The sequence below is a fragment of the Phocoena sinus genome, chromosome 14 (assembly GCF_008692025.1).
Source record: "Phocoena sinus isolate mPhoSin1 chromosome 14, mPhoSin1.pri, whole genome shotgun sequence".
Lineage (NCBI taxonomy): Eukaryota > Metazoa > Chordata > Mammalia > Artiodactyla > Phocoenidae > Phocoena > Phocoena sinus.
The window spans coordinates 36,248,553-36,320,641 of record NC_045776.1 but is presented as its reverse complement, the minus strand read 5'-3'; the positions used below and the strand labels follow the sequence as shown (position 1 = coordinate 36,320,641).

General features: G+C 35.9%; 1 long non-coding RNA gene across 1 annotated transcript; it reads right to left on the bottom strand.

Annotated features, from left to right (window-relative positions):
* Positions 1 to 29,012: 29,012 nt before the first annotated feature.
* LOC116739107 lies at positions 29,013 to 68,308 on the bottom strand. Its single transcript, XR_004345462.1, has 4 exons — positions 68,175 to 68,308; positions 54,137 to 54,191; positions 53,396 to 53,466; positions 29,013 to 30,797 (listed from the first exon to the last, which is right to left on the bottom strand). It is a non-coding gene; the product is annotated as an uncharacterized LOC116739107 (long non-coding RNA).
* Between the last annotated feature and the right edge of the window lie 3,781 nt (positions 68,309 to 72,089).

Here is a 72,089-nt window from a genome sequence, read left to right as displayed (position 1 = left end):
AACAGCAATTGGGTGGGAGAGTGAAGGACAGGGAGATAATCAGAGTGGTGTTCTTGCATCTGCTGTTTTCTCAAAATTTTTCAGCTTCAATATGCCAGGAGCCATATTTTGAGGTAACATATCCTAAAACCCATCAGAAGAAACAGAGACTCAGAAAGTTTAATGGTCTATTTATTCATTCATTAGACAAACATTTATTGTATCCTTACTAAGTCCCAGGCACTGTTAAATGTGATGGGGATACACCAGTGGGGAAAAAAAAATAAAAAAAGAAAAATATTAAATTCTGTGTTGTAAGCAGCTTGCAATATCATGGAGAAAGCCTCCAATTACAGTCAGTGACAGAGATATGCTTTCAGCACAGTTCTGTACCCCATGTTTTCTCATTATATACAGTTACCAATCAGCGAGGTTAAGTCTGGAAGTTCATTTACTATAAAGGCTCAGGGTCTTTCTACAAAAATGGCCCAAAGGTCCATAACTCTAGTACTGCAAGATAAGGAGGAACTACATCCATCTGTTTTCTCTAGCTCTGTAGGTCTCTTTCCTTCAGTCTGGGTTTCCTCTGGAAGATGATAGTTCTAGATATTCAGGCTAACTTGTAACACCTTAAGTGCAGGGAGCTGCAAGGTCAAAAAGCATATGTTGATGGTCCAGGTCCTACAGTTTTTTGGGCTGATGTGAGGACTCTGCTTTGGAAGGGTCTGGTTTCCCCAACTCAAAGGATGTCCCAGCCTTGAACTTCATTATGTCTGATGTGTTGCAGAGACTGTATTTTCCTCTGCTTCTGATCAGCAGCACTGTATGTCCTCCTGCATGACTGTCATACCAGGGAAAGGGAAAACTGTGTCCTGCCCCTTTTTAAGGCTTTCTTGAGGACCTTCCAAAGCCCAGATTTTCTCTGAATTGAGGTGAAGCAGAATGGGTATTGCTAGTAAATCAGGGAGGGGTGGGAGCCTTGGAGCTGAATATCCATGAGACTGCTGGCAGGATTTACAGACACAGGTGTGCCCACACTCACTCACACCGACACACACACACACACACACACACACATACAGTCACACACACAACCCCAGGTGGAGCAGGGAATTAGTCAGCAGAGGCCTGACAAAGTACTTCCTACACATGCTGCTCTGTCAGGCGGTACAGTTTCTTGGGCTTCAGAGGTAATTACATGGATTTTCTGTCTTGTACTTGCAAAAACACAGCCCAGCACAGCGCTGCTGCTGCTGGCTCATCACTGACGAGGCCTTCGGCACTGGCAGGCAGCAGGCTGCAGGAGAATGTTTACATGCTCTCTTTTAAGAATTCAAACCCCAAGAAAATACAGGAGGTACCAGTGGAAGGAAGAGGGATGAGAGTCAACATGGGGGAGAAGGGTGTGAAGTTTCTCTTGGATAACCAAGCAAGACATTCCAGAGGAAGTGGGGGTACACAAAAGGGGAAATTGCTGCAGAGAAGGCTGCAATCATGCTTGTATTGATGAGTTTTACTTTCTTTCCCTTCATCCATCAGCATAATCAGTTGGCCAGTAATAATCATTTTGCTTTCAAAGGGTCCATCCATCAGTCAACACTTATTAGACCCTGAATACCCCAAATTCCAGGCCAGACACTCTGTGTTTCCCTGGGGTGGGTATGAGGCATAAATCACAGGCTCTGTGCACAAGGAGCTTACATGTGAGGTGGGAAGACAGTCACTCATTTCAGGAAAACTGAAGAGAAGGTGGTTAGTGAATTGTGAGCAATTGGGTTTGGAGTGCAGACCTGATATCAAGTCTCTACCCACCATTTGGGGATGTTTCCTTTTCTAGTCTTTATCTTAACATGGATTATAACCAATAAATGGAGTCCAGAAACAAGGATAAATAGAAGACAAATGTACTGGGGTATTTCACATTTTCATGAGTAAAAAGGAAGAAGGTGTAGACGACAGTAAGGAGAAAAACATCCTGGGGACCCATTGTGTGCCTGAGAGGTGGCCAGTGTAATGCCATGAAGAGTGTCGGAACCAGTGTGCAGTCTTCCACATGCACCTTCCATGTATATTGCATGGGGGGGGTGCTGATGCATAAGCTCTGTGAATGGAAAACTGCAGATCTGAAGCAGACCCATCTTCAGGCTGCAGAAATGACCCTGGCTGTTATATCAGGACAATGTCATAGCTACCCATGTTGACCGTGCATGGGTTTCTGAATTTCCTATTCCTATTGATTAAGTTTGAGGGCTTCTATGTATCTGCACTCATAGAATGCTGACCCAGACCCTGTGGGGACCTTGAAATCATTCATAGCATAAAGAATTAAAGACACAGACATAGAGAACAAATATATGGATACCAAGGGAGAAGGGGGGTGTGGGAGGAATTGGGAGATTGGGATTGACACATATATACTATTGATACTATGTGTAAAATAGACAACTAATGAGAACATACTGTAGAGCACAGGGAACTCTACTTAATGCACTGTGGTTACCTGAATGGGAAGGAAATCCAAAAGAGTGGGGATATATATATGTATAGCTGATTCATTTTGCTGTATAGTAGAAACTAACACACATTGTAAAACAACTATACTCCAGTAAAAGTTAATTAAAAAAAAAGAATTAGAAAGAGGTCTGGACTAAAGGATGGGTTTATGATTTTGCTAGTAATTGGCTCTGTGATCTTGAACATAGCTGAAGTTCTTTTATATCCTCAAATCATTTGCACATTCTTAGGTCCACTTCAGGTGTCCACCATGGTTGGTGGTTTCCTCCAGCATTAACAGCCAGTCAGTCTCCTGCATTTCCAAGTTCATGTTCCTCTCTGGATCTTCACTCAAAATATTCTCTGTCTCAAATGCTTCCTACTCCCTCTCAGTCTATCAAAACCCGGACATCTTTCTGGGCATGACTTAAGGCCACTCCCTAACTGCAGCCTCACCATCCCTTCAAGTCTGCACTTCCCTTCCTCCTCTGAAACCATAGAGCAATGCATTAGTCCAAGTAGTTAAGCCCTAGAGGCCACATGATGTTATTCTTTAATAGTTGTATTTGTGTTTTCCCTCCATGCTTCTAATAATACATGGTACATTAAGGCACTGGATAGATATTGACAAAATTGTTACTGGTATTTTTTATTACACTTCTCAGGGGGCTTAACATGATTAGGAAAAGCAACCAGATTCAGATTAGGTGATGTTTGTCCTGAACCATGAAAAAAAAAAAAAAAAAGAAACAAACAAAGACAAGAGTTAATAAGGATACTTGTTAAATGATTCATCTCCAACCAGGCCTAACAAGTTCAGACTTCCTTTCCATTCTGTTTCTCTGCTGATTATTTTTTCTTTCTCCTTAGGGATTTCTCAGCTTTATCAGTTACATAAATAAAAAAAAAAATTGAACCTCAAGGTTCATCAAAAGATAGATATATTTTCTACCTTTTGATAGATACCTTCTATCTATCTACCCTTGCAAACTGATTCCTAAGAAACAGACTACTATTTCAGTTTATCAAATGTTATGGCTCATGATTACTTCATGAGATAGATTCTATTTTACTCCCATTTTAAGGATTACAGAGCTGAAGCTCAGGGAGATTAGGTAATAGGTTCAAGGTCATATGGCTAGTAGGGTATGCTGAATTCAAATCTAGGTCTGTCTGATTTCAGATTCTTTTCATCACTCAAACTTCATACATTTAATAAATGTAACAAGCAGTGTTAATTCCTGAAATGTGCAAAAATATGAGCAAAGGAATTAGTGGTTCAGAGTTTAGAAAATGAATTGAAGTAGAAAGAATGATTTGGGTGATTGAAGAAGACTTTTGCAGAAGTTAGATGTAGGTTTCTATACGACCTAAACAATTCTATAAGCAGTGCATTTTTGTAATATAATGATGTTTACTATATTTAAGGTATAAAGGAAAAGTCCCTCAAGTTAAAAACAACAACAGAAAAGAAGCAGCAGAAAGTTTCAAGTGGACACAGTGAATGTAAAGTTTTACAAAGAGGAAAAGATTCCCTCTGGGTGCTGTGATCATTCTTCCTACTCACTAGAGTCCCATTTGTAGTACTGAAGTAACCTTAAATAGACGGCAATAGTAAATGACTCTGCTACAGAACAACAAGTTACAGATGTGTTCATTGCTTGCAATAATAGTGTTCTAAGCAATGGTCGTATTTCAGATTCTCTCTCTCCCTCTCCCTCTCCCTCTCCCTCTCTCTCTGTCTCTTTCTGTTTATAAGAATTTCTCTGTAAAGTTGGTAACTAAAACACAAACATTTATTTCTCCTCTTTGTTGAAACCCCATTAAAATGACAATTCAGGAATAAAGAATAAGCTCACAAAAACAAAGAAAATTAGATGGGAGAAAACATCAGACTAGAACTGTCAACAAAATTTTTGAATAAACAGATTGATGGATAATAGCTGATTTAATAGATTAGAGAATGAGTAAGCCTGATTGCTCGTATAGGAAAAAAAAACATAGAAAGAAGTTTGATTCACTCTGCAAAGCCAGTTAGAAATTGGGGGTACCAGATACTTTTGAGGTTGAGGGTTTCAGGCTGGATTTGAAAATCGAGTGGATCTTTTGGAATTTATAAAATGAATAGTTAGAAACCAAGGTTCCATTTCAAAATCCATGCTGTCAAGAAAATTCCCTTCCTCCATCCAGAAGAATAAATATGCACAACAATATCCTTGACCCAGAGATCACAAATCTGAAAGATATGATAGCAGTCTACCCTGAAAATGATTTTTTTTTTTAATCTCAGAAGTACTGTGGTATTTCCCACTTCTACAGCTCTCTTCCTTTAACAATCTTCCCAAATTGTCTAAGCCAGGCTTCTAGCCCATAGACAGAAAACTAGAATGTTATTCTTAAAAAAGAATGTTATCCTAAAGGAATATTATTATAAAGAGACTCTCCAGCCCAGGAGAAAACATTTACAGATACTGATAAAGACAAAGAGAATGAGACAACAAGCTCCCCATCATATCACACTGTGGGGATGTCCACTATGCAACAAGTCCTGCTCATGTCACAGATAGTTTTGGTCAGCTTATTTTGGCCTCACTCTTGAGTATAGATATCCAAGTTTCACCATTTGCTTGTTTTATTTTGTTTTTAAGTAAAATATCTTACATGAAATATGAGGACAAAAAGAGAAAACAAACTGTGACAAACTAAATGAGATAGAGACAAAGTAGGAATAAGCTGAAAACTTCAATAAAACTATGACTGAGTCTTCCAGGAAACATCATTTATTTATGCATTCAACAGATATTTATTAAGCAGAGCATAAAACATCTATGCTGGTCACTGTTCTAGGTACTTGGTATATGTGTAGAATAGCTCTTGCATTTTTGTACCTTATATTTGGTGGATGAGAGACAATAATTTACCCATGAAAACCTGAATAGAATATTATAAACAGAATTATTTAGAAAATGTTTAAACGTTTTAAAAAATGCATAGGTTATTATACAATAAAAATAAATAGAAGAGTTGAAATTTAAAATAATTTCTTAGACGCTTAAAATCATAAAGAGATAGAAAATATAGAAGAAAATATAAAATAATTAAGTACTTAAACCAGAAAGCCCAGTATTCGGTGGAAATACAGAAAGAGAGAAAAGAGTAAAGAAATAACAGGTGTGAAAGAGGAGTTATCAAAACGATAATAAATTAAAATGTCCCAGAGTGGAGGGACATGTTTCCAGATTGGAAGGAGTCATTAAATCCAAGCCAGGGCACATCTTAATGAATTTTCTGAATACTGGTGATTTGTCCCACACAAAGGATCAGGGATTAGAAGGTATGAGATTTTGCATTTGCAACATCAGAATTGGGAAGACAAGGAGATAAGCTTTCAAAAGTCTGAGGGAAAACTATGAATAATTGGAATTTACTCTTGGCCAAGCAATCCATCAAAACTGAGGATTGAATGAAGATTCAAATGTGAAGGACCTCAAGTAATTTATTTCCCATGTACCCTTTCCCAAGAGGCAACTGAGGTATGTGATCGTTCAAAATAAATAAATAAAAACGGAGGAAGATTTGAGGACTGTTAAAAATAGGCAATTAACAATCTAAAAATGTTTTTAAAAATTTAATTATAAAATAATGGAATACATTTATTCTATAAGACATGTCTCAGGTAAAACCATGGTTTTAATATTATAAATACTCTAAGGTTCTGTCAAACTAATCTTTCAAAGAAAATCCCCTACTCAAAATTCTTGCTGGTACACTGTTTGGGGATAAATCTAAACTCATCAACATGATTTAAAAAAGCAATTTATGATTATCAAAGTTCATGGGTCATCTCTCTCTTTCCATCTCATCAGCCAGTGACTACCTTTTGTATGGAATTCCTTGTGACTTCTGAAAATCACTATGATTTCTCTGTTTATTTCCTTGCACTTGCTCATCCTTCTTCCTGGAATGACTTCTCTCCTTCCTGAGTGGCATCTTTGTATCTGTCAGGTTCGATACAAACATCATCTCTCAAGGAAGCCCTTTCTCACCCTCAACCTCACTTAGCCCTGACACTAGCAGGTGTCCCTCCTCGGCTCTTATAACACGTGTTTCTTTTATCAAGGAATGCACTCACTTGATGTTAGTATATTTTTCTTCCTCTTCCCCAAAAATGTGATCTTCTGAAAGGTGAGAACTATGTTTTATTAATTGATGTATTCTCAGTTCTTAGTATAATACTTATGCTTCTAATAGTTTCTTATTTAATCTTCAAAACTATCTTGAGAAGGAAGGATTCTTTACTACACAAAGAGCCTGAAGCTCAGAGAAAATTAGTGACTTGCATGAGATCAAACCTTTAATAACTGATAAGATCATCTTCAAATCCAGGCCATTGGGACCCTATGGTTTTTCCTACACCATACTGGGGCACACTGGATGCTCAAGCAATGAGCCTTTACCAAAGAGGACTGGGGAGTAGGATACCTCAGGCCTAGTTTTAATCGGACAACAGCCAGCTATATCATTTTCAGCAGATCATTTTGTTTTTATTTTACAGGGATTCCCCCTGGTTCTGAGGGCCACTTTTCTCCATCACAGGCACCCATGTATTGTCAGTGGCATGCTACTTGATATAATGAGTATGAAAGTTCTGTGAAGTATCCAAAGCACATAAGATGATGTGGTGAGTTTTAATTGCAACCTGATCTATACTTAGATCTTTGAAAATGGATTTTCTTAAATATGGGCCTTCATGCTTACATTCTTCTAAACGAGTCATACTTTCTCTCTCTCGACATCTGCCTTCTAGCCTGCTACATACTTCAATTGCACAAAGATAATGTTATGTTCATATATTATTACTTCTTGACAGTTTGGATGAAAATAAAGGAAGACTACTATTAATATTATTAAAGCCATTTAAATTACATCTCCACCTTAAACACTGCACAGAGTTAGTAGAGATAATCAATATTAGAAAATGGCAAGAAACAAAATTAGTCAGGCAAGATGTTTTATTTGAAAACTTTTAGCAAAAGATCCTTAATAGGTGGGAACTGAAAAAGATTAAATCTTGTTTTGACAGTATCCATTTAATACAGAAAAATACGTTGGAGTATGTAAAAAAGTCATTTTTTAAAGACAGGAAATTTGATACAATATAGTTTTAAAAGATTTATTTTTGTTGAAAAATAGAATTCTCTCTATATTATAGCTCTACCTCCTATTACTTCCATTTGATACTGAAAAATAGAAAAAAGATAACTCATATCTAAAGAAATATTTATTCCAATGCATTTTCAATTCAAATTACCCATCTTCTCTTAACAGTGAAATTCATATAAAAAAGTGCATTTTAAAAAAATTCTCCTCCTTTTATTTATATATCCACAATCAGACATGTCATAACACTATCTAAACAACTGTATGCATTAATGAACAAACATAGATCAGTAGCTATAATTTGACATACATGCACCGTTCTCTATGAAAACATCAATAGTCTAAAAGCTGAGTGGGCATAGCTGGAAAAAATATGCTTCACAGACACAATGTTGGCAGAAGCTTAAATAACCAGATCTCAGGGAGGAAAAAATTCAATGAAACTAAACACATATTGTAAATGTACAGGTATTCTATAGAGCTAAACTGTTCAGGATTAATAATAAGAAAATTATCTTCCACTTGCAGTCATTCAATTACTATGTGTGCAAATATTTTGGATTGCATGTTTTCTATTCAAATATTTTATTATCTACCTAAAGAGCCCTGTTGGGAGTCAAGGCAGAACTAGAATATGAGTTGCACAATACAGTCCAATCTGAAAACAATATCTTAAGTTACTATAGAGCCTTTCATAAGAGAAACCACAGATGACTTGTGTCATTCAAATCTATAGCAGTGTGATAGAGCAATGAAAAGGGAATATATAACTTAGTAATGGGCTCAGGCAGCTGAGAGAAGCCAAGTTTATGAAGAGCATTTGATTGAAAATAGATGAAATTCAAGAGTATGTCAACTCAGCCAGCACCTACACAAACCAAAAAGCAAATAGGCCATTTGCCATTTTATTACAAGGCAATGTGGATGTGGATAGGGCAGTGCACCAGGGACAGGGGCCATATGACATTTTTATCATTTTCCAGTGTTATAATATGGAATAATTCATTGTAATTACATGCAATAAAAGGCAGTGTTATCTCCTACAATGAATATTTTTTAACGGTTGACTCTGGGCTTTCCAGCATGCTCAAATTGTCGAAAGTGACCACATCAAGAGGAAATACCTGTTTATCTTAGAAAACATTTAACTCACTTTTTAAAAATTGTGGTATTGTAAGTCTACAAGCATTGACTCACACACATCCATAGTTCTGTAGTTCCTGAAAATGCTTGAAAAGTGCAACCTCATTATTTTTATAAATTTCATGCATATAAGAAGGGAAGAGAATACATTAAACCAAGCTACTTGCTTATGTAAATGTTATATGTCACAGTCTGTTTAGAAAATAAGAGAATGAAGAGAGGAAATAGACTGTGCAATGAGGTTTTAATACTGGATGAAATTACATAGGTGGAAGACGACACAAATAGAGAGGTTATCTTACCAGGGAAAAACAACTGAGAGAAGAACAAACCCATCATTTAGAACAGAGATATCAAGATAGATATGAAGGCTTCTGTCACAGATTCAAGAGTGGAGATCAAGACAAAAAAAAAAAAAAAAAAAGGCCAAGGCCATTGGAATAGGCATGATGTAAAGGGCTATATAAAGACTAGTCTGCATTTTAAAAGTTACCCAAACATGTCTTATCATTTTGCTTAAATAATATCATTAGCAAAAGATTGATAGATATAGGTAGATAATTGATGATGATGATGATGAAGAAGAAGAAAGATAGATATAAAATTTTTTAACATAAATCAGTAAGAAAAGCATACCAATAAAATTCATTGACAAAGGACAGGTTAAGACATATCGCTAACCAATAACCATACATAACAATATTCAGTCTCACTAGTAAGGAAAGAAATCCTAAATAAACTAAGCTAACCTGTAATCCATAAAATTGGCTAATGTTCTATAAAGACACACCACCACAGCAAGACTGTGATGATATAGGCACTCTTTCTTTTAATACTATGCTGCTTCAGGATATTTTAGGAGAAAAAGCGTAAGAATTTTGCATTCCTATTAACTAGTTCAAGAAATTCATTCTATGTAAAAAATAGTGTGCTTATGCAAAGATTTAACTGTACACATTAATTTTAACATATATGCCTAAACATATCCTAACATATCAACCATTCACATATATTTAGCAGAGTCTTTCAGGGAAGCCTAAACTGAGATTTGTCTCTTTCCAGGGAATTGGTGAAGTGACATCTGCTTCTGGTCCTCTTCATCTTCTTTGCAGGTTTTAAAGTACGTGAATTGGTCTGTTCATATTTTCTATTTCTTCCTGATTCAGTCTTGGCAGGTTGTGCATTTCTAAGAATTTGTCCATTTCTTCCAGGTTGTCCATTTTATTGGCATAGAGTTGCTTGTAGTAATCTCTCATGATCTTTTGTGTTTCTGCAGTGTCAGTTGTTACTTCTTTTTCATTTCTAATTCTATTGATTTGAGTCTTCTCCCTTTTTTTTCTTGATGAGTCTGGCTTATTAATTTTGTTTATCTTCTCAAGAACCAGCTTTTAGTTTTATTGATCTTTGCTATCGTTTTCTTCATTTCTTTTTCATTTATTTCTAATCTGATTTTTATGATTCCTTTCCTTCTGCTAACTTTGGGAGTTTTTTGTTCTTCTTTCTGTAATTGCTTGAGGTGCAAGGTTAGGTTGTTTATTTGAGATGTTTCCCGTTTCTTAAGGTAGGATTGTATTGCTATAAACTTCCCTCTTAGAACTGCTTTTGCTGCATCCCATAGGCTTTAGGTCATCGTGTCTCCATTGTCACTTATTTCTAGGTATTTTTTTTTATGTCCTCTTTGATTTCTTCAGTGATCACTTCGTTATTAAGTAGTGTATTGTTTAGCCTCCATGTGTTTGTATTTTTTACGGATCTTTTCCTGTAATTGATACCTAGTCTCATAGTGTTGTGGTCGGAAAAGATACTTGATACAATTTCAATTTTCTTAAATTTACCAAGGCTTGATTTTTGACCCAAGATATGATCTATCCTGGAGAATGTTCCATGACCACTTGAGAAAAATGTATATTCTATTGTTTTTGGATGGAATGTCCTATAAATATCAATTAAGTCCATCTTGTTTAATGTATCATTTAAAGCTTCTGTTTCCTTATTTATTTTCATTTTGGATGATCTGTCCATTGGTGACAGTAGGGTGTTAAAGTCCCCTACTATGAATGTGTTACTGTTGATTTCCCCTTTTATGGCTGTTAGTATTTGCCTTACGTATTGAGGTGCCCCTATGTTGGGTGCATAAATATTTACAACTGTTATATCTTCTTCTTGGATCGATCCCTTGTAGTGTCCTTCTTTGTCTCTTCTAATATTCTTTAATTTAAAGTCTATTTTGTCTGATATGAGAATTGCTACTCCAGCTTCCTTTTGGTTTCCATTTGCATGGACTACTTTTTTGCATCCCCTTACTTTCAGTCTGTATGTGTCTCTAGGTCTGAAGTGGGTCTCTTGTAAACAGCATATATATGGGTCTTGTTTTTGTATCCATTCAGCCAATCTGTGTATTTTAGTGGGAGCATTTAGTCCATTTACATTTAAGGTAATTATCGATATATATGCTCCTATTCCCTTTCTCTTAATTGTTTTGGGTTCCTTATTGTAGGTCTTTTCTTTCTCTTGTGTTTCTTGCCTAGAGAAGTTTCTTTAGCATTTGTTGTAAAGCTGGTTTGGTGGTGCTGAGCTCTCTCAGTTTTTGCTTGTCTGTAAACGTTTTAATTTCTCCATCAAATCTGAATGATGTCCTTGCTGGGTAGAGTAATCTTGGTTACAGGTTTTTCTCCTTCATCACTTTAAATATGTCCTGCCAGTCCCTGCTGAGTTGCAGAGTTTCTGCAGAAAGATCAGCTGTTAACCTTATGGGGATTCCCTTGTGTGTTATTTGTTGTTTTTCCCTTGCTGCTTTCAATATGTTTTCTTTGTATTTAATTTTTGACAGTTTGATTAATATGTGCCGTGGCGTATTTCTCCTTGGATTTATCCTGTATGGAACTCTGTGCTTCTTGGACTTGATTAACTATTTCCTTTCCCATATTAGGGAAGTTTTCAACTATAATCTCTTCAACTATTTTCTCAGTCCCTTTCTTTTTCTCTTCTTCTTCTGGAACTCCTATAATTCGAATGTTGGTGTGTTTAATGCTGTCCCTGAAGTCTCTGAGACTGTCCTCAGTTCTTTTCATTCTTTTTTCTTTATTCTGCTCTGCAGTAGTTATTTCCACTATTTTATCTTCCAGGTCACTTATCCGTTCTTCTGCCTCAGTAAGGTTAGAGGTATGCCTCCACAGAACAGGTCTGAGTGCTTGAAGAAAGAAGGCTGTAAGGAAATGTCAAGACATTGATTTGAAGAAGGATTTTATGAGACCCTGACTACAAACTGCACTGTTTTAAGTCCCTAGAGACAGAGTTCAAAAAGCTTTGAGATCAGATGTGAGGATTGAATATAGCACAGTGATGCTTTTACACAGCTTGAGGCTTTAGAAATGTTGACAGAACTGGGAGAAAGGCAGCCCCCAGGAAATGGGAGCTATGTTGACAGGCAAAGGCTTGTAGCAGTGGCAGCAATAAGGCGTTACCTCCATGAGACCTTCACAAAATAGGCATCACCTGAGGCTGAAATGATGAAAGCATGGAAGAAGTTTCCGTGTGGACATGCATGACACAGCTGGGAATCTAGAGGCAATTGAGGACACTCTTGCAGGTAATAATGGTAAAAAACCACTGACCAAAAACACTGTCAAAATCAGCAAAGAAATTCCCTCACAGCAGCCCTAAATAAGGCGCACAGCTAAATGCCATGCAATTCCCAAGGTGAAGCCAAAAAGAAAAACAAAAAATAAAACTTTCTGTAATAGGGTAGAAGCAGTAACTTTGAGAATTCTCACGAATGTCCTTCAATGTGGAGCAAACTGACTATGTGCTATTTGTTTCCCTTTTTTAACTGATATGTTGTAGAAAACAGGGAATATGAATGACAAGTGTGTGTCTCTGATGAAAATGAATGCTCTGGATCCAAACATTCAGTGGGAGAAACAACTCAGTCTACAGAAAGTGTGAGTACCCACCAACTAGATGAAATGAACCTACCTATAGAACCTATAGCATCTCAAAAACAGAGGAGGAGATGAATGAGGGAATGCTGATAAACCCACTGGGCCCAGCAGACTGGAATGGGGCCAGGGCTAGAATAAAAAACCTACAGTTTTTTAGCTAGCTCACTCTTGCTGGTATTTGCAAATATTTTTTTCCCCACTTATAGGAATCAGAACCTGGTCTTTTAAAGAGTATACTAAACATCATTTTATCTGAACTCATGTCCATCCCAGGTATGTCCTCAAGGTATAAATATGATAGGTAAAATAAATACCCAAATCTCAAGTTATAGCTCAGATGAGAAAGCAACCACTTCAGATATTTTGGGAAGTGGTAATCTTTATCTCTCTCTCTCTCTGTCTCTGTCTCTGTCTCTGTCTCTGTCTCTCTCTCTCTCTCACACACACACACATACATACATATACTATATGAGAGAAAATAGAAAGTATTGACAAGCTGCCCAAGTAAGACGTTACAAAAGAACAGAGGGAAAAGAAAGGGGAGATTGTGGGATTAAGAAATAATATAAAAGCAGGAAGGAGATGAATACACATTTTAAAAATTCAGATTACAAACATGGAAAGAAAGCTTGAGAAATTCCTAGTGATGACAAGTTAGAAAAACAAAACACAGGATTAAAGCAGTTGGAGAGCAGGGCTATCTGACTTACAGGTAAGAGAGATGAGTATACTGGGTATCCTTGAAGTAGGTGCTTAACAAACAAAACAAAGGACACTCTAAAATCATATAAAATCATTTCCTTAACATAAGAAATAAATGAATCTGTAAATAAAAATATGCAGAGTTAGAAATAATTAAAACAGAATATTCAACAATGTGAAATACCTTGGATTGGTAATTCTTGAAATTCAAGGGTAAAGGTAAAAGTATTTTAACTCTCCAGAGAGGAGAAGCAAATTACAGGCAAAGAAGACAATACTGTACTGGCCTCACTCACCATGATAGTAAATATTTGCGATGAGAAACCCGTGAAAAAATGCTGCCAAATTTTGAAAGAAAAGAAGTAATATTATACACCACGATTTAGTTCAGGTAGGAAAGCAACAGGCAGTTTTTCAAACGTGAAGGAATTCAGAGAGTTTAATAGAAATAATCCCTTCCTGAAAACAAAAACAATGACAGCAACAAAAAGAAAATGTCCTAAATATTAATTCCAGCATGTTAAAAGATTAATCAAAGTAAAGATTTCAGTAATTAGAGAAAGCATAATTTTAAAAATATCATGGTTTCATTAAAGTTTTTATACTAGAAGCTTTTTTTAATTGAAAAAATCTAAAAAAGTTAGAAAGTAATTACTCTAAATCTCAGTAAATATAAAATAATCAAAATTAAAATATCACATTAATACATAGAAGCTGGAGAGGGGAAGTATGATAAGTTAGAATGTTACTGCCCTTTTTTTTCTTGATGTGGAGCAAATCAGTACTAACATAATTTGAAACATATACTTTAAAAATCACTGTTTTTCTTAACCTTAACAGCATTTTTTAGAAAATAAGTATCTCTTTCATCAAATATTTTTCTTACTTAGCCATGGTTGCAGTTTCAACTATATGTGTTTTCCTTCTGCTAAATTCATGTGAAAGGAGATTGAATACTTTTCATTTTTAAATTTTCATGTACTTAATGAAACCAGCACTCTCTCATCCATTCTCTCCATGTCTTTCCCCTTCTCTGTCTTTGTCTCTCTTGTCTCCTTCATTTCTTCCTCCCTCCACATATTTGGTGAGTATTTTTAGGACATTTACTGTTATTTAGTTCCACTTTTTTATTATTTTACTTTTGTAGTATGTATGTACATCTGTGTATATGTATGCATGATGTGTGTGTGTGTTTGTAATTATAATAATCAAACCTGGACTTATTAAGGAAAGACTTTATTGGAAAGGATTATGGGAGGAGGGCTGTTGTCATGGGGGATGGAGACTATTTCAATGGGGAGAGCTCTGACCATGAGATCTGAAAGTGTCCCAAGCGGTCACCCAAAAGAGAGTTTTTCTTTTTTAAATAAGTGTAAACAAGGCTAGAAAGAACTGGATGTAGGGAAGCAGAATAAATGGGTGAAGTGATTGGGCACTAACCCTGAGGCCAGTCCATTCTCTGGAGGGGTTGTATTTGCTGCTCACTTTGAGAGTGTGTTAAATTCAGGGACACAGGGAAGGAGAAAGTTTTAACCAGAGTTTGGTTAAGAAGCATGTGTTCAGATTGATTGGGGAACAAGCAGTTCAATCAATCTTTTATGAATCAAAGAATGGCAATTTGGATGGTCTCTACCTGGCCTTGTCATAGGTAAACAAGGGGGCATCCATTAGTCTTATCAGCTCACATAAGGAAGAGTTGTATGTTGCCATTTTTCTGCAACACAGAAGGATGGGGGTATTTCTTAATCTTCTCTGTTTTCCAGGATCACAGGGTTCAGATAAAAGGTAACATTGTCTATATGTGGTGAGTATGTGTGTGTGTGTGTGTGTGTGTGTGTGTGTATATATATAAACAATATGTCTTACTAGAAAAAAACAAAACTTACACAATAAAATCTACTTTAAAACAGTGTAAAAATAATTCAAATAAAGAGTCGCAGAGCCAATAAAACCAAAGAAGACCTCTTTTTCTGGGCACATTTTGAGCATTGAATACCCAATCATCAATCTCACAAGTGGAATTCAATTAAAAGTTGATATTGATGCTGTTCAAATTCTAATTTCTTTATGGAGATATAACTAAATGAGCTACAACATGAAGTTCTCAGTCAGTGTCCAGAAATATGGATGCTGGCCAGATTTGGGAGTATATCTCCCCTCCATGAAACCCATCTCAGGAGTTGACCACACATAGAAATTTATGGTACTGCCACAAGGTAAATAATAAAATACGTTCATTTCTTCATTCATTCTTCCACTCTTTGAAGATATATTTATAAAATATCCCTTTTCCCTTGTGTCTAGTAGAAAGTATAAAAATGAATATATGTGCTATTCCCTCTAGGAGTCTTTTACATCCTCTATGATTATAAGCTCCTGGCATGTTAATGACTTAATTAACAATACAAGAAAATAATATAAAAATTTCACAAGATAATGCAGGACAAACTAAGTGTATATAAACTGTTTACTATTAGGTTGAGGAAATAAAGAGAATAGTGCAATGTGAGAAAAGTCAGTACAGATTCTGTCTCCCTCTGCTATGGTGTTGCCTGGGTGGATTCAGGTGAGAAAAGAAATGCACATGTAACATCAGATAGGTGGGAGGTGGAATTTAAAAAAAGAGAGAGAGAGGAGCAGCAAATGTAATAGTTAAGGGGCTGTCTTCTATAAGAGAAGGGATCTTAGGGTGGAGTCAAGATAGCATACTAGGAGGATGTGGAATTCACATCTTATCACAACTAAGGCACCTACCAGGCACTGGTAGGGTACTATGGACACCCAGGGGGATGGGGGGAACCCCCAGCGACTGGTGATCTCTGCTTCTGGCTTATCCTCCAAATCCCCCATTTTTAAAATTTTTTCTGTTGTGGTTTTATTTTACCTTGTTACAGTTGTTTCAATTATAGTTTTATTTTTCCTAATATATATTTTATCTTTCTAATTTTATTTTGTTATTGGTTCTTTGATAATGCACTGCTCTTTTTTTCCCTTCTTCTTTTTTTTTTTTTTTTTTAACCATGCCATGAAGCTTGTGGGATTTACATTCCCAGGCTGGAGATTGGGCCCAAGCTCCTGTGATGGGAGATATGAATCCAAACCACTGGACAAACAAAGACCCTCAGACCACAAGGAATATCAATCAGAGTGAGGCCTCCCAGAGGCCCTCATCTCAGCACAAAAACCAAGCTCTATCCAACTGCCTGCAAACTCCAGGGCTGGACAATTCAGGCCAAATGATCATTAAGACAGGAATACAGCACAACTCATCAAAAAAAAAAAAAAAAAAAAGAAAGAAAGAAACAACAAAAAATATTTGTTACAGACAAAGGAGAAAAGTAAAAACCTACAACACCAAATAAATGAAGATGAAATAGGCAATCTACCTGAAAAAATTTTATAGTAATGATAGTAAAGATGATATAAAATCTTGGAAAGAGAATGGAGAATATACAAGAAACATTTAATAAGGATGTAGAGGAGCAAAAGAGCAAACAAACAGTGATGAACAACATACTGAAATTAAAAATACTCTAGAAGGAATCAATAACAAAATAACTGAGGCAGAAAAACTGATAAGTGAGCTGGAAAATAAAATGGTGGAAATAACTGCCAGGGAGCAAAATAAAGAAAAAAGAACGAAAGAAATTGAGGGCAGTCTCAGAGGCTTCTGGGACAACATTAAACACACCAACATTTGAATTATAGGGGTCCCAGAAGAAGAAGAGAAAAAGAAAGGGACTGAAAATATTTGAAGAGATTATAGTCGAAAACTTCCCTAACATGGGAAAGGAAATAGTCAATCAAGTCCAGGAAACACAGAGAGTACCATACAGGATAAACCAAAGAGAAACAGGCTGAGACACATATTAACTATCAAAAATTAAATACAGAGAAAAAATATTAAAATAAGCAAGGGAAAAGCAACAAATAAAATATCAGGGAATCCCCATAAGATTAACAACTGATCTTTCAGCAGAAACTCTGCAAGCCAGAAGGGAGTGGCAGGACATATTTAAACTGATGAAAGGGAAAAACCTACAACCTAGATTACTCTACCCAGCAAGGATCTCATTCAGATACTACAGAGAAATTAAAACCTTTACAGATAAGCAAAAAATAAGAAAATTCAGTTCCACTAAACCAGCTTTACAAAAAATTACAAGTCCTAAAGGAAATGTTATAGTCAGGAAACACAAGAGAATGAAAAGACCTACAATAACAAACCCAAAACATTTAAGAAAATGGTAAAAGGAACATACATATTGATAACTACCTTAAATGTAAATGGCTTAAATGCTCCAACCAAAAGACATAGACTGGCTGAAGAGATATAAAATAATACCCATGCATATGCTGTCTAAAAGAGACCCACTACCGACTGAAAGTGAGGGGATGGAAAAAGATATTCCATGCAAATAGAAATCAAAAGAAACCTGGAGTAACAATTCTCATCAGACAAAATAGACTTTAAAATAAGGACTATAACAAGAGACAAAGAAGGACACTACATAATGATCAAGGGATCAATCCAAGAAGAAGATATAACAATTGTAAATATTTATGCACCCAACATAAGAGCACCTCAATACATAAGGCAAATGCTAACAGACATAAAATGGGAAATAGACAGTAACACAATCATAGTAGGTGACTTTAACACCCCACTTTCACCAAAGGACAGAACAACCAACATGAAAATAAATAAGGAAACACAAGCTTTAAATGATACATTAAAGAGGATGGACTGAATTGATATTTATAGGACATTCCATCCAAAAACAACAGAATACACTTTCTTCTCAAGTGCTTATGGATCATTCTCCAGGATAGACCATTTTGGGTCACAAATAAAACCTTGGTAAATTTAAGAAAATTGAAATTGTATCAAGTATCTTTGCTATGAGACTAGAAATGCTATGAAAGAGACTAGAAAATAATTACAGGAAAAAATATCTGTATAAATTAAAAACACATGGAGGCTAAACAATACACTACTAAATAACCAAGAGATCACTGAAGAAATCAAAGAGGAAATCAAAAAATACCAAGAAACAAATGACAATGAAAACATGATGATCCAAAACCTATGGGATGCAGCAAAAGCAGTTCTAATAGGGATGTTTATAGCAATACAATCTTACCTCAAAAAACATGAAAAATCTCATATAAACAACCTAAATTTACACCTAAAGCAATTAGGGAAAGAAGAACAAAAAAACACAAAGTTAGCAAAGGAAAGAAATCATAAAGATAAGGTCAGAAATAAATGAAAAAATAATGAAAGAAACAACAGCAAAGATCAATAACATTAAAAGCTGGTTCTTTGAGAAGATAAACAAAATTGATAAACCATTAGCCAAACTAATCAAGAAAAAACGGGAAAAGACTCAAATCAACAGAATTAGAAATGAAAAAGGATAAGCTACAACTGACACTGCAGAAATACAAAGGATCAAGAGAGATTACTACAAGCAACCATATGCCAATAAAATGGGCAACCTGAAGAAATGGACAAATTCTTAGAAAATCACAACCTTCCGAGACTGAACCATGAAAAAATAGAAAATATAAACAGACAAACCACGAACACTAAAATTGAAACTGTGATTAAAAATCTCCTAAATAACAAAAGCCCATGACCAGATGGGTTCATAGGAGAATTCTATCAAACATTTAGAGAAGAGTTAACATCTACTCTCTCGAACTCTTCCAAAATATAGCAGAGGGAGAAACCCTGCCAAACTCATTCTACAAGGCCACCTTCACCCTGATACCAAAACCAGACAAAGATTTCACAAAGAAAGAAAACTACAGGCCAATATCTCTGATGAAGATAGATGCAAAAATCCTCAAGAAAATACTAGCAAACAGAACTCAACATCACATTAAAAGGTTCATACATCATGATCAAGTGGGGATTATGCCAGGCATGCAAGGATTCTTCAATATATGCAAATCAGTCAATGTGATACCCCATATTAACAAACTGAAGGATAAAAACCATATGATAATCTCAATACGTGCAGAAAAAGTTTTTGACAAAATTCCACACTCATTTATGATAAAAACTCTCCAGAAAGTAGGCATAGAGGGAACCTACCTCAACATAATAAAGGCCATATATGACAAACCCACAGCCTACACCATTCTCAATGGTGAAAAACTGAAAGCATTTCCTCTAAGATCAGGAACAAGACAAGGTTACCCTTTCTCGCCTCTATTATTCAACATGGTGTTGGAAGTTTTAGCCACAGCAATCAGAGAAGAAAAAAGAAATAAAAGGAATCCAAATTGGAGAAGAAGAAGTAAAACTGTCACTATTTGCAGGTGACATGATACTATACATAGAGAATCCTACAGATGCTACCAGAAAACTACTGGAGCTAATCAATGAATTTGGTAGAGTAGCAGGATACAAAATTAATGCACAGAAATCTCTTGCATTTCTATATACTACTGATGAAAAATCTGAAAGAGAAATTAAGGAAACACTCCATTTACCATCTCAATAAAAGAATAAAACACCTAGGAATAAACCTACCTAAGGAGACAAAAGTACTGTGTGCAGAGAGCAATAAGACACTGATGAAAGAAATTAAGGATGATATGGACAGATGGAGAGATATACTATGTCCTTGGATTGGAAGAGTCAACACTGTGAAAATGGCTATACTTTCCAAAGCAATGTACAGATTCAATGCAATCCCTATCAAACTACCAATGGCATTTTTCACAGAACTAGAACAAAACATTTCATGACTTATATGGAAACACAAAAGACCCCAAATAGCCGAAACAATCTTGAGAAAAAAAAAAATACAGAGCAGGAGGAATCAGGATCCTGGACCTCATACTATACTACAAAGCTACAGTAATCAAGACAGCATGGTACTGGCAGAAAAACAGACATATAGATCAATGGAACAGGATAGAAAGCCCAGAGCTAAACCCATGCACATATGGTCACCTTATATTTGATAAAAGAGGCAGGAGTATACAATGGAGAAAAGACTGCCTCTTAAATTAATGATGCTGGGAAAACTGGACAGCTACATATAAAAGAATGAAATTAGAACACCTCCTAACACCATACACAAAAATAAACTCAAAGTGGGTTAAAGACCTAAATGTAAGGCCAGACATCATAAAACTCTTAAAGGAAAGCATAGGCAGAACACTGTATGACATAAATCACAGCAAGATCCTTTTTGACCCACCTCCTAGAGAAATGGAAATAAAAACAAAAATAAACAAATGGGACCTCATGAAACTTAAAAGTTTTTGTACAACAAAAAAACCCAAAAACAAGATGAAAAGACAATCCTCAGAATGTGAGAATATATTTGCAAATGAAGCAACTGACAAAGGATTAATATCCAAAATGTACAAGTAGCTCATGTAGCTCAATATCAGAAAAACAAACAACCCAATCCAAAAATGGGCAGAAGACCTAAACAGACACTTCTCCAAAGAAGGTATACAGATTGCCAACAAACATATGAAAAGATGCTTAACATCAGTAATCATTACAGTAATGCAAATCAAAACTAAAATGAAGTATCACCTCACACTGGTCAGAATGGCCCTCATCAAAATATCTACATTAAATGCTTGAGACGGTGTGGAGAAAAGGGAACCCTCTTGAACTGTTGGTTGGAATGTAAATCAGTATAGCCACTATGGAGTTCCCTTAAAAAACTAAAAATAATACTACCATATGACCCAGCAATCCCACTACTAGGCATATACCCTGAGAAAATCATAACTCAAAAAGAGTCATGCACCATGATGTTCATTGCAGCACTATTTACAATAGCCCAGACATGGAAGCAACCTAAATGTCCATCAACAGATGAATGGATAAAGAAGATATGGCCCATATATACAATAGAATATTACTCAGCCATAAAAAAGAAACAAAATTGAGTTATTTGTTGTGAGGTGGATGGACCTAGAGTAAAGTAAGTCAGAAAGAGAAAAACAAATACTATATGCTAACACAGACGTATGGAATCTAAAAATAAAAATGGTTCTGATGAACCTAGGGGCAGGACAAGAATAAAGACATGGACGTAGAGAATGGACTTGAGGGCACAGGGAGGAGGAAGTGTAAGCTGAGTAGCATTGACATATATACACTACCAAATGTAAAATAGATAGCTGGTGGGCAGCAGCTGCATGGCACAGGGAGATCAGCTCGGTTTTTTATAACCACCTAGAGATGTGGGATAAGGAGGGTGGGAGGCAGATGCAAGAAGGAGGTGATATGTGGTTATACATATGCATATAGCTGATTCACTTTGTTATACAGCAGAAACTAACACACCATTGGAAAGCAATTATACTCCAATAAAGACATTAAAAAAAAAAAAGAAAAAGAAAAGGGATCTCAGATTATGGCCCACCTTGGTTCATACCTTTCCTGACCCCAGTGTGTCATTTCCTTTGTGTGATTCATACATGCAGCCATGACTGACATTGGCTGGAGGCAACTGCATGCCCACTAATCACAGCCAGCACCTTTATTTCTTCTCTCGCATAAGACCCAAGATAGACTCATTATCTAGAGGTATCCACAGACATTTTACCACAGTGTGGCTCTGCCAACTGCTGCCTGGCTCCAGGATAAAATAGCCATCATATTCATTGTGTAACTATCTCTATTACAATTAAAGTTGAAACTGTTATTCTTTGTTATTTTGCTGAGCCTTCATGCCTTTTACCTTGGCTTTCCACCTAATCCATTCTTCACCTTCTTGGTAAGACCTCTTGTATTTACTGGCACAACTATATGTATGTTCACAAGGCAAATTGGAGTCAACTGCAAATAAAAATACACAGCTTCTATAAGATCAGATAAAGGCTCTATAACAATCAGTATCTAACTAAACATATCTTCTTATACTAGTTACTCATTTACATTGAATTTTATGTCAAGCAAACTGCTTATAATCATATTTTTCCTTTTTCCAGCATATTCTCATGGGTAATAAACCCAAAGCACAGAGAGGTTTGGTGACTGAGCTTACATCACACAGCAAAGTATCTATGTCATCCATCCATCTCTCCAACAAAACTTCCTTTACATTTTTACATTTTTACTACTCCTGTCTTTACTCCACAATGTCTCTTCCCTGACACACTACAAACATATTTTTCCTCAATTCTAAAGCATCATTGATGTTTAAATGTTCAATCAATTTAAATGTAGTTTTTTAAGGCTAATGGGAGTTAGAAATACATTTACTAAGTTAAATGTACACTTTCAATAGTCATGCACATGTGGATTCAGATGAAGTTAAATGTCAAAATCCAGTAATTTGTATGTTACAATTAAAAAACTGTACATCCTGATCCTCATAACTACCAATCTTTCAAGGCCAAGTTCAAATGTCTGCATATCCAGAAGAATTTCCTCTTGGCCTCACCTGGAAATGACTTCTCTGTCCTTAAAAATGCAATCACATTTGCTTATTTATTCCTTACCTGACATTTAATTGCACTGCTTATCTAGCCAGGTTATGCTCCTTTCATAGGAACGTTAGCATAGAAGATAGAATGGCTTACATCCCTAAGCAGTCTTACATGAATGCAATAGGCACTCAATAAATATCTCTTGCCTGTCTATGTAGAAACAAAATGTTAGATTAATTTCTGCTAGTTAAGTAAACAAATATTTTGCTTACACAATGTCATAGGTCTTTTCTACTGATGTGACTCTTTGGGTACCGTAAAGATTTGGTCATGCCAAAGCCTTTTTTATTGGTTACTGTTCCTTATGTTCTCATAATACATTTGGATTCTCACAGGTAAGCAGGAATTGTAAACTTAGAGTTAGTTCTAATCAGATTCCTTTTCATCAGAAGGTAAGACATGTCTTCCTTTTCCATCAGAAGGTAAGACATGTCTTCCTTTCAGAGGGCTTCCCTTTAATCCCAAGAGGGTAGTGAGCAGAGGGAAAGCTTTGATCCTGTACTGCAGCCTCAGAAGGAAAGTGGAAAAGAGAAGTGAAGGCTCAGTCCTGGTTCATAGAACTTTATCCAAATGGGGGAAAACATTGCCTGTCACATCCTTAAGGTGACTCATCTCCTTTTAGCCCCACAAATGGACTAGACCACTTGACTTTCCAAGTTTTCAAATCTGGCTTTACCAGTATGTTGTCTTTTATCTTTCAGTATTTCTACTAGTAACCACTTCTTGAAGTTGTTATTGTAACTTGCTCTAGCATCATCATTCACTTGGACAGTTTGGGTAGAAACAAGATAGTTGAGCTTTTTTAGTGCATAAAAAAGAGTAAATGAGAATTCTAAGACTTGAAGTGAAGATACATGGACCTCTCCCTGGGTTTAGTTGAGTGCATTTTAGTTCATGAATTTTGTATCATGTGGTGTTCACTTTCCTCTTTCTTTTTGATACTGCTTGTTCCATATCAACCCAATCCTGACTGCCCCCAGTGCTCCTGCTATAACTAATATTCTCAGCACCTTTGGTGAACTTGTTGTTTAGTAGTTAAATGGGCATCTGTCAGTAAGTATCTCAGAGGTGGAAAATATTCTCCCTTTTTTACTCTTCATCATGTCCCTCCCCTGCATCCCGGCTCACCTACCTCCCTTGGCTAGCTAATGTAATAAACGTAGTCTTGTAAATGATTCTGATTACTACTGCAATGATGCTTGCAATGCATTGTAGGAGTCTCCAGTGTATTCACATAAAGGTGAACTTCAGGGAGAATCATTTTGGATAAGGAGCTAATTCTCTTTGTCCTCAGGTCCCACTTCATCCAGCAGTCCATGGATCTGTCCTGTTATGGATGGAATAGAAGGGAAACTACAGCTCAGACCTAGTCTAAGTCAGACAGCAGAGAAGTTACATTCTCAAGCAATGGCATGTCCTCAATATTTATATGTACAAAGGGAAATACATTTATTGTTTTTCTGCAAGTTGTTAAAGAAGATATTTATAAAGTTATAAAAATTTTTTTGCCATGTCAATTAGTCATTGCCCTGCCCCTAAGTACTGCAGCTGTCCACTCTGCATTCCTTAGTGAAAACTGCTACTAATACATTCCTAATTTACTATTTTTTGAAACAAATCACAATTTATAATTGTTGTCCTTTTAGTATTTCATGTGTCTAACTTCTACTCGCATTCATTGACTCATGAAATTTTAAGGCTGGTAGGAACCTATAGATCATTTAGTTCAACTTCTTCCTTTCATAAACTAAAATAGCAGACATATTAAGTGGTCTGTTAATCACCTGCTAGCCAAATAAATAAATCAGGATGCAAACTAGTGAATAGAGTGCTGGGTCCAGTACAATTACTCAATATCATTTTCTTTTTAAGCATGTTTTCTTTAAGAAGTTGCCTTTAATGATTCCATATATAATCTTACTTCAAATATTTGAATAACTTTCTGCTTCCTATCCTTCTAAAATTTACAGGTTATTGCAAATATTAATGGAAAAGAATTCCAAACTTGGATACCAACTTGTTTGAAGATAAAACAATCTACATATTCATGCTGGCTTTGATAGCCTGGCATGTCTCCAGCACACAGTAAACAGACGGATACAGAAGACCTTTATTACAGATGCTGCATTTAGCAGGGTGGTATCTAATACATTAGAGATGTCTTCCCAAGTTTCTCCCTGTTAAAATAATTCATAATGATATCAAGGTCAGTGCAAGCTGAGGCTATTTGTTCTGAAGATACCAGACATGCAAGGTAAACCTCCTAGGAGACTATTACAAGCCATCAACAAAACACCCGCTAGGGGTGTAAATTTTCATTCTCTCTGTAAATCTTCAGCTTACATCTCTCATGGCAACCTCTGCCCATTCATACCCAACACTTTCTGACTCAGTCCTTGCATGGACTTCAGGACAGAGCATTTACCATATAATTTATAAAGCTGTTTAGGACTCAAATCCACTTAAGAATTTCTGCAAAGCTAAAAAATAAATATTTCTTCCATTATCCAAATATGAGAGGCCAGACTCAAGACATCAGACCTTTTCACTCAGAAGAGTCAAAGAAAAGGATATGAAATAATTGGAGTAGGCGTACTAAAACCTGTTTTCCAATCTCCTTGAGGAAATTAATTTTTATATCCTTATAAGTTGGAGAAAATTAAATCCATTTGATAAACATAATGGGATATATCCTTGTTCCAGGTTTGGATCCTCCAGGGCTGTATTTATTTTAAAACTTTAAAAATCAACTGTAACCATAGGTATTTAATAAGCATCTGATATTGCATGTGGGAATATATTTCCTATGGGAATGAAAATATATGCACATCTTCTAAAAATATTGATATGTATAGTTTATATATGTGTGTTATGCATATGTGTTGGAGTTGACTATTCAATTATCTCTGTAGATAAGATAATACACATGGCACTAAATCATCCGTGAGACTCTGAGAGGAGGGTCAGGAAGGTGTGAACAGTGGTGAGGGTAGCTTGGTACCCATTCTATGACCAACCTTATGTAGAGAACAAGCCAGCTATAATTAACTGTAAGTAATGGGCAGAAAAATTGTTTTCATGATGTGCCTTGTAAGACCAGGGAGACTCCAGGTGACAAAGTTTAGCATAGAGCTGGGGTTCTAGAAAGCTATGCTGCCCCCCACACCCATCCCATTCTGTGGTGTGATGCCTGAAGGATGAGTAATGGGTGAATTGTAGCAGTGTTGGCATAGTTTAAGCACTTTGCAGTTTGGGGGGCAGAGATGCACCAAAAGCAGGAGCAAGATGGGCAGAGGCAGCCCTGCTGAGGCTCCATCCCCAACTGAGGGCCAGCAGATGCATAGGTAAGAGGCAAGGGGAGATATTTGATAGGGAAGTTTGTGAATGTATTTGAGGCACCTCTGTGAACTCCCCCAAATGACTGGGGAATATTTTGATTGTGTTGGACCATGAATTCATGACCTGATTGGTAATCCACAGGCAGTTCAAGAGGACCAGATTTTTCCCAGTAATTCCAGTCCTCATTCTTCCTTCCCTTGAGTAGTGCTTAGAAATTGTATCAGTAATGTTGTTTGGCATGCTCTCTGAGACCCCTCTCCATTTGTTTCTGCCTATATAACTTCACCCTCAAACCATCTTTAAATTGTGACTTTTAGTTTTATTTTTAGTAACTAAAGCACATTATACAGTTCTAAATGTATCAAAAGGTAGTGAAGAGTAATCCTTCCCTTCTTTCCCTTTACCTCCTCAGAAGCATCTACTATTAACAGTTTCTTACGTGTTCTTCTAGAGAAATGCTATGACTATCATAGACTGTTTAATGTCTCTTGAGAGAACCATGTACCATATTCCTTAGAAATGACCCAAGCACATGCACGGTGCTCAAAATATATGTATTGATTAATTGAAAAGATAAATTGTTTCTGTGTTTGTCAGGATTGTAGAATCCCAAGGATGGATAAAACCATATAGATGACAATACTGACCCCAGACTCTCAGGGGATACACATAACTATACACATCAACACACAGCTCCTATGCTTCTGTGGGTAAAGAGTTAACACTGCTGGGGAATTCAAGATAAATTATGCTATGGAGAGTAACAGACCCTGAAAAAGGAAGCTGAGCTCTGGCATTTTACACCTTGCAGAGGCAAATGCTTTGCAATGTGTATTAAAAGCAGTCTTTGGGATAAAGATTTGGCAAGTCACCCAGAATTCTTAACTTTCCCACCACAGCAAAAATCTCATTATGTATAACCTTTTAAATGGGACCAGAGAAACATTTTCAACTTGATTCTCATTGACCACAACATTTACCAGGAAGTACAGTCCAAATGGAGACAAAATGTATATTATTTTTGCATTGGACATGTAGTGCCAAGAGCACTGTTTCACTGTCCCTTTCATTCAAGAACCAAGTAGCTAGCTCACACTCTCTCTTTCTTTCTCTCTCTCTCCCTACTTCCATCACACACACACACACACACACACACACACACACACACACACACACACATATCCTAGAGGCCTTTTATACACTAGCTGGGCAATAATTCTTGCAAGCATGGCCCCAGTATGAAGGTTCACCACTCAGTCTGACCACAGTGGATGTAGTAAATTTTAGTTCTTATCTCCTGGGGGCCCTATAGGGCAAATGTACTTAAAAACATACAAAGCCAAACCCAAGATATTTTGTGATGATAGTTTTTATCATTGTTTGTGAATTTATCTTGTCTACCACCCTAGATTATCTCAGATGCACATGCTAGTTTATAGATAAACCTAGTTTTTTGTTCTAATGTTTGAGTTGTCATTACATTCTTTCACTTATAATAACCTTATAGACTACTACCAGCTACTTTGTCCAGGCTTGGTGCTAGGTGCCGTGAATTAATATTCAAGTCATCACCACAAAAGTCCCATAAGAGATCTGATTATGACCATTTTACACACTAAGAAACCAAGAAACAAATAAGGCCAGTTGATATAATTATGATGTAGTACACAAGATAGAATCTGTATTCAATTCTTCTAACTCCAAGAAAGAAAGGGAATTGATAAAATTAAATCCCTATTGTGTGTGAACCACTGAATGTGTGAGTGTATCTCTTCATAAGCAGACATATATGTACACATATCTTTCTTTTAATGTATGTAATGTTAGTCATCTTTTCATCTTAAACTTTTGTACTGATTCAATATAGAAAGATAATTAGATGTTTTGACTTTTCTTGTTTCCTTCGATAACCATTTGGATTAGTAGGTAAACTAAGGCTGAAAGAGCTCTTGGAGTGGTAGATTATAAGATTATGTAAACAACACATTCTTCAACAAATTCTTATTTAGTGTGCACCATTTACTAGGCAGCTAATAGTGGGAAATGCTGAAGATTCAATCTTGAAATAAAAGCAAAACACCTGTCCTCATAGAGCTTCTGGTCTGGAAGGGTTGGACTGGGAACTGGCAAATATTTTCTGTAAAAAAACAGATAACAAATATTTTTGGCTTTGTGGGCCATATGGTCTCTATTGCAAATAGTTAGCTCTACCCTTGTAGTGCCAAAACAGCCTTGGAAAATGTGGGAAAGAATGAGTGTGGTTGGGTTCCAATAAAAAGATAGTTACGAACATTGCATCTTAGTTTCATATAATCTACATGTTTTATAAAACATTATTTTTCTTTTGATTTTTTGAACATTTAAAAATATAAAATGCAAACATACTTTCCCAACATGATAAAGTCCATCGATGAAAAAACCCACAGCTAATATCATTCTCAATGGTGAAAGATGGAAAGATTTCCCACTAAGATCAGGAGCAAGACAGGGATGCCCATTTCATTATTGCCATTCAACATTATACTGAAATTCTACTCAGAGTAATTAGGCAACATAAAGAAATAAAATGTATCCAGATTGGAAAGAAAGAAGTAAATCTATCTCTCCTCTTAGATGCCATGATTCCATGTATAGAATATCCCAAAGAATACACATATCAAAATCTGTTATAAAGTTATAATACACAAATTCAGCAAAGTTTCAAGGCACAAGATCAACACACTTAAAAAATTTGTTATGTTTCCATATACCAGTAATGAACAATCCAAAAAGGAATTTAAGAAAACAATTATATTTATAATAACATTCAAAAGAATAAGATACCTAAGAATAAATTTAACCAAGGATGTAAAAGTCTGTGCGATGAAAACTACAAAACTGACAGTATAACAAAAATTATACTGGCAGTAATAAAAGAAGATCTAAATCAATGGAAAGATATCTTGTGTTCATGGAAGACTTAATATTAAGAAGTCAAAACTACCCAAAGTGATCTACTGATTGAAAACAATTCTTACCAAAATTCCAGTGACCATTTTTTCAGAATTGGAAAATCTAATCCTCAAATACATATGGAATTTTAATTTGTCCTAAATAGCCAACAAAATTGAAAAAAGAACAAAAATCACACTTCCTGATTCCAAAACATCACAAAACTATAGTAATAAACAGTGTGCACAGTACTGGCATTAGGGTAGATATATAGAAAAGACCAGTGGAATAAAAGTAAGAGTCCAGAAATAAATCCATACATCTATGACCAATTGACTCAATAACTCAATAACAAAATGATAAACAACCTAATTTAAAATGAGCAAAAAACCTGAAGGGCCAAAGACCTCTTTATCCAAAAAGGCCAATAAGCACATGAAAAAATGTCAACATCATTAGTCATTTGGGTAATGCAAAACAAAACCACAATGAACTCCCACTTCACACCCACTTAGATGGCTATAATATATATACATATATATATATTTGAGAGGATGTGGAGAAATTGAAACTCTAAATCACAGGCTTTCCAAATCAAAAAGCATTTTATAGACTATTGGATTTTAAATTTTATTCTGTAGTATTTGGGTAAGGTTAGAAGGCCTTGTTGGTGCATCAGTGGCTGTAGGAGAAGAAAAGAGGCAGGGGGGAAAAGAAAGCAAAGGAAAAGAGACAAGACTCTGGGTCCTTTACCCTATTTTGCTTAGATGAGATATCCTTTGCCCTAGGTGATGTAGGCCATCCTTGCTGAGTTCTGATTTTGTTTTTCCTTGTCAAGAAAAAATATATATATATATATATTTATGAATATGTGTATGTGTGTGCATATTAAATATATATGTATACATTATTGCAATTATCTCATACATAGGTGTGAAAATTTAGTATGGAACAATGGGTTTCAGCCTCAGCCATTATGCTCACCACTGGCACATTTAAGACATATGGAAAATGATATGCCAGGTCAACATACTTGGTCTGGGTTGGCCTAAGCATTGTTACACACATTCCTCAGGCGATTCTCATGGGCAGTCTTGGATGGAGACTCCTAGCAGATGCCATGGCACTCTCAGGAATATGAACGGACATGGTCGAGGAAGGCATCCCAGACTCCAGGAACACCAACCTGAGCTTCAAAGTCTAACAGTTTGCAGAGAGACCGGGAAAGAAAGAAGAGGTAGTCTGGAAAGAGCTTTCTGAACCAAGGAACAGATCTGGCAACACAATGTTCATTTGAAGGATAAAGCCAGTGGTTTTGACAAAAGGAGAGCAATAGCACAGGGAAGAAACACAGGCTTTGAACAGTAGATAGGAGTGGCATTTTTTAAACAGCATTTTAAAATTACAGCCATAATACCACTCTCTTCAAAAACCTGTGCTATGAAATTCTTGTAGAGCAACTGTTCTTCCATTGGAAGCTCTGATTTCCATTTTCTTCCAATGTTTTTTACAGAGCCAGGTGCCTGCGGATGACTTTCTTCCAGTCCCATGGTGATTTAGGGACTTGGAATAAACACAGGACTTTAGTTTCCTGTCTGGCACTTTTCATAGGCATGACATTCATTTTGAGATCTAAAAAGAAAAACAAAATAATAGGAGCTATAAATTAAACTCTTCCAGAAAACTGGCTTGAAAGGAACATGCAGCTGATAAATATGTCAAGACATAAACATTATTTTTTTCTATTCAAATGAAGTGAAAGTTACAGAATTTCTTCAGTAATTTCTAAAATTAGAGTAAATCTATTTTTTTTGCTATGAGTTTCAGTACTCTAAAGAAGCTTCCAAAGAATGAAAAATAAAATTATATATGATTTGACATTAAAAATTCACTCATATTGTTCAAAGTACCTATAGATATTCTTTCTACCCTAGAGACGTTGGAACGTTCAAGATAGTACCATCATAATGGACAGGGAGAGGATCTTATTCATGGATTTCTTCTGATAAATCTACTTTTTAAAAGTGTAACAGATGGGACTTCCCTAATGGTCCAGTGGGGAAGACTCCACACTCCCAATGCAGGGGGCCTGTGCTCCATCCCTGATAGGGGAACTAGATCCCACATGCCATAACTGAAAAGATCCTGCATGCCACAACTAAAACCCAGCACGGCCACAATAAATAAATATTTTAAAAATTAAAAAAAAAAAAGTCTAACAGAAATCATGCATTTCCCCATGATGGAGTTGCACAGAATTAGCTCACTTTAGTTACTTTTGCTTAGGCTGGAATTTTATCATTTCATTGTCCAGATAATCCATTCAGATATTTTTTATGTTTTTAAGTTACCTAGAAGTTCTGGTTATTTGTTGATGCCATCCCAGATGTGTGGGGTAACAGGGAAATAAAATAAGGAAGGGTGTCTTTGGTGGTTAAAAAGCCTGGATAATGGTTATAACTATGCATAGTTCTTTGTAAATTCTTGTATGTAAATGGTTGGACTATAAAAACTAAATTTGACTTTAGTTTTAAATTCAAGCCTCTTTGGAAATTGTGAGATGGCTTTATAACCATGCAATGACCCTTTCAAATCTGAGAATCAAATCTGAGGATACATACTAAAGTTCCTAAAAATGAGGGCTTCTGAGGTATTATATGTTGGTCTCAGAAAAATGAATCATAGGAAATTCACCATAGATGATACCCAGGGATATCATGGGAACCACAGGAAATCCCTAGCATAAAACTCTATTAGGTCATACTCAGTCACCTGTCCATTCATTCATTATGAACAACTTTCAGGCCCTTCTAGATCATAGTTATTCTGCTATGCTCCCAGGGGTACAAAATTGCAACACACATTGGCTGTCCTTGAGTTCACAGCCTCTAGGAAGTCTGATGTTGTTCATTTAGTTCACATATCACAGTATTCAAATCTTGCTGACATAAATTACTGGAGTTTTAGGATGGTAAAATTAACTAGAGCAAAGCAGAATTTGAGTCCTAAAGGAAATGAGAGACTAGAAAGTGAATTGGAGAAGTGACACACACAAAGATTAACAAAGGTGGGATTCATCAGAAAGAATGAACCAAAAATTTTCAGATCTGAGAACTCACACAACATATCTTTCTTGAACTAGTAGTATTTGCGACAGTGCTTAGACTTTTAATTTTGGTCTGTTGTTCTAAAACTATTTATTATTGTGGATGGCATTTTTCTAGAACCTGGAATTGAACTAAACCTAAAATTATTGACTAAACATAAAAACACATCATGCGAAGTTTGATATGGTAGACAGAACACCAGGCAAATGTGACAGAGGAGAGGTCAGCAGTATAAGCTTTGTGCTGTGGTTGAGTAACTTCACCCTGCATGGCCTGAGCTGGAATTTAGTTTAACTAAATGTTCTCAAGAATTGCATATACTTTATCCAATGAAGGTAGAAAAAGTAGAAGATTGACTCACTATCCATAGCCCAAATCTGGTCACTTGATAAATGTTCAATCAATATAAAGTAGTATCAAACAGTTGTGAATGTACTTAGAGGAATTATATCAGACTAATTATGTAAGATGTGCAAACAAAATTTTCCAGTTCTGGCCTCCAAATCTAGTCAAAATGTTATGAACTCCTTAAAGGATAAACTAATATTCTGTTTTTCTACTAGACTGTACGAAGTCAGGGAAATGGCCTTAAATATTTTAGAAATATTTGAAAGAGCAAAGAAAATTTTCTGGTTTGAAGCATAGTTGTATTTGAATATTAAGCTAGCCAGAAGTCTCACTCCTTGGGCATTCTAATGATTTTAGTTTTAGTTCATGTAGATAACTTATGCTTAACTCTGCTCCGATAAAAATAGAATATTTTGTTATTTTGGAAGAAGGCAAAGTGGTTGATAGAGACTTAACTCTATGCACTAATTGTGGAAGCAAATTCTTCAGCAGAGAGTTCAATACGCCTCTTATTTGCCAAGGCAGATGAGGCATATGGGTAAGTTATCAATGATCTATCTCATCATTTAATAAAACTAGGAACATTTTTCATTCACGGCTGTGAGAATTCCCAAGAAGTTTTGTGAAAGTTTACACTTTGGGGAATGTATTTCCAGAGACCACTCCTATATACCTTCCTAAATTCATCAGCAGTCCACTCTGCTTCAGGACTGCAGAATAAAAGATTATCATCTCCTGGGGTGGGGTTTATAGGTACCAGGGCAGACAGACACATAGGCCAGACCCATCACCTCGCAGTCAGATCAGAGGTGTCAGTCCCCCATCATCTTTCTCTTTGACAATGTGGAGGACAATTTTGCACTTGATCTTTGGAGAAAATTCAGTTGGTGCAACTTCCCTTTATTTCTCTCTAGTGCTCTGCTCAAGACCTTCAACACACCACTGATTGGAGAAACAAGACTTGTAAAGGAATAGAGCTTATCACCTAATGAAAGAGAAATGTAAACAAACAAACAAGTAAACATTTTGTCACCATCAAAGAAAAGGAAAACAAGCTATAGGCATTTCCTGCAGCGGCAAGAGCAAAGCCAGGTGAAGGTCACTCCCCAGATCTTAGTTTTGCTTTAAAATCTGTGTTTAATTGTTAGTCAAAATGAACTGTGGGCAGAACAATTAGTTGTATCTATATGAGATCTAAGCTGTAATTATTTGTTATATTAATCATGGCTAGAGTGAGAATTAGTAACGAACATTAAGTGAATTTTTCTGAAACGGGGGAAAAATATTTTCTGATGCATCTGATTAAAAAGAGGGCACCACAGCTGGCTGGTAAAGCTGGAAGGGGCAGAACCTTCAAGCTTTGCTATCTATTTACTGAGAAATATGGATCCAGGTGATCTCCTGTCACAACATTTGTGTTTTGTATCAAAATGGCAAATCTGTGTGCAGGCTCCTCAGCACAGGTAAGGGAGGATGCTGGACAATGGATGTCATCTAGTAATTCAGTTGGGCCCTCTAATGTCAATTTTACTCAGTTTTTGTTTGTCTCCTTTATGTATTCTATTTCTCTGTTTTCATGATGACAAAGATGTTATCAGAGAAATCCCGGGAAATGGGGAAGAAGAGGCCCAGAGGCAAGTTCATTAGATTAGTATTTATTTCTGCACAGTATTCTGAAAGGAGTAACTGGACATTTGGCATTCATCTAATCACTCATAGCTAACATCCAATGCCTCAAAGCTCTGCAATCTGTCCTCTTTTTAAATTAGAAATATAAAGAATTTTGGGGGGTACTTGGGGGAGGAAACAAAGCATAAATGTGGTGACTGTGATAGTGTGGGCCACAATGTTTGATAATGTGACACATTTAACCAGTCACATATGTAGAGCTGTTATAGGCCCAAACAGCTCTACCTTGCTGATTCCAGTGAAAAGTTTTAGACAAACTCAGCGTTCTTTTGCTCATTACACTGACCTGTCAGAAATGACAACTTGGCCCAGTCTGGTTATTCCATGCTGACAGGGTACCATTCGGGCTTCACGGCAATAATGTTAGCTTTTAAAGGTACAATGTACTTAAGGAAGCTCATTTCTATGATTTGGCCAAAAACAGCCATTTTCCTTGTCAATGGTGAGGAATGCCTTAGTTTTCTTTAAATTAGGAGTCATTTTTATGGAGATTGTTCCTAGGAAAACATGCAGACAGGAGAAAAGCTATTTTTTGAAAGGTTTTAAATTTAGCCTACTGAGCAATGGTGTGATTCCCTGGTGGTGTGTTGAAGACAGCCGGGGATGCTGTGCTCTGTCCAAACCATACTTCAAAACTACCAATAATGCAAGAAATAAAACTTCAATTTGGACATGAAGAGTATGCACCATCCCCTGCAAGCAAAGAGTGGTGAGTTGGAAACGATTTTCTATGCAGTTTGGGACATATGCAGATTCTGTGCAGAATCTGGAGCAAGGCCAAAGTGACAATATGACAAAGTGCTATACTTCTGGCCCAGAAGCAAATTTCTCCTTAGGTTTCCCCAGGAAGAAGAGACAGAGAGAATATTAAGGCTAGCATTGGTCTTTACAATTCATTCAGAGTAAATGTAAAGAAAACTGGTGATGAACTACTAAATTGGAATAGGAGACAGGAAACAGAAGTAAACTGACACTTCTTTCTTTGACTTTTCCCATTAATACAATGTTGTATTTGTGTCCACCCATATGCCAAGTTCTTGGCAGGACTGGAATTATATTTTGACATTCAAATTAGAGTTGTATTTATTACTTTAACAAAAGTAGATAGATAGATAGATAGATATGTAAATCCATAGATAGATACATAGAAAGAGTTGATTTTGTATCAACTAGGATGTGTAAGCCATGTTCACCAACACTAGTGCATTCAAATTCAACTCTACTTGCCTCATGTTTTGTTTTTGTTTTTGCTCCCTGTTTCAAATTCCCTATTTCATTCTAGGACTGACTGATGTCAATGTCTAATCAACTTCTCTGGCAAGTTACACTAAGGATTCACAGAAGACTATGGAAGCACAGTGTTTTTTTTGGTTTGGGTTTTGTTTGTTTGTTTGTATCTTTTTAAATACCCACTCTCTATTTTAACATACAAAAACATTTGGGTGGTCTTTAATTTACATTCACATCATACTCAGACTCTAAGTTTCTGAATATGGCTACCCAACTATTTCCATGTGAGGAAATGTGCGTTGATCCAAAACACCATTCCAATCCCTATGCTTTCTTCTATTTTTCTTATGTTACGAAACTAGAATTTTCCCAAATATACATGACCAAAATATATGAGTCAAAATTTCCACAAATACACATACTAAGATTAAATTACCTGGATAAATGAAGGTAGATTTAATCTGTGGAATAAGTGTTGTGAATAATTGTACTTTTTATTATTTGGACCTAGTAATCAGTCAATCAATACATTTTTATTAAGCAGTCAGTACTCTTGTGCTACAGCAAAGAGTATATTATCCTCAAAATGTTACAATTATGTAGGGAAGGCTACACTGAAATATAGCAAATACAAGAGGAAAACACTGATGAATAGGTGCCTATGTATGCTATAGACATCTAAGAATTATACGGGGTTAAAAAAAAAATGTAGAGGAGGATAATGGTGTTAGTGACTGCCCTAAAAACACAAGTAGATTTGCAAATGTGTACTCAGAAAGACATTTCAGGAAAGAGCTAGTGTGAGTAAAAATTCATGCAAGTTGTGTCTGGGGAGAGGGAATTTTTGTTGATGGGAACTATTACAGTTGTGAAATAGAAAATACTGGAAGGAAAATTTGGAACCTCCCTGTAGGGAGCATTGAACGATAGAAAAAAAAGGTTAGCAGTACCTTTTGCTTTATTGCATTAAAGTTGATGTACAATAGTATGCTGGTTTTAGGTGTATTGCGTAGTGATTTGACATTTGCATGCATCATGAAGTGACATCCATGGTAAGTTTGGTAACCAACCATCTCCATACAAAGTTATTACAAAGTCATTGACCATATTTTTATGCTGTGTATTACTCATCATGACTGATTTATTGTGTAACTGGAGGTTTGTACCTCTTAACCCCCTATAGCTATTTCACCTTCCTCCCCTAGCCCCCTCTTATCTGGCAACCACCCATTCATTTCTGTATCTATGAGTCTGTTTTCATTTTGTTTTGTTTGTTTTCATTTTTAGATTCCACATATAAGTGGAATCATGAGATATTTGTTTTTCTCTGATATATCACTTAACATAAAACCTAGATCCATCCATGTTGCTGCAAATGGCAAGACTTAATTTTCCTTTTATGGTTGAGCAATATTACATTGTATGTAGTATATACCACATCTTCTTTATCCATTCATAAATCAATGTACACTTAATTGGTTTCCATATCTTGCCTATTGTAGATAATGCTGCAATGAACATTTGAGTGCATATATCTTTTTGAATTAGCATTTTGTTTTCTTTAGATAAATACACAGAAGGAAAATGACAGGATTGTACGGTACTTTTTTAAATTTTTTGAAGAAGCTCCGTACTACTTTCCATAGTGGCTGTACCAATTACAATCATACCAGCAGCACATGGGGTTCTCCTTTTCCCACATTCTCCCCAACACTTATTTATTTTCTTTTAGATGATAGCCATTCTGACAGGTTTAATGTAGTACGTGGTTTTGATTTGCATTACTCTGATGATTAGTCATGTTAAGCATCTTTTCATGAGTCTGCTGGCTATTTGCATGTTTTCTTTTGAAAAACAATATCTATTCATGTCTTCTGTCCATTTCTTGGTTGGGTTATTTGGTGTTTTTTTTTGCTATTGAGTGTATAAGTTCTTTGGATAGTTTGGATATTAATCCTTTATTGAATGCATAATTTGTAAATAATTTTTCACATACAATAAGATGCTTTTTCATTTTGTTGATAGTATTCTTCACTGTCCAGAAGCTTTTTAATTTGAAGTAGTCCCATTTGCTTATACTTGAATTTGTTTTTCTTGTCTGAGGAGACATATTAAAAAATATTGTTAAGATTGATATCAAAGTGTGTATTGCCTATGTTTTCATCTAGGAGTTTTATGGTTCCAGGTCTTACATTTAAGGTTTTGTTTTTTTTTTTAACATCTTTATTGGAGTATAATTACTTTACAATGGTGTGTTAGCTTCTGCTTTATAACAAAGTGAATCAGTTATAAATATACATATGTTCCCATATCTCTTCCCTCTTGTGTCTCCCTTCTTCCCACCTTCCCTATCCCACCCTGCTAGGTGGTCATAAAGCACCGAGCTGATGTCCCTGTGCTATACGGCTGCTTCCCACTAGTTATCTATTTTACATTTGGTAGTGTATATATGTCCATGACAATCTCTCACTTTGTCATAGCTTACCTTTTCCCCTCCCCATATCCTCAAGTCCATTCTCTAGTAGGTCTGTGTCTTTATTCCCATCTTGGACCAGTTTCTTCATGAGCTTTTTTTTTTTCTTCTTCGATTCCATATATATGTGCTAACATATGTTATTTGCATTTCTCTTTCTGACTTACTTCACTCTGTATGACAAACTCTAGGTCCATCCACCTCATGACAAATAACTCAATTTCGTTTCTTTCTATGGCTGAGTAATATTCCGTTGTATATTTGTGCCACATCTTCTTTATCCATTCATCCTATGATGGACACTTAGGTTGCTTCCATGTCCTGGCTATTGTAAATGGAGCTGCAGTGAACACTGTGGTACATGACTCTTTTTGAATTATGGTTTTCTCAGGGTATATGCCCAGTAGTGGGATTGCTGGGTCATATGGTAGTTCTATTTTTAGATTTTTAAGGAACCTCCATACTGCTTTCCATAGTGGCTGTATCAACTTACATTCTTACCAACAGTGCAAGAGGGTTCCCTTTTCTCCACACCCTCTCCAGCATTTACTGTTTGTAGATTTTCTGTTGATGGCCATTCTGACTGGTGTGAGATGATATCTCACTGTACTTTTGATTTGCATTTCTCTAATGATTAATGATGTTGAGCGTTCTTTCATGTTTGTTGGCAGTCTGTATATTTTCTTTGGAGAAATGTCTATTTAGATCTTCAGCCCATTTTTGGACTGGTTGTTTGTTTTTCTGATATTGAGCTTCATGAGCTCCTTGTAAATTTTGGAGATTAATCCTTTGTCAGTTGCTTCATTTGCAAATATTTTCTCCCATTCTGAGGGTTGTCTTTTCATCTTGCTTATATTTTACTTTGCTGTGCAAAAGCTTTTAAGTTTCATTAGGTCCCATTTGCTTAATTTTGTTTTTATTTCCATTTCTCTAGGAGGTGGGTCAAAAAGGATCTTGCTGTGATTTATGTCATAGGGTGTTCTGCCTATGTTTTCCTCTAAGAGTTTGATAGTGTCTAACCTTACATTTAGGTCTTTAATCCATTTTGAGCTTTTTTTTTGAGTATGGTGTTAGGGGGTGTTCTAAGTTCATACTGTTACATGTACCTGTCCAGTTTTCCCAAAACCACATATTGAAGAGGCTGTCTTTTCTCCACTGCATATGCTTGCTTCCTTTATCAAAGATAAGAGGACCATATGTGCGTGGGTTTATTTCTCGGCTTTCTATCCCATTCCATTGATCTATATTTCTTTTTTTGTGCCAGTACCATACTGCCTTGATTTCTATAGCTATGTAGTGTAGTCTGAAGTCAGGGAGCATGATTCCTCCAGCTCCGTTTTTCTTTCTGAAGATTGCTTTGGCTATTCGGGGTCTTTTGTGTTTCCATACAAATTGTGAAATTTTTTGTTCTAGTTCTGTGAAAAATGCCAATAGTAGCTTGATAGGGATTGCATTGAATCTGTCGATTGCTTTGGGTAGTAGAGTCATTTTCACAAGGTTGATTCTTCCAATGCAAGAACATGGTATATCTTTCCATCTATTTGTATCATATTTAACTTCTTTCATCAGTGTCTTATAATTTTCTGCATACAGGTCTTTTGTCCCCTTAGGTAGGTATATTCCTAGATATTTTATTCTTTTTGTTGCAGTGGTAAATGGGAGTGTTTCCTTACTTTCTCTTTCAGATATTTCATCATTAGTGTATAGGAATGCCAGAGATTTCTGTGCATTAATTTTGTATTCCGCTACTTTGCCAAATTTATTGATTAGCTCTAGTAGTTTTCTGGTTGCATCTTTATGATTCTCTCTATATAGTATCATGTCATCTGCACACAGTGACAGCTTTACTTCTTCTTTTCCGATTTGGATTCCTTTTATTTCTTTTTCTTCTCTGATTGCTGTGACTAAAACTTCCAAAACTATGTTGAATAAGAGTGGTGAGAGTGGGTAACCTTGTCTTGTTCCTGATCTTAGTGGAAAATTTCACCATTGAGGACAATATTGGCTATGGGTTTGTCATATATGGCCTTAATATGTTGAGGAAAGTTCCCTCTATGCCTGCCTTCTACAGGGTTTTGATCATAAATGGGTGTTGAATTATGTCAAAAGCTTTCTCTGCATCTATTGAGATGATCATGTTTTTTCTCCTTCAATTTGTTAATACGGTGTATTACATTGATTGATTTGCGTATATTGAAGAATCCTTGGATTCCAGGGATAAACCCCACTCGATCATGGTGTATGATCCTTTTAATGTGCTGTTGGATTCTGTTTGCTAGTATTTTGTTGAGGAATTTTGCATCTATGTTCATCATTGATATTGGCCTATAGTTTTCTTTCTTTGTGACATCTTTGTCTGGATTTGGTATCAGGGTGATGGTGGCTTTGTAGAATGAGTTTGGGAGTGTTCCTGCCTCTGCTATATTTTGGAAGAGTTTGAGAAGGATAGGTGCTCGCTCTTCTCTAAATATTTGGTAGAATTCGCCTGTGAAGCCATCTGGTCCTAGACTTTATTTTGTTGGAAGATTTTTAATCACAGTTTCAACTTCAGTGCTTGTGATTGGTCTGTTCATATTTTATATTTCTTTCCAGTTCAACCTCAGAAGGTAGTGCATTTCTAAGAATTTGTCCATTTCTTCTAGGTTGTCCATTTTATTGGCATGGAGTTGCTTGTAGTAATCTCTCATGATCCTTTGTATTTCTGCACTGTCAGTTGTTACTTATCCTTTTTCATTTCTAATTCTATTGATTTGAGTCTTCTGCTTTTTTTTTCTTGCTGAGTCTGAGTCTGGCTAATGGTTTATCAATGTTGTTTATCTTCTAAAAAAACAGCTTTTAGTTTTATTGATCTTTGCTATCATTTCCTTCATATCTTTTTCAATTATTTCTGATCTGATCTTAGGATTCCCTTCCTTCTGATAAGTTTGCGGTTATTTGTTCTTCTTTCTCTAATTGCTTTAGGTGTGAGGTTAGGTTGTTTATTTGAGATGTTTCTTGTTTCTTAATGTATGATTGTATTGCTGTTACCTTTCCTCTTAGAACTGCTTTTTCTGCATCCCATAGGTTTTTGGTCATCATGTTTTCATTGTCATTTGTTTCTAGGTATTTTTTGATTTCCTCTTTTATTTCTTCAGTGATCTCTTGGTTATTAAGTAGCGTATTGTTTAGTGGCCATGTGTTTGTATTTTTTACAGTCTTTTTCCTGTAATTGATATCTAGTCTCATTGTGGTAAGAAAAGATACTTGATACAGTTTCAGTTTTCTTCAATTTACCAAGGCTTGATTTGTGACCCAAGATATGATCTATCCTGGAGAATGTTCCATGAGCACTTGTGAAGAAAGTGTATTCTGTTGTTTTTGAATGGAATGTCCTATAAATATCAATTAAGTCCATCTTGTTTAATGTATTATTTAAAGCTTGTGTTTCCTTTTTATTTTCATTTTGGACGATCTGTACATTTTTGAAAGTGGGGTGTTAAAGTCCCCTACTATGACTTTCTTACTGTCGATTTCCCCTTTTATGGCTGTTAGTATTTTCCTTATGTTTTGACATGCTTTTATGTTGGGTGCACAAATATTTACAATTGTTATATCTTCTTCTTGCCTCGATCCCTTGATCATTATGTAGTGTCCTTCTTTGTCTCTTGTAATAGTCTTTATTTTAAAGTCTATTTTGTCTGATATGAGAATTGCTACTCCAGCTTTCTTTTGATTTCCATTTGCATGGAATATCTTTTTCAATTCCCTCACTTTCAGTCTGTATGCATCCCTATGTCTGAAGTGTGTCTCTTGTAGACAGCGTATATATGGGTCTTGTTTTTGTATCCATTCAGCCAGTCTATATCGTTTGGTTGGATCATTTAATCCATTTACATTTAAGGGAATTATCAATATGTATGTTCCTATTACCATTTTCTTAATTGTTTTGGGTTTGTTATAGTACGTCTTCCTTCTCTTGTGTTTCCTGCCTAGAGAAGTTCCTGTAGACTTTGTTGTAAAGCTAGTTTGGTGGTGCTGAATTTTCGTAGCTTTTGCTTGTCTGTTAACGTTTTAGTTTCTCCATCAAATCTGAATGAGATCCTTGCTGCATAGAGAAATCTTAGTTGTAGGTTTTTCTCTGTCATCACTTTAAATATGTCCTGCCACTCCATTCTGGCTTGCAGAGTTTCTGCTGAAAGATTAACTGTTAACCTCATGGGGATTCCCTTGTGTGTTTTCTGTTGTTTTTCCCTTGCTGCTTTTAATATATTTTTTTGTTTTAATTTTGATAGTTTGATTAATATGTGTTTTGGCATGGTTCTCTTTGGATTTATCCTCTATGCGACTCACTGTGCTTCCTGGGTTTGATTAACTATTTCCTTTCCCATACTAGAGATGTTTTTAACTATAATCTCTTCAAATATTTTCTCAGTCCCTTTCTTTTTCTCTTCTTCTTCTGAGACCCCTGTAATTCGAATGTTGGTGGGTTTAATGTTGTCTCAGAGGTCTCTGAGACTGTCCTCAGTTCTTTTCATTCTTTTTTTCCTTATTCTACTCTGCAGTAGTTATTTCCACTATTTTATCTTGCAGGTCACTTATCCATTCTTCTGCCTCAGTTATTCTGCTATTGTTCCCTTCTAGAGAATTTTAAATTTCATTTATTGTTTTGTTCATTGCTGTTTGTTTGCTCTTTAGTACTTCTACATCCTTGTTAAATGTTTCTTTTTTCCCCTCTATTATATTTCCAAGATTTTATGTCATCTTTACTATCATTATTCTGAATTATTTTTCAGGTAGACTGCCTATTTCCTCTTCAGTTGTTAGGTCTGGTGGGTTTTTGCCTTGGTCCTTCATCTGTGATGTGTTTTTCTCTCTTCTCATTTTGCTTAATTTACTGTGTTTTGGGTCTCCTTTTCGCAGGCTGCAAGTTCGTAGCTCCCATTGTCTTTTGCGTCTGTCCCCAGTGGCTAAGGTCGGTTCAGTTGCTTGTGTAGGCTTCCTGTTGGTGGAGACTATTTCCTGTGTTCTGGTGGATGAGGCTAGATCTTGTTTTTCTGGTTGGCAGGTCCATGTCTTGTGGTGTGTTTTGGGGTGTCTGTGGCCTTATTATGATTTTAGGCAGCCTTTCTGCTAATGGGTGGGTTAGTGTTCCTGTCTTGCTAGTTGTTTGCCATAGGGTGTCCAGCACTGTAGCTTGCTGGTTGTTGAGTGAACCTGGGTGTTGGCATTGAAATGGAGATCTCTGGGAGATTTTCGCCATTTGATATTACATGGAGCTGGGAGGTCTCTTGTGGACCAGTGTCCTGAACTTTGCTCTCCCACCTCAGTGGCACAGCCCTGACCCCTTGCTGGAGCACCAAGAGCCTTTCATGCACACCACTCAGAATAAATGGGGAAAAAATAGAAAGAAATAACGAAGATAAAATAAAATAACATAAAATACAATAAAAGAATGTTATTAGAATAAAAAAATAATTATTAAGAAAGAAAATTGTTAAAGTAAAAATTAAAAAAAAAAACAACAACAACAACAAAAAAACCGGACAGACAGAACCCTAGCACAAATGGTAAAATCAAAGCTGTACAGAGAAGATCACACACAGAAGCATACACATACACACTAACACAAATAGAAAAAGTGAAAAAAAAAATCTTTGCTCCCAAAGTCCACCTCCTTAATTTGGGATGACTCATTTTCTATTCAGGTATTCCACAGATGCAGGGTACATTAAGTATACTGTGGAGATTTAATCCACAGCTCCTGAAACCGTTGGGAGAAATTTCCCTTTCTCTTCTTTTTTTTGCACAGCTCACAGGGTCAGCTTTGGATTTGGACACGCCTCTGTGTGTAGGTCACCTGGGGCGTCTGTTCTTCACTCAGAAAGGACGGGGTTAAAGGAGCAGCTGATTCAGGGGCTGTGGCTCACTCAAGTCGGGGGGAGAGAGGGGTATGGATGCCCAGCAAGCCTGCAGAGGCAGAGGCTGGCATGACATTGTATCAGCCTGAGGCGTGCCATGTGTTCTCCCAGGGAAGTTGTCCCTGTATCATGGGACCCTGGCAGTGGCGGGCTGCACAGGTTCCCAGGAGGGGAGGTGTGGATAGTGACCTGTACTTGCACACAGGCTTCTTGGTGGCTGCAGTTGCAGCCTAAGCCTCCCATGCCCGTCTCTGTGGTCCACGCTGATAGCTGTGGCTCACACCCATCTCTGGAGCTCCTTTAAGCAGTTCTCTTAATCCCCTCTCCTCATGCACCAGGAAACAAAGAGGCAAGAAAAAGTCTCTTGCATCTTTGGCAGCTCCAGACCTTTTCCCAGACTCCCTCCCAGCTACCTCTGGTGCACTAGCTCCCTTCAGGCTGTGTTCATGCAGCCAACCCCAGTCCTCTCTCTGGAATCTGACCTACGAATCCCGAGCCTCAACTCCCAACCCCCATGTGTCCCGGTGGGTGAGTAGACAATCTTCTTGGGCTGATGCATGCTGGTCAGCACTGATTTTCTGTGCGGAAATCTGTCCACTTTGCCATCTGCACCCCTGTTGCTGTGCTCTCCACCATGGCTCCGAAGCTCCCCCGCCTCCACCACCCGTGGTCCCTACTTGCAAAGCGGCTTCCTAGGGTGTGGAAACCTTTCCTCCTTCACAGCTCCCTCCCACTGGTGAAGGTCCCATCCCTATTCTTTTGTCTCTGTTTTTTTCTTTTTTCTTTTGCCCTACCCAGGTACGTGAGGAGTTTCTTGCCTTTTTGGAGGTCTTCTGCCAGCATTCAGTAGGTGTTCTGTAGGAGCTGTTCCACATGTAGATGTATTTCTGATGTATTTGTGGGGAGGAAGGTGATCTCTGCATCTTGCTCTTCCACCATCTTGAAACTCCTCCCCACATTTAAGTTTTTAAAACCATTTTGAGTCTATTTTTGCATATGGTGTGAGACAGTAGTCTCCTTTGATTAATTTGCATGTAACTGTCTAGTGTTCCCAACATCATTTGTTGAAGAGGTGGTCTTTTCCCCATTGTAGAATCTTACCTCTTTTGTTGTAGTTTAATTGACCATATAAGTGTGAGTTTATTTCTGGGCTCACTAATCTGTTCCATTCATCTATGTGTCTGTTTTTTGTGACAGTTCCATACTGTTTTGATTACTGTAGCTTTGCATTGTAATTTATAATCAGAAAACATGATACATCCAGCTCTGTTCTTCTTTCTCCAGGTTTCTTTGACAATTTGGGGTCTTTTTTGGTTCCATACAAATTTTAGGATTATTTGTTTTAGTCCTGTGAGAAATGCCATTGGTAGTTTGATAGAGATTGCATTGAATGTGAAGATTCCCTTGGGAAGTATGGTCATTTTAACAATATTAATCTTCTAACCAATAAATACATTATATATTTCCATTTGTTTCTGTTGTCTTCAGTGTCTTTCATCAGTGTCAGTTTTCTGAGTACAAGTTTTCTTGTATTCCTTGGTTAAATTTTTTTCTAGATATTGTAGTCTTTTTGATGCAATGGTAAATGGAATTGTTCCTTAATTTATCTTTCTGATAGTTTCTTATTATTATATGGAAATAAAACAGATTCCTACATATGAATATTATATCCTGCAAATTTACCAAATTAATTTATTCTAAAATTTTTTGTTGGCATCTTAAGATTTTCTCTATATATAGTGTCATGTCATCTGCAAACAGTGACACTTTTACATCTTCTTTCCAGCTTACTCCTTATATAACTCTTTCTTGTCTGATTGCTGTGGCTAGTACTTTTAATACTATGTTGAATAAAAGTGGCAAGAATGGGCAACATTGTCTTGTTCCTGATCTTAGAGCAAAAGCTTTCAGGTTTTTCACTGTTGAGTACAATGTTTGCTATAGGTTTCTCATACATGGTCTTTATTAAAATAGAGGTATGGTCCCTCTATACCCACTTTGTTGAGAGTTTTATCATAAATGAATGTAGAATTTTGTCAAAAGCTTCTCCTGCACCTATTGATATATTTGTAAATTTTTATTTTCAATTTGTCAATGTGGTGTATCACATTGGCTGATTTGTAGACATTAAAGCATCTATGCATCCCTAGGATAAATCCCATTTGATCATGGTGTATATTCCTTTTACTGTATTGTTGGATTCGGTTTGTTAATATTTTGTTGAAGATTTTTGCAAATGTGATCATCAGTGATATTGGACATTTTTCTTTTTTGTGATATCTTTGTCTGGTTTTGGTATCAAGCTTATCCTAGCTTCATATAATGAGGTTGGAAATGTTCCTTCCTCTTCAAGTTTTTGGAATAGTTTGGAAAAAACGTGTTAAACTTTCTTTAAATGTTTGGCAGAATTCACCTGTGAAATCGTCTGATCCTGGACTTTGGAATGCTGCAAGTTTTTCTGTTTTTCTTTTTCCATTACTGGTAATGGTCTGTTTCTATTTTCTATGTCTTTCTTGTTCAGCTTTGGAAGATTGCACATCTCTTGGAATTTGTCCATTTCTTCTAGATTGCCCATTTTATTAGCACATAGTTATTCATAGTAATCTCTTATGATCCTTTGTATTTCTGTGGTGTCAGTTACAACTTCTCCTTTTTCATTTCTGACTTAGGTCCTCTCTCTTTTTTCTTGATGAGTCTGTCTAAAGGCTTATCTACTTTGCTTATCATTTCAATGAATCATCCTTTAGTTTCACTGATCTTTTCTTTTCTTTATTTTTTTTTAGTCTATTTCATGTATTTCTGCTCTGACTTTATTATTTATTTCCTTCTACTAACTTTGGGTTTTGTTCTTCTTTTTCTAGTTCCTTATGTGTAAGATTAGATTATTTGAGATTTTTCTTGTTTCTGAGATAGGTTTGTACAGCTATAAACTCTGTTCTTACAACTAACTACTTTTAGTAAGTCCCATAGATTGTGAGTCATTGTGTTTCCATTTTCATTGGTCTCCAGATATTATTTATTTCCTCTTTGATTTCTTTAGTGGCCCATTGGTTGTTGAGTAGAATATTGTTTAGCCTCCACATGATTGTATATTTTGCAGGGGTTTTTTTCTTAATATTTCATTGCTACTCCCATACCTTTGTGGTCAGGAAAGATGGTTGGTTATAATTTTACTTTTTAAAAAATTATTGAGACTTATTTTGTAGCCCAGCATGTGATCTATCCTGGAGAATGTTCTATGTGCTTTTGAAAAGAATGAGTATACTGCTGCTTTTGGATGGAATGCTCTCTCTATAGATAGATAGATAAGTTCAATAGATAGATAGATAGATGATAGACAGATAGATTCCATCTCATCTAGTGCATCATTTAAGGCCAGTGTTTCCTTATTGACTTTCTGTCTGGATAATTTGTCTATTTATCTTAGTGGATGTTAAAGTCCTCTACTGTTATTGAGTAACAGTCAATTTTTCCCTTTATGTTTGCTTTATGTATTTAGGTGATCCTATATTGGGTACATATATATTTACAATGGTTATATCTTCTTGCTGGATTGATCTCTTTATTACTGTATAGTGTCATTCTTTGTCCCTTGTTACAGTTTTTGTTTTAAAGTCAAATTTCTCTGATGTAAGTTTTGCTACCACAGCTTTTTTTTCATTTCCGTTTGCATGAAATACCTTTTTTCCTCCCAGTTCCTCACTTTTAGTCTATGGGTGTCTTTAGATGTGAACTGAGTCTTTTTATAGGTGGCACATATATGGGTTTTGTTTTGCTTTATCCATTCAGCCATCTATGTATGTCTTTTGATTGAAGTATTTAGCTCATTTACATTTAATTATTGATAGGTATACACTTATTATCATTTTGTTAATTGTTTTCTATTTGTTTTTAGTTCTTTCTTTTTCTTGCTCTCTTCTGTTCTGATTTGATGACTGTCTTTAGTGCTATTTTTGAATTTCTTTCTATTTTGTGTGTGTGTGTATCCATTATAGGTTTTTTGTTTAGGGTTAATATGGTGTTCATACATATTTTATTTATGATTATTTTAAGCTGATGATATCTTAAGTTTGAACACATTCTAACAACTCTGCATGTTTATTCTCCTCCTCCCATGTTTAATGTTTTTGACACCATATTTTACATCTTTTTTGTTTTGCATATCCCTTAAATTTTTATTGTGAATATAGATGATTTACTCCTTTTGTTTTTAAATTTCCTACTAGTTTTATATGTGGTTACTCTTCTACCTTTACTCTATATTTTCTTTACCAATGAGATTTTCCTTTTGTCTTTTTTTTTTTTTTAATATTTCTAGTTGTGGTCTTTTCTTTTCCACTTAGAGAAGTCCCTTTAACATTTCTTATAATGCTGGTTTAGTGGTGCTGAACCCTCTTAGCTTTTGCTTGTTTATAAGACTATTTATCTCTACTTCAAATCTGAATGAAAGCCTTTCCAAGTAGATTATTCATAGTTGTAGGTTTTTTTCTTTCATCACTTCGAATATATTGTGTCACTCCCATCTGGCCTGCAGTTTTTGATAAAGGCAGCTGATGGTCCAGTGACAGTCCCCTTGTATGTAGCTAGTTGTATTTTTTTCTCTTACTGCTTTTAAGATTACCTCTTTATCTTGAATTTTTCCATTTTAATTATAATTTGCCTTGGTGTGGACCTTATTGGGTTTATCTTGTTTGGAAATCTTTGTGTTTCCTGGACCAAATGTCTGTTTCCTTCCCCAGGTTAGAGAAGTTCTTCAAATAACCTTTCCTCTGCCTTTCTTTCTCTCTTCTCCCTTCTGGAAACCCTATAATAAAAATGTTACTATGCTTGATTCTGCCTCAGTGATTTCTTAAACTATCCTCATTAAAAAAAAAAATATATATATATATATATATATATATATATATATATATATATATATATTCTTCCTTTTTTCTGTTCAATTTAGGTGATTTTCACTACTCTGCTTGTCTTCCAGTTTGCTGATCCATTCCTCTGTATCATCTAATATACTGTTGATTCCTTCTAGTGTGTGTGCATGTGTGTGTGTTTTAATTTCAGTTACTTTATTTTTCAGCTCTTATTGGTTCTTCCCTATATTTTCTAACCCTTTTTAAACTTCTCACTGGGTGCAGCCATTCTTCTCCCAAGTGTGTTAAGCATCTTTATAATCATTACCTTGAACTCTTTTTTGAGTAGATTGCTTATCTCCACTTTGTTTAGTTCTTTTCGTGGGGTTCTGTCTTATTCTTTCATTAAGAGCATTCCTCTGTTTCCTCATTTTGCCTAATTCTCTGTGTATCTCTATGTATTAGATAGGTCAATTACATTTCCTGATCTTAGAGAAGAGGCCTTATACTGGAGATGTCCTGTGGTGCACAGAAGTTCATTCCCCTTTGGTCATCAGAGCTATATGCTCTAGGGGCACTCCTGTGGCTGCATGGACCCTTATGTTGTGGTGGATCTGACTACTTTGTGTGTGCAGGAAGGAAGGTCTGGCCACTGACCTCATTGGCTGCCAAGTCATGCCTCATGAGTTGACTGCTGGCACACTGGTGGCTGGGCTGAGTCCATTGTGTCTGACAGCAGGCCTCAGGGGTTCCTGGGGCTGATGCTAGCCCACTGGTGGGCAGAGAAGCCCCCAATACTAATTGGTTAGAGAAAGCACTCCAAAATGGTTCTTGACAGGAGGACACCAGTGTCCTTGTGGTAGAATGAGCTCCTAAATGGCTGCCACCAACATTTATGTCCCCAGGGGAGTCCCAGTGACCTTTAACTTCTTCAGGAGGCTATCCAAGATCAGTAAATGAGTCTTACCAGGCTCCTTTCAATTAGTGACTTTGTGCTAGGACTTGGAGTGTGTGAGAGTTTGTGCACACTCTTTAAAATTAGTCTTTCTTTCCTACAACCCTCCAGCTTTCCCATATACAAGCCCCACTAGCCTTCAAAGCAAAGTATTCTGGTAGCTTCTCTTCCCACTGCAGCACCCCAAGGTGGTGTTCAGACCTTTCACTCCTCAGGGAGAACCTCTACTATTATGATTATTCTCCCATTTTTAGATCAGCTACATAGGAGTGTGGATCTTGACTATACTGCATCTCAACCTCCAACATATTTCCTTGTGGTTCCTTCTTTATATCTTTTATTGTGGGTAATAGTTTCTGCCAGTCTTCAGGTCATCCTCATAAATAGTAATTCTGTGAATAGTTATAATTTTGCTGTGCCCATGGGAAGAGGTAAGTTCAGGGTTTTCCTACTCTTCTATCTTAGTCACACCTCTCTGTCACTGTCATTTTACTGTACTTTGTTTAATTTCCTCTACATTGCTGAGAATATTAAGAATTTGTTTAATTATTTTAATTCTTGTGGCTGAACACACAGTTTCAACTTTCATTATGTGCATTTGTTTCTCAGCTGTTTAAATCCATTGATTTCAGTTCAATCATTTTATTCAACACCACTGAATGCTTAGCATTGTAGTAAGCTGCAATAGTGATGCTGAAGTAAAATGGATGATTTCTATTCAGTGGATGCTTACAATCTAGTTGCCTTGAAAAAGTCTGTCTCTATTAGTGTTTGCTTGGAGAGCTGCCCTCAGACACAGAAGTCAGGATAGCAGAGTCAGTAATCAATTTGTGATCTCCAGAATGCATTTCACCTGTTTTGTGGAGGATCATGAAATTAATACTTCTTGTTACTTCTATCATTAATAATAACAATGCTTCTTTAGTGCATGTAGGGATTTATGGATAAGAAAACACTTTCACATATTTCACTTTGTTTGTGCCTACTTAGGTGGCCTTGTGGATAGAGGGTCACTGGACATTTCTAGGCCTTGTTCTTGTTCCTACCTGCATCTTGGGACACATGCATGTGTCTGTATGACTCACGGATGTGGAAAAGGGTGTTTCAATAGTTTACAGGAGGGCTTCCCTGGTGGAGCAGTGGTTGAGAGTCCACCTGCCAATTCAGGGGACACAGGCTCTAGCCTTGGTCTGGGAGGATCGCACATGCCGTGGAGCAGCTAAGCCCATGTGCCACAACTGCTGAGCCTGCACTCTAGAGCTCATGAGCCACAACTACTTAGCCTGTGAGCCACAGCTACTGAAGCTGCATGCCACAACTACTGAAGCCTGTGTGCCTAGAGCCCATGCTCCACAACAAGAGAAGCCACTGCAATGAGAGGCCTGCACACCGCAATGAGGGGTGGCCCCCATTCATCACAACTAGAGAGGGCCCATGCGCAGCAGCAAAGACCCAACAGAGCCAAAAATTAAATAAATAAATATATTTTTAAAAATAGTTTACAGGAAAGCGTTAGGGTTTCAAATCACAGTAATCCCCTTTTTAAATGATGCATTTAACTTATTCATCATACTTCCACATCCTTTCTCCCATTTGATCCTCATAAGTTTATTTTGTCATAAAGTATATTTACATTTTATTCATATTTACAGTTCTTCTCTCATCAAAGGAAACCAGCAAAACTTCCACAGGCATTGCATATCAATTTCTTATAGCCCAATACTGTAAAAATCATTGCTTCCCCTCACCTACCTCATCTACAGTTCTGTAATAATAGCTCACTATTCCAAATCCTCCCTCTGACTCTTACTCATGTATATGCATCAGTAATTCTCAGATAATCTGTCCAAAGATGGTGCTTTTTCCCTTTTCTCTTTTAGTGAGAAATGTAAAGATTTTCCTCCTACTTGTAACTTGAAAACTTTCTATTTTTAAAAAATAATTTTTGCTAGTTAATTGTAAGCTTAATAAAAGTGCTATGTGGAGACTAAGTATAGATTTATTTTCCAATGGACAGGCACAGTCTTTCCTGACATGGAAATTTCTTTAGCTAGATACAGTACCTCTGCTCTGTTTAATTTCTTTTGCTTCCATCAACCTTAAAGAATTTTGTTTTTCAATATCTTTTCTCCTGGTGAGAACATAACCATTCTATCAGGGATAGAGTGACTCCTAGGTATTATCCTTTTCCATCTTCAGTTAAAACACAAAATATTAAATATTAAATAACTCTGATTCTTATGCTCTGTCCTTTTTTCCTGTAGGTGATCCATATGATGTTTTCTAAATGTATCCCAGTGTTCCATGGAGCCATACATATTAGATGTACCTTATATGAACTACACTAAAACAAATTGAATCATGATATGCATAAATTCCATTGACACCACATACAATATTATTACATAATATCTCTATATGGTTTTCTATTTATGATTTATTCTTTAAGCTTAATTTTTCAATTTTTCTTTACAATTTTATATTTGAAAACATATCCAAGACGTTCTGATTCACCATACATATACTATTTTGCCTTAAGTCTTACACATATATTCTCTTCTCTTCTCTTCTTTCTTCTTCCTATTCCTCTTCCTTCTTCTCTTCATTTTCCCCTCTTTTCTGTTATTTTTTCTATTATGAGACTCTGCCTTTATTCCCCCTCCTCTTTACTTTCTTTATCACTTTATCATTGTTACATGGTGATTTCTTTTCCTCTACACCAGTGATTCTCAACTGGGAACAGTTTTGCCCTCAATGACATTTGGTGATGTCTAGTGATACTTTTGGTTGTCACAACTAGAAGAGAGGTGCTGCTGGAATCCAATGTATAAGACAAGGGAGTGCCCACAACAAAGAATTATCCAGTTCAAAATGTCAGTAATGCTGAGATTGAGAAATACATCTTTACTCTTATCACCGTTTTAGTGCCCTATCCATAAACCACAGCTGTTTCTACCTATACCACACTGTTCCTTTATAAACATTTTCACTGTAGTTTTCTCAAATGTGGCATTATTTGCTGAGTGTTTCTACAGACAACATATAAAATAAAGCTTCCATAAAACATTCAGCTTGGTATAGAGGTTTTATATTTAAATATCGTATCTGTTGTCCTGAACCTATTCAGATACTGATTTCTAATGGTGATCAAGCTACTGATTGTTGGCATGGGACATAAAAGAGGCCTGCCACACGATAAAATAAATGTGCAAAACTAAAATGAATATTTTAGAAAATTCATTCTTAGCCTCTGATGCACTGCCTTTGCCCCTGAGTTATGGAAGCTCACATGCTGGTATTTTGGGGGGATAAACCTGTCTTTCTCCCTAACTGTAAGATGGCTTTGAGCCCTAGATCTCATTTATCTTTTCATCCTCTGACTCAGTAGGACTTTACAGTAATAAATCTGAATAAATGTTTAAAATAACATACCATGATCATCTCTGACTCATTCCTCTTGTGACTTAATCTCTTTCCCAGTAAGCTACTGATTATGGTGTGGGACATTTTACATGAGCTCACCTGACACACCATATATTTACAAGGTTTTAATGGGAAAATTATATAGCCAAATAAAATCGTGTCTTTTTTCAAATAAATATCCACATCCCTTCCCTCTTTTACAGTCCCCCATGATTTATCTTGGGACCAATAGAAATTTTCCACTTCTTTTGGACTTACCATTGGGTCTTCTCAGGATTTCCAGAATTTTTATTAGTGTTTTTGGTCTCCAATCTCTTACACTTTCTTCACTGTAAAATATAATTGTTAATCTATTTATTTTAATGTCCTGGTCATTTAATTTTTTCCCACATACAGCTGCAAAGAAGAATTCAAAATTTTTCTCGATGTTGTTTCAAAACTTTTAAAAATGTCATCAAATCAGCAGCACTTTCCCTTGACCAACAACATAATATTTGATTTTCAGTGATGATTTTTAAAATTTCTCAGATAGGTTTTCTAGTATGAATGCATAATTTTATCATTTTCCATAAATATTTTTCTTCCTTCTATAAATACACCCTTTCAACAATACCTTAAACTTCTTCATACCTTAAACTTCTTCAACAATACCTTAAACTTCTTCTCTATATGGTTTTCTATTTATGATTTATTCTTTAAGCTTAATTTTTCAATTTTTCTTTACAATTTTATATTTGAAAATATATAAATAAACTAAGAATTTCTTATCTCAAAACCAACAATCCTCTATTCTGATTACATTCTCTGAGCCTTTAGTGGCTTTGCTTTTTCTTTTCCTGCTTTTTCCTTCTTTTTTAATCTTTACCCTATCTACACAAATTTCCCTCATTCTTTCCTGTTTTTTCCCCTCATCTATGTTTTATTTGTACTTTATGTGTAATAGTTCTATATTTTGGAATATTTACTTTGTTCATTAAAACCTCTGTTTTAATCCCTCACCTTTGTACGTTTCTTCTACATTCAACACAAACTTATTTAAGCATCTTCTGAATTCCTGAAAAAAAGAAAAAAAAAAAAGTTATTATGAAATAGCATAGCTTTTGTTTTAAATTATATAATATTATAGGCATTGTTTCTTGTTAACTCAAAAATCATTCCCATCTTTTCCCCCCTTAATGATAGAATCTGTCTTCCAAAATAGTACAGAAAATGCCAAATGCTTGCTGTCCCAATCTTCAGATCTTCATTACAGCTAAGGATGTTTCATAAGTCATTTCTAGCCAAAAATGGATATGAGGGAGTCAGCTTAGAAGATTCTGGAAAAGACCATCTTTTATAAAAACAAGAGAGAGATTTTGAGGAACCCCTTCTCACAGTCACTGTTCTCTTAATCTTGGGCATTATCTTATGAAGCAATGATGCTTGGGACTAGTGATTCCTTGGCCACAGGGAGATTTTGTGCTCCAGACCAGCAGGATACAGTGGTGTGAAAAAACTTGGTTCTTAGTGACATTGTTATGCCCCAGAACAAATAATTTATGGTGATTCTTATGATGTTGGTAATAATGGCTGACGATTTTTGGAGGGTTTATTAAATGCCAAGCATTTTATACTCTTTACACATATTATCTAATTCTATACATAACCCTAAGTGCTTTTAAGATCTATTTTCCAAATTTTACATCAGAAGAAAGTAAAGAACAGAGGCGTTAAGTAGCTTGCCCATGGTCACAGAGCTAGTCAGTGGCACAGCTGGAATCTGAGCACTGACAGGTTGGATCCATCATTTATATTCGTACCATTAAGTTATACTTTCTCATCAGTCCAGGAGTCATCTGCTCTAGACTTTGTAGTATGTGAGATAATTGTGCCTGACCTTTTTAAAACATTGTAGCCTAACATTCTTCTTCTAAGTGAAAGCTCCTTAACACAATGGTTCTTCAGTCTGTTGCAGACATCGGTTGTCCTAATCTACACTCCTTAACTATTGGAAATTATATTCCCTAATGTAGCTTGTATAAATGAGCCATCTTAAATTCTGTCTTCCTACCTCTTTCTGTTATGTGCACTGTCTGCTACTCACCCATTCCTCTACTATTCCTCCTTCTGTTACCCAGTTCCATATATTTTTGTACAATTGTTGTTATTTTCTTTGTCACTGCTATACATTAATATCTATGAATATTTCCCTTACTTCCTTATTCTTAAAGTTCAGGCCAACTATCTCTTTGGGAGGAAAATTGGAGGGGGTTCTCTCTCCATTACCAGCTCTTTCCAGATCCTTACATTTGTTTGTCTCTGACTACTCTGCCTTTTCTCCCATCTTTCACTTTACAACTTCATCCTCATTACCCTTCCTTCTATTTTCTGAAACTCTCATCAACTATTTTTAATAGCATGTTATTACTAAACGGTGAGGTCTTTAAATGCAGGTACTATCTTATATACTTACTTCTTTGTTATTTAGGGGGGAAAGTTTGCATCCCTAGAGAACCCAACACCTGCTAGGAGCTCAGTGGCACCCATTAAAAGGAAAAACAAATGAGTGACTGTGTTAAGAAGACTTTGAGAAATTTTCCTGCATTAATTTCCACAGATACTACCAACACCAAGACTCTTTCTCTCCCATGAAGAGTCCTAGAGTCTTTCTGTCATCCTGGGTTCTTTCTTATTATTTCACTTTCTTGTGCAGTTTGGATAGATGTGTCCTTTTTGTCCCCAGAAACTATCAAGAGTTACCTTTAAAAATGGGTACTTATTCCATGGACCTAAAATATTTTACCTGATTGTGACTTTTACTTAAATGGTTTCCTGAGTTTCATCAATAGCTGAAATTTAGATGTGCTCTGTGCAGCTATAATTCATCTCAGTTCTTAAACAAAAAGTGCCCATAGACACTGCTTCATCCTCAAGTGAGTGAACAGGGTCTTTATCCTTAGCCTATTAGTAGAATCATCACAAAGTTCTCTGAACAGTATTGGTCCATTTTACTTCTTATGCCATCTCTATAATAAATTCAATTTATCTTCTCATCTAATGTTCATATCAAATTTCTTGTGTCCTAGATTTTGAATTACAGCAAGTATGTCCCTTGGTATATCCAATCGAATTAATAATCAGGGTCTCCACTGTGTAATCTCTTGCCAGGCCTCTGCCCTCATCACTGGTGTTACTGTTTTCCACAAATCTTCCCACAAAATGATTCCTTCCCCTGCCAGAGATATTTATAATACATATGCTGATCTTCTCTTCTTCCTCTTCCTCTTTTAAAGAACACTTATAAAGCCTGCTTTCTTTCTCTTTACTGTCATCTTTTTACTTTCTCTCTCATTCCAATTATTTGGATTTTCTCTGTGTTTTCTCTAGTATTATCAATATTTTTACTATGTAATAATGATGATTAATGTTGTTACTGCTATGCATGAAAAACCTATGATAAGCCAGGAACTCTTCCTGGTATGTATATATTTGTGTGTTTGTGTATTTTAAAACTCATAATAGCTAAAAAACTTTTTTAAATTAGAAAACTGAGACAATTTTTAAGTAAGTGGCTCTGGATCACATCTGATGATAAATACGTGTGAATGTATGTATTTTATTTAACTCTCATATGTATGTACATCATAACTCACCAATGAGATGTGTGATTATTATTATTTTTTTAATGAGATAACTGAGGTTAGGTGAGATTGAGAACATTGACCTGTAGACAGCATACTGAACACTGGATGAATGCAAACATATGGTCACATGGAGTCCAGGAGATTTAGTTTCCATCCAAAGCTTGAGGCTACAGACAATAGACATCCAGTCCCGTCTCTTGCCTTCCTCTACCCAGTATGAATTTGAGAGTCATATATGTAAACTTTCTGTTTGCTCCTGCCTGCAACTCTGAAAAGTGAAGAAGTCCTACTCCGCTGTCTAGGTGAACTTTGAACTGATAGGGTGTGAGAGGCAACATAATTATACATTAGTGTCTGTTCTCTTAGAAGAAACTCCGACGGTGTCTTGTCTCAAGGGTGTCACTTGCTCTGGGGTTTGGGGCAGGGGTTGTCAGATGGTATTTTAGGGGGATTTAGGTGCTTCTAAAATTCCAAATAGTGACTTACAAAAAAGGCCATAGTACAATAATAAAATTGGACATGTTCAATAGTTAAAACAGTGCAGAAAACAAAGCTGATAGAAACAAAAGATTGCAAAAAAGGAAAATAGGTCTGAAAGTCAGCATGGAAGTTTCTGTATGGTTTACATTCTCATTAATAGGAGAGATGAGTGTCTGGGGTTGTGAACTTATTTATAATCTATATAGAGTCTGACTTCCACTTAACATAAACTAGCACTCTATTAGCCCTTCATAACCATTTCTGAGATGATTTTAACCCTATATTATAAATCATTAAAAACTGTTGCTAACTGACATCATGTTAGTATATTTCTGAGACAGGAAAAATATTGTTGTGGAATACATGCTCCAAATAAAATTTTGAGTCTAGAATTTCATCTGAAACAACATCAACTGTGACTCCTTTCATGTGAACATTTGACACACCATGGCCCCAGTGCCTTTTGTACCATAACTTGTTTCTACTTGATTTAGAAATATCTGGATGCAACACCGACCCTGGGGCAGAGCCTGGAACACTTGTCCTGGCATCTCAAAATTAGACCAGTAGTTAGTGGATGAACAACAGTACTACCCTTTCACATTCGCTTCTCTGAAGGTGTCCTCTCAACTTAAGTTTCTTCACGTGGTCTTTTCAATAGAAGAGTATCTCCTAAGTGGGGTTGAGTGTGTGATATTTCTCTAAAGACTTTATCTTAATAATTAGCATTCATAAATTGCAAAGTATGGTGAAGCCTTTATGATTTTTAGCCCTTTCCCACTATAATATAGATAGGAAATTCAAGAAGGAGAAATTATGTATTAAAAGATACATAAAATGTTGGTGGAAGTCTGCTCAACAGGGTTGAAGGAGCTTTTTCAGTCTTCAGGTGGTAAAACTTAATGTCATTTCTTGAACAGTTGGATAAGTTAAGTTTTTCTTCTTAAAGAGAAATTATTTTTGATTTCTCCAAAGTCTTCTGAATTGATTCCTGTCAGAGAGGTCTGAGGAAAAGGCGAAAAAACATGAATAGAGTCAGAAAGATCATCACAGCCATCTGTCAACTAGGAATTCCTGTTTATAACATGGAATGGCAATGGTGATAATATTCAGCTTGGACATAGAATATGATAGCTTCAAAGTCCATAGTAATAAGGCAGCTAGCCAAAACAACTAAAACTCTTGGGGTTGATCTACATATCTATCTATCTATCTATCTATCTATCTATCTATCTACCTGTCTATCTATCCATCCATGTATGCATGTATCTATTGAACTACCTCTTTATATCCTTAATGCATCAAACACAATGTATAATAAGAAATCCCCTCCTAGACACTGTCTCATTAAACTACAGAACATGAAGATGAAGAGAAGAGCAGAGAGTGAGAGTGATGGAGAAAGAGACTATGATTACTTTCAGAGAAGCAAGAGTGGTAGGTGACTTCCTATCACCACCAAAGAAAAGCAATAAAACAGGAGAAGGAGGTACTGGGGGAATATAACTCTCAAACATCTGATAAATGCAATGATTTGAATAGAGGAGATCTGAGTTCAAAGTCCTTGCTTAAAACCTCAGTGCTATTATGCCTTTATTTCAGCCATAGTCAAACAAATATGGAACTTACTGATGAAGGAAAGAAAGATGATGACTATCATCATTGGCTGTAAGACTTTAACACTGCATTTATCCTCTTTCCTCCAGAATTAACACTTCTCCCACCTTCATCATCTTTGTCTGTGCCACTTTTCTTCTCCACTTCCCTTAGTTTGGATTTTGACTAATCATTTATTTCTATTCTTCACCATCTTCTTCATTTGTTTCAATAACTTATTAGCAATTCTTTCTCATAATATAAATCAGAGGTGACCTCTGTTCTTCAAGTCAACAATTACATGCCAATCTCTATGATCATCTTATTGCTAGAAAAATAAATCCCAGGTAACATATTTTATATTTCTTAGGGTCCCCGTTACACATTCTTCTTCTAAAAATTGAATTTATTCTTTTAAACTGCAAAAATAAAATATAAATACATTAATTAATTAAACAGTATTTTTTTTTCTTTTTTTTCCTCCCCACAAAATGCTTTCAGGGGCATTACCTAACATGATCCTCATAATGATCTTGTGAACTAGATGTTGCCTTTATTCTCATTTTATAGGTGAAAACATTGGTTTTATAGAATTACATGATTATCCAATTCACACAATCATTGAATTAAAGCTAAAACCTAAGCCATTTGAGTAAAAATTCCATGTACATTTTAATTTACCAGTGAAGCCCCTCCTATCATACCTGATTTATGTTCAAGGGGTTGGTTTTCTAAGGGACAATCAATATAGAAAGGCTGAGAATTATCCCAGGGGAACAGTGCAAGTTTCAGTAGCTTCTTCAGAAACTTAGAAATGGAACTAGCAAAGATATTACTACTATGGATCTCCCCATCCTGAGTTATAAATACAACAAGCTGATTATTATGATGATACTTCATTCTAATAAGAACTGAAATAGGACAATGAAATCATGATACTTGGCACTTATATAGCACTATTCATCTTCTGAGTTCTTTACAAAACAGTAATTAATAAAGGGAGGGCAACAGAGAGTTCGCTGATCAGGTGGTGCACACATAAAAATAACTCCTTCAGAATTAAGATGCAGAAGGAAAGTGCCTACTTGAGATCCAGACTGAAACTGCAGGAGGTGTGGTAGTGAGGGGTGAGAGGACATTTTAGGAAACCAACACTTCTCCTCCTCCTGAGTTGTCAATATAATCAGCCTTTGAAACCAGTCTTCTGCCACATGAATTATAAGGGAATTTCAAATAGGGCAGGAAATGGAAACTAATGGACTGAAAGTAAGATCAGATAAGAAAATGAAACCCTATGTTGAATTCCACTGTAAGCAGATAGTCCTTAAGATGACAAAAATAATTATTTGATTATCAAAGAAGGAAAATATGCAGCTCATCTGCCTTTGTATTACCTAAAGTTTCTCCCTTGAATCTATTGTTTAGCAAAATGTGTCCTGGTGGCTAAATAAGGCTGCTGATTACTCTCATCTTAGGAAGATGTATAGGAAGAGGTGGGGACAAAGAAATAGAAAAAAAAAAAAAGTCAACCTCAGCCTCATAAGATTTTTCCCTTTGTTTTGATTCAGATTACTCCAAAAAGTAGTTGTGAGGTCAGGTTACTGGTCCTGTGTCTACAGAATTACTAAAGGACACTCATTCCTTATCACACTCTTGACAAAATAGAAGTCTCCTGATATTTGGCATTTATAAAAAGATATACCCTTTTTTTCTTTTTTCTCAAGCACTTCAATTTGGTTTTATGTATTTATCTTCTTGGTTCAATTGCAGAGGCATCATAAAAAATACTAAAACACAATCAAAATTCTCACCTCTGTTCCACAACTTGCTGGTCATTAGTAGGGATTCTGGTAGTGAGTGACAGTGCCTTTGCTTCCACAACTGTTATGGAAAAATGGGATTTTGGTACTGGAATTTTTGGCTCTCTGTAAAGGTCTGAGCAACTAAGACCAACAATCTGTTCAAATCCTAGCTCTGTAATTTACTAACTGTATGATGATAGTAGGCAGATATCCTGATTTTCTGATATTCAATTTCTCCACTTGCAAACTGGAAGCAGGGTTTCACTTGATCATGACATTTATTTAAAGCTCTGCCTTAGATGTGACAGTACAAAAATAAAGTACACAATTTCTCCTTTTCAGGGGCTCACAATTTGGTGGAAATGACAAATAAATAAACACATCAAAATATGGTTCAGTAAACTGCTGGGTTCTACAGAAGCTCAAAGGAGGGAACTCTGAACTGAACTAGGAGGTGAAGGAATTATATGATGTTAGATATTTAACAATTAACCATGTGGGCAAGTACTGCATACATTTATATACAAACATGCCTTTATTATGAATCTCCCTGATACAAAATTGTACAGAAAAACCATAAGAAAATAATACAATATAAAATATTTAACAAAAATTCCAAAGAATCCATTGATTCTAAGAGGAGCAGAACTTGCCCTGCCCTCCCCAAAATATACCTCTTTGTCATAAGGATTACCTTGAGATGTTTATTAAGAAACTGCAGGTTTGGAACAAGATGGTGGGGTAAAAGAATGTGGAACTCTCCCCTTCATGAAGACATCAAAAGTACATACAAATGTGGAATAGTTCTTCACAGAAAAATAACTGGAAACTGGCAAAAGGAATCCTGTACAACCAAGATTCTAAGAAAGATACAAAAGTGATCAGGTAGAAAGGGAAGAAAGCAATAGTGTAGGGACATGTGCCTGTGAGAGGGAACCCAGAGAAAAAGGGAGATTGCATGGGCAGACATCTGTTCTGGGGAGTAAACAGTGAGAGACACAAATAGGGTGCTTCAGTCCTGGGGTCCTATGTGGGGGAGACGAGCATCCTCGTCTTGTTAGAGGACTATTTGGACAGTTTGAACGGCTGTGGGAAGCCTGAATTCCACTCATGAGGAACTCATGCACAGTCTTGGCCTTAAGGCAAGGTAGAGAGAGGTCTCTTCTAGCAGCTGCCAGGTGAATGTAGACCCACACCAAGACATATCATAATTAAAATGGCAAAAGTGGATAAAGAGAGAATTCTAAAAGCAGAAAGATAAAAATAAAGTCATATACAAGTGGATCACTAGGAAGCTATCAGCTGATTTCTCTAGGGAAACTTTGCAGGCCAGAAAGGAATGGCATGATATATGCAAAGTTCTGAAAGGGAAAAACCTGCAACCTAGGATACTCTACCCAGAACAGTTATCCTTTAAAATAGAAGGAGAGACAAAGAATTTCTCAGACAAGCAAAAACTAAAAGACTTCATCAATAATAAGCCTACTCTAAAATAAATGTTAAAATGCCTTCTCTATGTGGAAAAGAAATAAGAATCTATAAGAAAGGGAAACTCACACTGGGAAAGGTAAATGTATGGTAAGGACTGAAGATCAACCACTTAAATAAGCCATTACAAAGATTAAAAGGCAAAATAAAAATTGTAAAATCAACTATAACTACAATGAATATTTAAAGGACAATCGAGAAGAAATGGACAAACTTCTAGACACATACATGCCAAGACCTAAGAAGAAACAGACAATTTTACTACAAATGAAGTTGAATTTGTAATAAAAGCAACTCACAGAAACAAAAGTCTAGGACTGGACGGCTTTGTAGGGAATTCTACCAAACATATAAAGAAAAACTAATAACTAGTCTTCTCAAACTGTTCCAAAAGATTTAATTCAATGGAACACTCCCAATTTCATTCTATGAGGCCACCATTTCCTTGATACCAAAACCAGAAAAATACACTCCAAAAAAAAAAAAAGAAAAGAAAAAACAGAAAAGGAAAGAAAACTCCAAGCCAATATCTCTGATGAAAATAGATGCAAAAATCCTCAACAAAACATTAGCAAATTATATCCAACAATATATAAGAAGGATCATACACAATAAGTTGGATTTATTCCAAGGGACACAAAGATAGTTCAAATTTTACAAATCAATCAGTGTGGTACACCACATTAACAAAAGGAAGGATAAAAATCACATGATTATCTCAATAGATTCAGAAAAAGCTTTTGAAAAATACAACATCCATTTATGATAAAAACTCTCATCAAATTTGGTACAGAGAACACATACATCAACATAATGAAGGCCATTTATGACAAACCCACACCTAACATCATACTCAATAATGACAATCTGGAAGCCTTTCTTCTAAATTCAGGAACAACACAAGGATGCCCACTCTAAATACTTCTATTTAACTTAGTATTGGAAGTTGTAGCCTTAGCAGTTGGACAATAAAAAGAAATAAAAGGAATACAAATTAGAAGGGAACAATGAAAACTGTCACTGTTTGCAGATGACCTGATACTTTATATAGAAAACCCTAAGGTTTCCACACCAAAAATACTAGAACTAATAATGAATTTATCAAAGTTATAGGATACAAGATTAATATAGAGAAATTAGGTGCTTTTCTACACATTAATAATGAAATATCAGCAAGAGAAGTAAACACAAAACAAAACAATCTTGTTTAGAATTACATCAAAAAGGATAAAATACCTAGAAATAAACTTAACCAAGGTAGCAAAAGATCTATACTCTGAAAACTATAAAACCTTGATGGAGGAAATTGATAAATAAATGGAAAACTATCCTAGGTTCATGGATTGGAAGAAATAATATTTTTAAAGCATGCATACTACCCTAAGAATATACAGATTTAATGCAATATCTATCAAAATACCTGTGCCATTTTTCACAGAACTAGAACAAATAATCCTAAAATTCATATGGAACCACAAAATACCCTCAAATTGTCAAAACAATCTAGAGAAAAAATAGCAAAGCTAGAGGTATCACTCTCTCAGGCTTCAGAATATACTGCAAAGCTACAGTAATCAAAACAGCATAGTACTGGCACAAAAACAGGCAAATAGATCAATGAAACAAAAGAGGGAGCCCAGAAATAAACCCACACATCTATGGACAGTTAATATACAACACAGGAGGTAAGAATATACAATGGAGAGAAGACACTCTGCTTAATAAGTGGTGCTGAGAATACTGGACAGCTACAGGTAAAACAACAGATGAGAAAATTTTCTCACACAGTATACAAAATATAGTCAAAGTGGATTAAGGACTTAAATGTAGGACCTGAAACCCTAAAATTCCTAGAAGAGAACATAGGCAGAACACTCTTTGTCATAAATTGTATCCATATATATATATAAACTCAGATTGACACTGGAGAAATTCGGGATATCTTATTTGTAGCAGTAGTTAAATGTGAATGTGTATGGACAAACGAATTGCTCAGTAAGCTGACTAATTTCAAAGACAGTTATGACCCTGTAAATAAATATTTCAAAATTTTGACTCATTGAATAGTATAAGTCTCAGTACAGGTATCAGAGCACTGTCAAAGAAGTTAGGTCTCAGTTCTGACTGAATTGGAGAAATAAACTAAAAATTAGATGTCTTTATTTTTTTTTATCCTAATCAGAACAGTCTGTCTTTGTAATCTTTCAAAAATAATGTTAATTTATAAATCTCTGCCTGTAACAAAATGGACATCTTATGGATTAGGTTTTCTCTCTCCTGAGCCGCAGAAAGAAATGAGTGGGCTGCTGCACTGCTCAGCCTAGGGTGCTGTCCCCTCAGCAAGGACAGAACCACACATGATGTGCAGTGAGCACAGTGGGGCACAGTACCAGAGATGAGGGAGCATTCAAACACCTCAGATCAGCATCTATGTATGGTAAACGTTTGTACTTTATCTTTACTGTGAATAAACTAGTAAATACAAAAAAGGGCAGAAGAAAAGATAAATAGGATCTATTTAAATCTAGAAGGTTTTGCATAGAAAAGGCAACCATAGGCAAAATGAAAAGATGGCCTATGGAATGGGAGAAAATATTTGCAAATGATATGACTAACAAGGAGTTGAAATTTGAAATACATAAACAGATCACACAATTCGATATTAAAAAAGACCCAAAAACAAACAACCCAATCAAAAAATTGGCTGAAGACATGAATAGACATTTTTTCCTAAGAAGATATACAGATGGCTAACAGACACACGAAAAGATGCTCAGCATCGCTAATCAACAGAGAAATGCAAATCAAAGCAACATAGAGATATCACCTCACACCTGTTGTAATAACTATCATCAAAAAGACCACAAATAACAATTGTTGGTGACAAATTTGAGAAAAGGGGACACTTGTACACTGTTGGTGAGAATGTAAATTGGTGCAGACACAATGGAAAACAGTATGGAGAGTCCCCCCAAAATTAAAAATAGAATACCATATGATCCAGCAATTCCACTCTGGGTATATATCCAGAAAAAAATGAAAATACTAATTCAAAAAGATACACGCACAAAAATGTTCATACTAGCACTGATTACAACAGCCAAAACATGGAAGCAACCCAAGTATCCATCAATAGATGAATGATTTAAAAAGATGTGGTATATATGTACAAAGAGATTTTATTCAGCCATAAAAAGAATAAAATTCAGCTATTTGCAGGAATGTGGCTGGACCTAGAGAATATTACGCTTAGTGAAATATCATAGAAAGACAAATACTGTATGATATCACTTATTTGTGGAATCTAAAAAAATAATGAAAATGAATGTATATAGCAAAACAAAAACAGACTCACAGATATTGAAAACAAACTAGTGTTTACCAGTGGGTAGAGGGGAGGGGAAAGAGGGACACTGGTGGTATGTCATTAAGAGATACAAACTGCTATGTATAAAATTATGTATAAACAACAAGGATATATTGTATAGCACAGAGAATTATAGCCATTATCTTATAAGGACTTTTAATGGATTATAAATTGTAACAATACTGAATCACTCTGCTGTACCCCTGAAACTAATATAATGTAAATCAACTATATTTTAATTAAAAAAAAAAAAAAATGAAAGAAACTCCAGACATGGGAGAAGCTCTGGAAACCACCAAGCAGCTCTTCCCTTTTGTAAGGGGTATTTACATTTCTAAGGGAAATCTTCATTTGTAAGGGTGTCTCCCTCTCTGTACTAAGAGAAGGATGTCTAAATCAAAAGAATCTCTCATTAATGGAGAAGTCAATGACTTAAATCTGCATAACAACCTTACCCTTGTTTACTGTACTTTTCCTTGTTACCTTTTCCTTGCTACCTCCAATAACTGGCCTCCAACTACACCCCTCCCCTAACCGTAAGAACATAGATAGCAATATAATGTAAAATATTTAGAAAGCTATGAGTTTATATATTTATTACTATGGCTTAAATGTAGTTTTAATTTCAAGTTTTTTTGTTTGTTTGTTTTTAACAATAGCTGTGCTGAACAATGGTTTAACAGGCTCATATATTTCTAAAGATGTAACAACTGGCTATAATGAGCTAGTGTGGTTTCACTTTATTACACCATTGGGGATGAGGAAAATCTTTGAATCCATGGAGGTAACTATTGAGCAGTCCACATGTAGGTGATGGCAAGGACTGTTTCTCCAATAGAGAAAATATGTACAAAGAGTGCGACGTGAGATAGTTTGAAACCTATGGGCAGCAACAAAAAGATAGAACTTACTATGATATTTGCCTGTCCTGAGATGGTTCAGTGATATGAAGTATGTGAAAGTTACTCTTCCACAAGTACTTGGAGTTTAAGGATAATAATATTTTTAATTACACCTGTAATACACAAAAGACTTCATCACAGATAACATTATGATACATGATTCAAATGTATTTAATTTTTGAGCAAAAAAGAGCAAGCCCACTTCATCTACATGACTCATTTTAACATAATCTGAAATGGAGACTAACTTCTATTTATGTTTGGAGATGGTACAGGTTTGGGGTGTGTTGATGTTGCTGTTTTCAACTCTAATGAGAGTGAAAGAAAGAGAGAGATTGAGAGTGAGAGAATCACACATGATGCAGTTACATGGCACAATCACTGGCACCTTATGTCTGACTGAGAGTCAATAATGCTTTCAGGGAAGGACTCAAGCTGGAAATTAAAAAAAAAAAAAAAAAAAAAAAACTCTCGCGAGATAAATGGTGATTCCAGAGAGCAGTGGAGAGCATAGGGTGGGGAAAGGGAGGGAAGAAATGATATTTCATGCCAGAAATTTGGTCCTTTGTGATCTCATTAAGTGTTGGACATTTTTGGTAATTGAAACTTTTGCAATAATTTGAAACACACAAAACACACACACAACACATGTTTAAATATTTCTGTTATTTATATGTCCACAGTGTAGTAACATTTATATTAAGAAAATACTATTGATTAGCCACCTAAAACCTATTTCCATTATTGTTCTCCTTTGTTTTCCTCCCACTATAAACATTAGAATGTTTTTCCAGACTCTTCTGAAGATAGCAGTGACTCTGTGACCCAGTCTGGCCCATAAGGCATAGCAGATATCTGTTCTAGAGGGGAAGAGACATCTGGAAAGGGTTTATTTTCCTGATAAAAAGAGAACAGCTGGAGCTTGTATGGATTTTCTTATTTACTCTCCATCTCCTTTAAATACAAACGTGATGTCTGATATGGAGGGCAAACATGTTGCAACGATGAGGTAGTAGATATAAAAGAAATGCCAAAACAAACCCACCTTGACCATGAGCTACCAAACCAGAACCAGTAGCCACCTCCCACTCAACTTCCTATAATGTGAGATAAACAAATCTCAAAAATTTAAAACACTTCAAATAGTGATGTATGTACCTTGAGGATAATCCAGAGGTCAATAGAGCACTATGCCTTCAACTAACAATTAGGATTTAGGGTTGAAACATATTGAAGGGTGCAGATTAAACATGTACTGAAGGTTCATAGCACATATCAGGGTTAACTTCTTTGCCACCTCTACCCTCAATAAATTTCTTAGCCCAAATTATTGGTTATAAATACAAACCCCAAAATACTTAAATTAGTTTTCTTGAGAAGATTTTCTGAGTCTACCAGTGATCTGTCATTGGAACACAGGGTAAGGAAGTTTGGCTTGAATTCAATAAGATTTGGAACAAAGGAGTTTCTTTTCACATGCCACATGGCATGCTCTCCCATTTCTGCTTCTTCCTAAACACCTACTTCACTTCTCTTTCCTCTCTCTCTTTTCCCAAACTTTATTTTCATCTGTTTCTTGATTCTTATCATTTCAAACACAATAAACTAAACAGATGACAAGGGTTTCCCTTGGATATCTTATGTGTCACTTTAGTATCAAAGACAAAGATTATCACTTTATCTTAGAAAATAGATACTCTAATGTCTTAGTTTGCTATGGCTGCCATAAAAAAAAGTCACACACTATATGGCTTAACCAACAGAAATTAGTTATCTTACAGTTCTGAAGGTCCATGATCAAAGTCTTGGCAGAATTGGTTTCTTCTGAAGCCTCTCTCCTTGGCTTGTAGAAGGCTGCCTTCTTGATGTGTCCTCACATTGTCTTTCCTCTGTGCACAGCTATCCCTGGTGTTCCTTTTTCTGTCCAAATTTCCTCTTCTTATAAGAACATCAGTCAGTTTGTATTAAGATCCACCCTAAAAGTCTCATTAATTTACCCACCACTTTGAATATCTTTTCTCCAAATACAGTCACATTCTAGGGTACTGTGATTCAACATATGAATTCTGGGGAACACAATTCAACTTATAAAACCAATATTAACTATGTCCCCTTTTGGTTAAAAACCCCATCCTATGACTTCAGTAGGAAGGAATGTGGTGTAAAGGCAGCAAAGATGGTAAGGCAAAAAGGTATTTGTGACACAAGGAATGAAAGAATCAGCAATTACTTCACTCATACTTCCTTCCATGTAAAAATTGCTACCTTAGGCAGAGAGATAAATCAAATTATTAATTAATTGATTATATGGAAAAGATGGATGAATTCAACCTTAGGGATATCTTATAGAGAAAGATGTTAGGATGAGGTTGACATGGAAAGAATTATTATTAACTCAGCAAGGGGTTAGGAAGTAGAGGGTCCTTCAGTGGTCTGGAACAGCGTCCGTGAAGGCAAGAGGCAGAAAGAAAGGATGATTTTTTCCAAGAAAAATGAGTATATTAATTTGACACAAGGGAATTTGTGCAGAGAGGAATGACAAGCAAGGCTGAAAAGGTAGGTTGGGATAGGATTGTCAAGACTTTAGATATCACTGTAATGTGTGTCTGCTCATGCAGTGTTGCAAGAGTTAAGCTGAACACTTCTGTTTGAATTTTCTGATGTCTCTGAGTTGTCCATCTAAGCTCTCCTCCTGAATTAATACAGGGTTTGGGGTGACTTGGAAGGTCAACGCTTAAGATAATTAGTACCAAACAGCTGCACTCTTGCCATGCTGCCATTTCAGCCTCCTCACAATCTAGCAATTTTTCATGATAAATTGAATTTAATAACATATTTTTGTAGCTGAGATACATGGTGGATCATTGTCTTGTCACTTTGATAAAATGTTTGTGGTTTTTCTTCTCTGGTCCAGACTTCATGATACAGCAGGTGAAAAATCTACAGTTATATCAAACCAAACACAAATATAACAGTTTCCTGAAATCACAGACTTGAATAAAATCATTAATTTTCTGAGAAAAATAATCCATGGATATTACCTGTGTTTCATGATTTAAAATTCATTTTGTTTGTGTATTTCAGTTTGTAGGGTTCCTTTAGAGATAAACAGCTATGGCCATGAAGATATGTAAATGAGAAGCAACACTGACTATGGAGGGTATCAAAAATGTATTCAAATATGTTGAAAGTATGTTTCTGGTATTCTTAACCCGAATCTACACCCTATATAAGTATAGGTCTTCTGTGATTCCAGAAAGAGATTTGTATAGTGAAATGGATCACAACTTAGGGTTTGCAATCTAACAAATGGGATAAGTCTTGGCTCTGTCAATGAACTCATGTACAGGGTTCAGTCAGGTAGCCTCTCTACATCTAGTTTCTGTCTCTATATGTGTAAAATATTGCTGAGACTAGAAGTGAACATAATGCATAAAATAAGAGCTTAGCACAGTACTTGGAACATAGCAAGTGCTCATAAATTTATATATTTATAAAACATATTTGTCTCTACATTCAAGATATTCAGTTTAAAATGGATGATAACTTTAGTTTTTTGTTTGTTTTTAATATACAGAATGAGATTATTTTTCCCCTTTGAAGATAAATATTACTTTGAAATCATTAAAAAAAAATACCCTCTTGGTCACAGCCACTTCCAGTGTCAAATTTAGATACGTAGAAGAGCTAGTAGGAGCTGGAAGCAGTTAGTTGAGATGTGCCTTGAGGCCTTGGGAATCTCTGCTGCCATCCTTGAGCCTGCTGTCCTTGCAGCTCGCACTCCAACTGTAGCTGTTGTAGTGTGTTGAGATGCCTTCACCCATTAATAAGGCCACTGTGCTTGCTACAGTGCATTTTTTGATTGGCACCTTTCTCATTAAGGCTCCCTCCTGTTGGTGGGCTATGTTAGCAAAAGAGAGACAGAAAAGGCTGGGCTGCTCCTGTCCTGACCTTTGACATCCTGGTGTTTCTGTGGGGATTTTCCCCTATATATGTTGTCTATTACGTGTCCAAAGGCCACTGGGGTTACTCTTATGGTGAAATTCCAGATTTGATGCTTAGCTCCCAGCTCAACCCTGAGGAGAAGAGTCACAGCTAGGACTCAGCCTGGCTTTAAGACATAGAGCAGATACTATATCTAAGGACTAAGGAATTCTGCAGTTTGCATATGTTTAACAGAACAATGGACAGCAATGTTAATTGTATGGGAAAGTGGGAGGTCATTCTCTAATGGAAAATGCTGCTGCTATCACCCTTTTTAGAGTTGAATGTTTCTTTTATATAGTCATCCATGTCAATTTGTTCTTGTGGCAAATAGAAAAATCTCAGTATTGTTCCCAGTGAATTTAAGGTTCTTGCTTCCTCACGAAAGAATTTGGAGACAACGTGATAAGTAAGAAGTGGATTTATTTAGAGAGAAACACACTCCACAGACAGAGTGTGGGCCATCTCAAAAGGCAACAGAGTCCTGAAATATGGTGTGGTTAATTTTTACAGACTGGGTAATTTCATAGACTAATGAGTGGAAGGATTATTCCAAATACTTCAGGGAAGGAGTGGAGATTTCCAGGAATTGGGTCACTGAACGCATTTTGGCCTTTTATAGTCAGCCTCAGAACTGTCAAGGCCCTGGTGGGTGTGTCATTTAGCATACTAATGTGTTACAATGAGCGTATAATGAGGCTCAAGGTTTACTGGAAGTTGAATCTTCTGCCATCTTGGACCTAGTTAGTTCTAACCAGTTTTTGTCATGTCCTATGGTTCTGTCATTCTTTTAAAGGTTGTGTCCTGCCTCATTCCCTTCTATTTCAGTATGTCAAATTTCTCATTACTAAGTAATTTATTTTGAAATAACTCATCTCTAACTTTGTGTTCTTATGGAAGACCTTGGCAAAACGAAGTATCAATTTGTGTACATCTGTACTATTTTTTGTTTCCTTTCTTATTAACAGATTGGAAAATCTAAATTATTTGTAATTCTAAACTATGAAATCAGCTTTTTAAATAAATATAGGACAATTTAGGTAATCTTGGATGATTATTAGTAGTTTGTGTCTCTTAAGAGATTCATCCATTTTATGTAAATTGTCAAATTTATGGACATTTTTTATAGTGTTTCCTATTGTCTCTTAAATATATGTGAGTTATGTGATGACATTCTCTCATTTATTTTATGATATTGGTAAATGTCATGGGTAATAAGATAGGGATCACCTTAAATCCCTATCAGATTGTTTGTTAAAATGGCCATTTATCAACATTAATACTTCCAATCCAAGAGCATGTGATACCTTTCTATTTCTTTGAATTATCTTCAATTTCCTTTTTCAATGTTCTATAGTTCTCAGTGTGTAAGTCTTTTACTTGCTTGGTTAGGTTTATTCCTAGGGGGTTTATTTTTGTTTGTTTGTTTTGATGTGACTTTAAATTTTATTTTCCATTTCTGATATTTCATTGTTAGTGTAAAGAAATACAACAGATTTCTGTTTACTAATCTTGCATCCTGCTACCTTGCTGAATTCATTTATTAGTTCTTGTGTGGAGTCCTTAGGGTTTCCCACATAGAGTATTATGTTATCTGAATATAACGACAATTTTACCACTTCCTTTCTGATTTGGATACATTTTATTTATTTTTACTGTCTGATTGCTGTGACTAGGACTTCCAATACTATGATGAATAGAAGTGGTGAG